Genomic DNA, 72089 nt, shown 5'->3' on the forward strand with positions numbered 1-72089 from the left:
TCTCCTTTCTCAGTCCAGACCCCCAACCCACGTGATGGTGCCACCCACAGTGGGTAGATCTTCCCTTCCCCTTTAATCCAATCAGGATAAATCCCCCACAGACATGCCCAGAGCCCCGTTGTCCCTGTGACGCTAGTTTGTCAGGTTGTCAGGTTACGCATCCCATAGCTTAGCACTTGAGGGCCAGAAGCTCAGCACAGCCAGGCTGGGCCTGCTTCAGGTCATAGGAGGCAGGAACCAGGATGTGGCCCACTCCAGTCCCAGTAGATGTTTTCGGGAAGACCATGTGTCCAGGTCATGGGGATATGGCCTTGTTCACATCCTTGTGTCTGTGTGACGGAGGAGGACACTATTTCTTGCTGGCCATAAGCTGGGGCGGCTGTTTCTTAAGTTTCTGACGCACAGCCCTGAGGTATGCTGGCAGTACACAGTATGGCTTCAAGTAGGTCAGTGGGAGAGGAGCAAGTGACCCTGGTATGTTATATATTATCTTAAAGTGCTATTTTTAACAGAGAGAGAGAGAGAGAGAGAGAGAGAGAGAGAGAGAGAGAGAGAGGGAGAGGGAGAGGGAGAGGGAGAGGGAGAGGGAGAGAGAGAGAGAGAGAGAGAGAGAGAGAGAGAGAGAGAGAGAGAGAGAACACAAAGGAACAGATTTTAAACACACAAGCGGTAGGGACTGTGAAATGGCATAGCAGTTTCAGCACTTGCAGTTCTTGCAAAGGGCCTTACCCTGTGTTAGGCGGCTGTGAGCAGCTTCAGGGATCCGATGCCTCTGGCCTCCAAAGACTCCTACACTCATGAGCACACAAACTCATACACTCAAAAACAGACATGTATTTACTTATTTTATGCATATATGTGTGTATCTGAGTGTACGTATGTGTACCTGGTGTGTGCGGATACCTGACGAGGCCAGAAGATCCCTTGGAACTGGAGCTCCAGGCAGTTGTCACCTGCCCAATGTGGATACTGAGCCTGGGTCCTTTGCAAGAACAGCATGTGTTCTTAATCACTGAGCTACCCCTCCAGCTCTTTTAATTAAAAGTAAATCTTTAAAAAAAATGCAAACAACAGAAACTGCCTATGAGGGCAAACAAATGTCGTTTAACCCAGAGACTTTAAAATAGTCATTATGAGTTTTGAAGATGTTCAGATAACAAAAATAACCCTTGATTAAATTAGAAAATGCAGATGTGACAATGGTATCTCACCATAGCATCAATAAAAAGATAGATTAAAAAATATTAAGCTGGTAGGAGTAACGCATTTGTCATGCACGTGTGAGGAACTGAGTGTGATCTTAGCAATATGCACGTGGACACCGTGGCCCACATTGTAATCCCAACGATGGTGAGGGAGGTGGTCAAAACACACGGGTTCCTGGGGATCACGCCAGCTAGCCTAGCTTATGTGCTGACATTCAAGGCCTGTGAGAGGCCCCGGCTCTAAATTTGGTGGATGGTGCCTGAGAAACATCTGAGGTTGTCCTCTGACCTCCACAAGCATGCATATAGGTACACCCCTCTCCACCCTTCACAAACCTGTGTACCCACCCATCAACATGCCCACTCACATGTACACACATGCACGGACACACTCGTGCTCGCACACACACACACAAGAGCGAGAGCGAGAGCGAGAGCGAGAGCGAGAGAGAGAGAGAGAGAGAGAGAGAGAGAGACTCTGCAAATAAGCAGAAAGACTAAAATTATGTCTCAGTCTCTTGGCTAATGTCAAGTGAGGACTCTGTCACTTTCAACCAAGTCTTCCCTGAATTCCCTCAACCACTTAACATTATCCAACTGTCCTACCTCTCCTGTGGGCCTCAAGTGCTCAGCTAAGACAGAAACCAGTGCCTGGAGCAGCGGGTGGGGAAAGGGAAGGCCACAGACGCTTTCAAAGCTCTCACAGTGGTGCGATCCCTGAACATCAGTACAGCCCCTTAAGGTTCACAGGTGCTTTGGAATTCTTTTTAAAGGACAGGAGGTTAGGATTAAGGAATCTGAGGAACTGGTACGGTGGGATTAGGTTATCATAGTCCCTAGACTGGAAGGTGAAGTTAAGTAAACGGAGGAGACAGCGAAGCTCGGAAGCAGACGTCGTAACCTCCAGGCCGATGAAGCAAAGCAGGTTTCAGATGCTCTGAGTCCGGCAAGAGCTGGTTTGGTTTTATTTTGATCTCCGGCATCTGTGCTGAAGACAGCTGGGGAGAGGCTTCACATAAACGTGTCTCAGGATCCCTTCCACCGTGCCAGTGTGCCCACTCTCTCCACACAGTTGTCCCCTCCTCTTCATTCTGTCCTTCCTCACCCTCCTCCTCCCGCCCCTTCTGAATCTGTCTTATTTTTTGCCTTTGTCCTTCTTTGGCTCAGAAGCTTCCTCCTTGCCGCTCTGCTCCCGCCCGCCTGCATGCGTCTTTCAATGGTGTAACCAATGGCTGCACTGGAACCCCATCTCATCCGTGGCTGACAGCACGTCACTGGCGTCGAACCGCGCTTCCCTTTCACGGTGAAGTCGTCCACACAGGATGTGGCAGACAGAAGGGAGACACGGACAGCGGGCACAGGAGGTGGCACTTTGTTCTCCTTGGAGAAATTAATGCGGTCAGGAATGCCTCCTGATCCTGGTAATGATGGCGCGTTGGGCAGATTTAGGTACCTGGCCTCTCCGCCGTCGCTCGGGCCTCTGCTCAGGCCTGAGCTTCCTCCACCTTAGGCCTCCTCTTCAGACAGTTCTGGTGTCTGGACTTCCCGTGTTGCTGAGATCTCGGGAATTTTGTTTTCGATGCTGATTTTATTTTTAAAGAACAGATTACAGGGTAGTCAACAAAGTTCTGTGTTCTGTTTGACAATATATATATATATATATATATATATATATATATATATATATATATATATATATATATATATATATGTGTGTGTGTGTGTGTGCGTTTCTACCAAAGACAAATTCAAGAGAAATCTAATTTTTATTACAAATTCTGTCTTTAACATATCATACAAAACCAACAACAACAAAGTGGTTTATGTCACACTTTTTCTTAAAACGGAAGAAAAAATAAACAGGCCCAAACAATAAACAAACGAGAGACAAGTTCCAATATGAGAGTAGATTGGACTCAGCCAACCCCGGCCTCAAGTTCACAAACCCAAGTGTGAAGCTGACCGTGGGCACTGTTAAAGGCCCACTGTGTGATCTGAAAGCTGACCGTGGGCACTGTTAAAGGCCCACTGTGTGATCTGAAAGCTGACCGTGGGCACTGTTAAAGGCCCACTGTGTGATCTGAAAGCTGACCGTGGGCACTGTTAAAGGCCCACTGTGTGATCTGAAAGCTGACCGTGGGCACTGTTAAAGGCCCACTGTGTGATCTGAAAGCTGACCGTGGGCACTGTTAAAGGCCCACTGTGTGATCTGAAAGCTGACCGTGGGCACTGTTAAAGGCCCACTGTGTGATCTGAAAGCTGACCGTGGGCACTGTTAAATGCCCACTGTGTGATCTGAAAACCATTCGTATTTGATACAGACACTGGAAAGAGTACTTATAGCAGACATAGTTTCAAAAGCCTTATTCTGGTTGTTTGGTTTTGGGTCCCAGGACATATCAAAGCAGACCTGGCCTCCTGGTTCCCCCATTATCCCTTAGTCCCTACCTGGCAAATCCTGTCCCCAACCATGAACTTTTCAGCCCAGGGTCTGGACTGCCCTTCCCAGAGGCTCCTCCCTATATAATCTGGACATTTTGGTCTCCTCTCTTCTCCTTCCCTTCTCTCTTTCTCTTCTCCCTCCTCCACCCTCTCCTCGTGCTGACTTCCCTGGCCTTGGTCCAGGGAAACGAGTAGTTTCTCGTTAAGTCCACCTTTAATATATTCTAATCTGGCTTGAATCGGCTCATTTCACTGGTGGAGAAATAGTTTGTCAGCGGTGACCTTTGAAGATGCGTCTCGGTGCTGAATCAGGGGCGCGAAGGCTGACCATCCAAAACCAAGTAGTGGTCATTCTACAGTGAGAGAGCTTGTTCTCAGCCTGGCCTGGCCAGCCTTACAGGTTGCAGAGGGCAGCTCAGCAGATGGACTGGGAGGATCTTAGCCTCAGGAGCAAGGCTGTGAATAGTGACCTCAAGGTAAGCAAAAAGGCAGAGCCTAGGAAGAACAGGTTGGGGGAGGCACGTGGGCCCTGTGTCCTGTGCCAGAGCCAGTTGTTATAGCCCCGGCCTTGGAGCGAGTGCACAGGAGGAAACACCTTTAGAGAACCCTGTAAAAGTAATTTTTTTTGGGGGGGGGGTCTTCCTCCCCTTGCTCCTAAATAATTACCGACTGTTCCCAGCCCACTCTAGCCTGTTTTAGCTCCTGAATGAACAACACTGAGACCTAGTAGATTTATTAACAAGCAGGCAGCCCTACCTGGGCAGATATCCACTTATTCTAACCCTACAGGGCTAGCTCTGCTACTTCCCAGCCACATGGTCCTCGACCTGCAATCCGAGCCTTGCTCAGCCTTGCTCTGTTCTGTGTGTATCTCCAGTGACATCCCCTGGTCCCTCCACCTCATCTCTCCTCACCTTCCTCTCTTCCCTCACCTGGGATCCCCCATTCCTGGGATCGGATATTCTGCCTTCCCTTTTTCCTCTGCCCAGTTATCAGCTGAATCAGCTCCCCATTAACCAATCCGAGGTGATGGAAAACAATTTTTACATAACAGTGAGACCGGAGATGCTTGACTGGGACCAGATGTCTGGGCATAGAAATCAGCATCTGAATACGCAGTGCACAAAACCATCCCCCATTGGAGCCCAAGCAGCTGGCCCAGCCTCACAGACACTTCCTTGAGCCTAGAAGCTCCTGTCTTCTTAGCTCATGAGGCTAAGGGGTGGTGGCCAATCAGAGTTCAGAGCTGGAGTCAAAGATGGCACGACTGTGGCCTCCTGCATGCACCCTCAGTCAAACACATGTCAGCTATGTAGCCTTGACCCTGATGTCATCTTTGCAGGATACCCTGGGCTCTAAGGTCCTGTTGGGTCACAGAGGGCTGCCATCTGTCCTCCCAGGCTCTGAGCAGGACAGGAAGGCAAGAAGGCACGTGGATCACATCAGTGGCTCTAGAAAGGTCAAGTGTAGTAAAAATATTTTAAAAAACAATCCCAGTGCAGTTTTTTTTTATTTTTTCCCATTTTTGACCATATATGTTCCCAAGTGAAAGACATATACAGCTTTATATTTTTAAATATGCCTTAGGCAGCACAATAGCTGGGTAACTGCCTACCCTCCGTGCTGTTAGGATCCACTTTCCTACTGATAACTCGTACTTGTTAAGTTCTGTGCTTTGTGTGGGCTGCTCTTAACTCCGACCTGGCCAGCCCGCATACATGTCGGTGTTTTCATGGCTCAGCTGTCCTCCCTCTTGCATGTTCTTCCTCTTCCATGGCGACTCCTTTCTCTCTCCTTCCTCTTCCCTGTGGTCTCAAGCCCTGGAAACCTAAACCCCGCCTCTGTCTCTTCTCCCTAGCTATTGGCTGCTGCCTTCTGTATTTACCTGTCTCACCCGTGGACTTTCTTACCTCGGGCACTTTTGGAGGACCCAAATCAATGTTAGAATAGAAGCAGCGCTAGGCCAACCCACTACATCCCTCCCACCCCCCATTTTGTCCAGTTAAAAAGGCTCTTGAACAGTCTCGGAGGAACCCATAATGAGATCTTACATCTGGGAGGCAAACTCGAGGCAACAGACAGGCCAGGAGTTGGAACCCAACTGTGGACCTAGCTGGCTAAATGGCTGAAGCCCCGCTGGCCCCCTCCCATCTTGGTAAGAGCAGGAAGTGACACACAGGTGGTTCCAGAGTAGGGGAGAGGGACGGTGTGGTGTCCAAGGCATCTGAGGTTCTAGGCCCCTTCCTCTCTCTCACCGCCCCTGTGCATAGCCCATCCCCCAGCCTCCAGTGAGCGCCCTCACTATTGGGAGGGGTCCTAAGACCTGAGGTCTCCAATGGCTTCAAACTAACTCCAAGTACCAAGACTTTGCAAGAGTCGGAGAGGGGAGGCCAAACACCACAGCCCGGGCCCCCATGTAGCTTATTGCACATAGTACCTTGCCTGTGTCCCATCTCCCAGGATGAGGTTCCTTTGGCCTCCCTGAAAGGGAGTCCATCATCATTGAGTGAAACAGGAAATGCCCAGACTTGCTGTAGTAGTTGCTTTTTTTGTTCTTGTGATTAAAAAAAAAAAAAAAAAAAAAAAAAGCAAGCCCAAGAGGAAGGTTTTCTCTGGCTCCAGTTCAAGTACAGTCCATCACGGCTGGGAAGGTGTGGTGGCAACAGCTTAGGGCCGCTGCTTACATGTCATCTGCAGTCAGGAAGCAGAGAAGCCTGAGACCAGTGACATTAAACCTCAGGCAGGCCATTTCATTCCATGCCTTTCTGTCTGGCCTTTCTCGAGCTTAATCAATGGAGAGTCTTAGACCTGGAGTCTGAATGGATGGATGGGGGTGGGGTGGGATTCAAGAGGCCCTCTTGTCTGGCCCGGGTCCCCTGATCTCCCTGCTGGTGATACTGCCCAGTCTGTAACGCTTCCCAGGTCAAAGCTGGACTCCGAGATGCTCAGCACTCTGGTCCCTCTCGTGTGGACATGGTACCTAGAGAACCACACTTTTCATATGCCTTGAACCTGAAACACCTATAGGTACATAACCATAGCAACCACATGGTGGCCTGGAGACCAGTGCTCTGCCAGCCTGGCACACGCCAGAGGCATCTGTAGTTGCGGCAACCCAAAGGCTCTGTTCTCTTGGCCTCCGCTAGCCCTGTCTGGATGCTTCTTGGGAGCCTCTAAGGCCAGAGAGGAGGCCTGGGTACTGCTGACAAGAGGGTGGGATGCTGGCCAGTTTAAAAAGGGAAAAGATGATCTGGAAGTGTTTAAAGGAAGAGAAGTAATTATACCTGTTATATGTATATTCAAAAAGCTTGGCAGCTTGGAAATAGAGCCCGGATCTGCCATTTCTTCTTATTTCCTGTAATTTCCCCTACTATTGTCCAGGGCTCACTGAGCCAGCTCGCCCTTCTCCCAGATGGTCCCTTCTTCTCAACAGCTGCCGGTTCCCAACCAGCCCTGCCAAGACTCACTTTAGGCCAAGGAGAATAGCGAAAAGGGGTGGCTCCAAGTCTTAGGGAGCACTGAGCACTGACATCAGGGGTGACCAGGGTCACCTTGCTGGATACAAGGCACCTCAGGGCTGCAGAGACCTGACGCTGGGTGGCTGCTCGCATTAGGCATCAGGGGCCAATTCATTGTATGGACCTTGAGATTCTCTCTGCCATGAGGCCATCTCCAGGTTGAGCAGCCGGAACGTCCAGACCTCCTCAGGGTCTGTCCTCAAGACTGCACAACCTACAGGTCTCAGGACTCCAAGCGTGCTGTGTGAAAGCAAAAGTCCATTGACAGCAGCAAGAGCCCCCCAAGAGATAGATTCAAGGGCTGAACAGTGCTGCTACCGACACTTCCCACTGGGCAGTAACCAGAGGGTACTGTTTGGGCATTGGCTGTTCATCCTTAGACCCAGCTGTGTTCACCTCCCGGAGTGACAATATGATTCACCTGGCCTTTAAAATATGAATCAGCCATGTGGTGGTGGTGGTCCATGCCTTTGATCCCAGCACTAAGGGAGGTAGAGGCTGGTGGATCTCTGGGTGTGAGTCCAGCCTGGTCTACAGAGTGGGTTCTAGGGTAGACTAGGCCACATGGGGGAAACCTTATCTCAAATAAACAACTAACACCACCATCAACAACAAAAACAGACTCTGGAGAATGATCCTAGGTGGGAGCCCTGTACTCAGGTATCATGGTTGGTAGGAAACTGGCTGATGGGGTACCTTTTTAGCCCCCCCCCCGACACTCTAAGAACTCGGATATAAGATGTGTGAGCGCTAAGGGGCAGGGATATCAGTAGTGACTCCTGGTCCCTCCCAAGGCACAGCATGCAGAGCAGGCAGTATAACCATATTCAAGTGTCTCTACAGAAATCACACAGGATCTCTGAGCAGCTGTGTGCCGAGGGTTATCTAAGAATGCTGGAGCTTCCTTCTCTTTGTGGCTACAATCAATGACAAGAGAGGGCTCAGAGCCTGAAAGTTGGCTGTGATGCTGATCAGTAAGGCTTCTCTCCTACCCCAGTGTGGACTTCAGACTCTTCTCTCTTATAAGGAAGGAGGGGTCCTTCATTACCTGAATCTCATCAGTAACAGAGTCTGGGGGCAGCCATTCTCTCCAGCTTAGTCACTGAGTAAGGTAGCTGAACCAGTCAGTGCATTAAAAGGTTGGCAACCCAGTGACCCCTGTCAAAAATAAATTTTGATGGAGAGCTTATAGAATGAGGTGATTAAGGGCAGGTGCACACATCTGTCCTGACCTCTGCACCTGCCGGGCTCCTACCAGCTGTGACCACCCTTTGCTGTATAACCACCCGTGTCAGTTTCCAATGAGAGGGTCCTTCAAGACAGTGCTGTTTATTCCATTGGCCAGCTCTTACCCACAAGGAAGCTTTCTCTAGCTCTGCCCCACCCCTCACCTCTCCATTGCTCCGTTGTGTTTAGAGCAACCTAAGCCTCTAAAGGTCAGACTGAAGGATGGAGCCAGGCAGATCCGTGAGGCTGCATGCATGGAATGCCAACCATTGGGGACGTGGGCGATTCCCCGTGTGTCCTACAGGCAAAGGGTGGCCCACAAGCACAGACAGCTTCACTTTGAAGCTCATCTTGCATTTCCCCGCGGCAGGCAGTGGAGAGGATTGAAGGAAGGGTTCGGAAAGTGCTAGAGGAGTCTGAGATGGAGGATCCCCACATTTGGATCTCACCATCTGCTGGGCTGTGCCCCCTGGGACTGTGAGGAGGGAAGCCAGTGTGTGCATCTGGCTCCCAGGTTGGCTCCAAGGTGACACATTTCATTTCTTGCCATTGACCTGCTGGCTGAGGCCCCATTCACACCCTACTGGATTATGCTCCCACCCTGGAATGCCCTGGCTCTGAGTCCTGTCCATTCACTCTGCCATGAGGCTACTGAGTTTGGTAGGAATAGGGGGCTCTCTGCTTTCAATCCACATAGAATGAAAAAGATCCAACTGTTCTTGGCTCCACCCCTTCTAGGAAAATGCAGGTGTAAAAGATTTGTGAGACTGACATCTTCCAACCTGCTCACGGTGCCGATGCTACCTACACTGCTTCGAAGATCCCTTGCTACAGATCCTTTGGGGTACGCCTATACTGGAAATCTCTGGTACTAGGGTGTCTGCTGAGAACTCCAGAGAAAACAGGACACACTAAAACCCACGGCTTAGGCCTCCTGACCAGGAGTCCAGAGCCATGCAGCTCAAATTCTTGTCATATCCTCTAGTTTTGCCTTCTTTCAGATGAGCCTCCCTCTAAAAAAACCGAACAGGAAGAAAGGACCCGAGGGCTGAAGTCCTGGTAGAAGCACTGCCCTTAAGGGCTGGCTTTCTATTAGACGTAAAGCCCAGGGTGACTCAGGCTCGTCCTCCCTTCACCCAGCTCTGAGCTGTCTCCTCTCAAAGCCCAGTGTAGCCTGGTGGCTTCAGCCCTACCCTTGCTGATCAGCCCCAGGGCAGCCAATCCAGAAGTCCGTTTTGGTAAACAGAACACAGGGTGTTTCCAAGCAATTAGGAGCCAGCAGGCTTCAAAAGAGGGGCCCCGTGTAAACCAAGAGAAACATTGTTCATTCCTGGTGCACTGCACAGCCAGACACTTACATCAAGGTGTAGCCTGACTGCAGGTCCCTGGACCCCCCAGGTACCCTTCATCCTGCAAGTGGCGGTTTAGTCACATGCTGCCCTCACTGAACTGCTTTGCCTGGTGAGCAGCTATTTGTCGTGGCACCGTGGCTGTGTGGTGGATTGTGCTTGGCAGCAGTCTGATGCCCGGGGAGCATGCCAGCTGCCACTAGGCTGCAGGCTGAGCCTTGCTGTGCTGAAGACGGAGGAAACCACCAGAGCATTAAGTCCGTGAGGACTTCCTCTGTCAACAGAAACACACAGAAGCAGTGTTGAGACAGTGCTCTGTTCCTGAGCCTCAAAGTGCTGAGGCCGCCGATGTGGGCTGCTCGAAGTGCATGGTTAGATTTCAGCTCTGCTCCACGTCTTAAAGGGCTGTAGGTGTTTTGGTGAAACTGGTGAGGCATTGAAACCAGACCAGGGTATCTACCAGTGTCCTCTAAGAGCTCCATCCTGGAGACTGGAAGAGAGTCCTCATCCTCCCCTGGAGAGTGAACACAGGAAGTGGGCAGGTGGACTCCTGCAGCATCACACATCACAAGTGTCACACTACACACAGGGAGTAGCCACCAGGGAAAGAAACAAGCACTCGGACTCTGAGGGACGGAGTCTGTGCTGACGTGCTAGCCACCATGGCTGAGGTCTCTGGGCAGTGGCCCAGCAGCTACTGTGGACAGCGCTGCATGTCTGCTATGTGGGTTTTCAGGGGCAGCAGCGCCATCAGGCCAGGGGCAGTAGTAGGGCCAAGATAAAGATGCTTTCTTTCTTTAACCCTCTCAGGGGCTCAAAGGTACTCAAACCACAAAATTCCAGGGCTGGTCTATTGCAGAAGGGGACGGGGAGGGGCAACCAGCAGGTTGGTGGCAACAGCCATAAGGCCAGCTTTTCTGGAAGATCAAAGTGTTCTCTTCTGTACTGTCTAACACTGACCTGTTCCCCAACCATGTGCTGTGCTGTGCGTGCCTGAATGGAGCCCAGTGCTACCAGGGAACTGAGTGCTAAATTTCATTAACTTTTAATTAAGTTAAATGTAAGTTACACGTGCTCGGAGCAGCCACAGCAGGATTCGCGGTACAGACTTGCAGCTTAGGACAGACAACTTAAAGCAGCTCCTGAACAGCAATGCAGATGACACCAGTTCCTAAGGACTCCTCCTCAGGTGAACAATTAGACGCCACTGCGCTTTCCACTTGGGATGGCACCCTCATGTTTGATAAGAGCATGTGTACCCACATTCTATACTCAGCTTGTGCTTCAGAGACAAGAGCAGGGAGCCCCGAGGGCGGCCAGGAATGAGCCTGCTCTAAGACGAGGTTCTGCTAGTCTATGGTCATTCTTCTTTCCCGTTTTGCTCTAATGTGCTGTTAAAAGAACAAATGCTTCAGAAAAAAAAAAAAAAAAAAAAAAAAAAAAAAAAAAAAAACAAAAAAAAAAAACAAAAAACGCTTCAGCACTGTGTGAGTGACCCAAACTGCAGGGCAGGGCTGGGGGGCGCAGGGCTGAGCATCCTCAGCCCCCAGGCACGTGTGTGCCACGCAGACACAGGGTGAGGGGCTACAGAGCCGGCTTTATTTCTTCAAGTTGGAAGAGCTCAAGGAAACAGCACTGGGACACAGGGCTTCCAGTGGGAGCTGGGCTTTCAGCAGACCAGCTTTGTTTTGTTTTCCCCCAGATGATTCCAAACGCTAGAAGGTTCCAGAACCTTGTCAATGGAAGTTGATTCTTCAAACTCTGAGTAGGCATAGGGCAGACTCTTTTTGTTAGATCACTTTTTTCTGGCAATTTCTTGATCATTTGCTTTTTTCCTGTTGTCTTGTAAAGCTTTGGAGTTCATAGAGTTGGGCAGAGCAGACTTCTTCGTAGCTGTGACACAGCCAGGCAGAGGCCACCATTCACTTCAGCCAGATCCACTTGTCACCCACATCGGCATTGTACCCAGGGGCGTACTTGCGGCCTGGCAGCTGTTGGGAGGAAAGGCACTAAAACAGTGTTTAGAGTAAAGACCACTTTCCCAACCCTCGGGGTTGGTCCCAGGGATATGGAGACAGGGATCTATTGTAATAAAGTAGCCTCGCCCACAGAAGTCCTGTCCAGGACAGTGACCCAATGTAGAAGATAAAGATTTTGGAGTAGGTCAATTCAGAGCCCGAATCTGGGCTTGGGTAGCAGCTGACCTGGTTAGCCCATCAACTCTCCTTCATTTACAAAACCAGAGCGCACTACTCTGGCTAGGCCACCCAAAGCCGCCACTGGCAGGAGGCAGGGTCAGCTTTCCTGTTCCCATGCCCTTGGGGCCAGCTCACCAGCACAGCCAGCTCTGCTGCCAGCACTGCCGAGTCAAGGTTTGATTCTCCAAGTGCTGCAGCCTGGGAGGGGCTGGCTCACCTATGCCTTCGCCACCAGGGCCAGCTCCCCTGTATTGCCCAAGAGAGTTACAGTTTAACTCCCCTTCCCCCAGTGATACAGCCAGTGAGGGGCAAAAGGGACCAGGAACCACCCCCACCCCCACATGACCTCATGGCAGATGAGTAGCAGGACCAGCTCTCCTCAGACCATCAACTCATTGCAATGGACATTTACAAGTGAAGATGTGCGGACAGAGGGATACTGTGGGATGAACTGTGACACACTGCAGCTTCCACCATGAGGTGTTTTCTATGCTGCTTGTTGTTGATGCTGCTTTGTGTGTTTTGTTTGATAGGGGGAGGCTGCAAGAGTCAAGGGTGGGTATAAGGGTGTAAAGAGAGATGAGTGGGACTGGGGTGTGTGAGGTGAAACTCACGAAGAATCAATAAAAAGTTTAAAAAAAAGCTACTGACTCACTCATGAATTTCCTATACTTATTCACTGAGGGCTCCCACCGCACCACTGATGCTCAAAATACTTGAGGAAGTAACTTTCTCTTCCGGTATCTTAGCTAATATTAATTTAGGGACCTAAGAAAAATCTTGAAAAGTTTTTTAGGCGATGGCTTATTTTGAAATATATTGATTTGAACCTTCTTGGAGATTTTTTTTTTCAGAATTTATTATTGTAAATACTTCAGATCATCTTTGTAAGTTTTAGTAGTTTGTTGTGTGGGTAACCATGTGTTCAGATATGTCTGTGGGCTCCTGTTTCCCCTTTTTAGGAAGAAAAAAAAAGAGGCTGTGGTCCCTTGGGGAGCCACTGAATTGCCCAGGCCTGAAGGAACATGGGCAAGAAGTCCTCTGGAAGCCATGGGCCTGGAGCTGTCACTGGGGTGAAAGGGTGAAGAGCTCAGCCTCCCTCTGCCAGCAGCCTTGTCCTTCCCTAGCTGATGGCACAGACAAGGGCACAGAAAGAACTACAGACAGACAAAGTGAGTGACAGGGACCCATCTAGCGGAACAGGAGGATGCAGCACAGCCTCAGGAGTAGCCTATCAGGACACTGTTTGTGGGCCGGCAGCTAGCAGGAGGCTTCTCTGCAGAGAGTAGGTGGAGAGTCTGAAATGGCCTCAGGCAAGGAGCATTGGTACAGTGTGCTGGGAGAAGCCACTGACACAGCCTCTCCAACGAGAGGCCACTCCTCCTCCCTTGCTGAACCATCCACATGGTTACGTTTGAGGAACAGAACACGCACACCCTTTAGAGGATTATATCTACACTGACTGTCACTGCAAACAAGGCGTCTCTACCTACTGGGTACAAGTTGGCATGGTGGCTTCACCAAGGCCCAGTTGGAAGCTTGAGAGGCAGTGGCAACTGTCACCTTGTTATACCAAGTGAAGCTACAGGTTGGTATTACACAGTGGCCAGTTGGTCAGTGTGTTCTGGGACTTCCAATCACCACTGTCCTGAATTTAAACAAGAGCAAGTCAAAACTAGCTGAAGAAACCAACCTGCTGAGCGCCACAGTCTACTAACTGCTTCATAAAAGCCACTCTCTGGAAATCTTAGGGGCATTTAGTTGGAGTATAAAATCTAGTGAGGGGTGCTCTGTTCTCAGGTTCTGGGGAGAAAGCACAGCACTTCAGCATACATAAAAGCACCCCTAAGTTCCCAGTATCTAACTGTGCTTGTCTGTGAGCAGGAGGCCATGTTGAATCTAAACCAACAATTAAGGTTTTGGGAGTTCCAAAGGAAGCCCAAGATCCAGCTGCCTCTGGGGAGGGCCCTGGGCAGCTGGCGACAGAAAGTCAGTCAGGACATTCTTCTGTCCCTCTATAGGATGCACAGGTATTTGTTTTTTCCATTCAGAATAAGTCACTTGCCTCGAGTACACAGCCATTCCGTCCACAGAGCAAGAACCAGCCCCTCCTCACACATGAGCACAAGAGAGATCTCAGTCTCCCAACTCTGGAGTGGGTCCTGTGTCCAAGTCCCTAGACAGCTCATCTACTGCCCCCGGTCTGAGGGTGGACCCGTGCTGCTGAGCCCTGCTGTGTCAGCCCCCATCCCACCTTACAATGCTCCCCCTTGCTGCGTGCTTCGGATAAACTCCCAGATACAGAACTGCTTGCTGTAGCGAAACAGCCTGAAGAGCAGGTGTGGAAAGCGCCCCCTCCATGGTTTAGCTTGACCGTGCGGAAGAGCTGGTCTGGATTACTGTGCGGAGGCTCAGGCAAGGGCGTAGACTCAGCACGGTCTCTCCTTAAACCCTAACCATGACACTGGGCTGCTAGGACCCTCCTCCAGGATCAGCCCTGGCCACTGACTGTCACTGCAAACAAGGCACCCCTAGCCACTGTGTGCAAGCTGGCTGTGGTGGCTTCACCAAGGTCTAATTGGGAGCCTGAGAGGCAGTGGCAAGCTTGTGGATACCAAATGAAGCTACTGAGTCTGGAGTCAAGCAACATGAAGGAAAGAGTTCTGAGAGTCGTACAAGGTGCCACAGCCTGTACATGCCAAAGCCAGCTTGAGTGCATACCCCAGTCTTCAGCGTGGACCCCACCCCTATCCTGACCATATCTTGGGTCAACTTGGAACAGAGCAGCCTCTAGGCCCTGGACTCCAGTGCTGGGGCCTGAGAACTTGAGAGCTGCCAGACTAACCATCAGCAAGTAACCGGAGCTTCCAACCTGACAGCTGAGACCCACGCCCTGTCTGATTCTGAACAAGCCACAGTGTAGAAGGTAGGGACTTGGAGTCTAGGCAGAGAGGAAGCTACAGAATTTGTTACAGGGCCACTAGTCTTTGGCTGAAGTCAATGTCCATGTGTGGCTGGACAACAGCCTCCAGGAGCTGTAAGCAGAACGAATCCATGGTTACTCATTGAAGGCTATGGGTCAGATGGGTGCCTACAGCCACTCCTCACACACAAGCACAGAGAGATTTCAGGCCATATTGTACCCCAAGCTATGCTAGAGGCACTGGAAATCTGGAACTCAGTGCTAGCAGGCTTAATGCTGATGTGCATGTAACTGCGCTGCAGCCAGAAAACTTCCAACACTTGTCTCAGAACAGACCAAAATCTAGCATTCCAAACCATGAAACTCACAACGTATGGCAGCCAGTGATCCATTTCCAGACACGTGAAGTGGAAACTATGACCTTCAACCAGAGGGAAAACCAGGCTGACTGAAATGACGAAGGCGACGAATTAGTGAGCAGGGATATTAAAGCATCCGTTAGGTAAGTGCTTGTTATGTTCTGGGAACAAACTGACAGATGACAGAAATGAGGGAGAACCGGAAAACAAAGGACAGGCAGGAGTTCCGAGGGTAAAAGTAGGATCCCTGAAGTATGATTCTATTGGTGGGTGTAGGGGTCATGCACATGTGCTCTGTGGGGGACTAGTGTTATGTGTTATGAAGGACTAGTCCTTCGGAGTCACTGTGCTGCCCACGGCAGGCCACACCCTCCCTGTCATTGCTGGGTGCCCAGGAGTACTGCTAGTCTGCTTTGTGGCCATAGGCTCTTCCCAGAGGCACCCTCTCTCACTGGATCACATGTCCTGATTTGTCCTCCTGCTGCCTGTAAGCCACGCCACGGGGTCCCTGCCCCTTCAGGCTGCCTTTCTCTGCTTTCTCCCATACTTCCTTGCTGCACCTTCAACACTCTGGTGTTTTCTGTTTTCTTGAAGAGCCAAATGAACACAATGGGACCCCAGCACATGTCTTAGCAGCGTAGAAAAGAGCATGAAGACGGGAGAGGTGACTCCAATACAGTAGAGAGAAAAGGCCACACAGCTCCAGGGACCATGAAAACCTCCGTCTAGTGCATATGTAAACAGAGTCCCCTGAATCGTCAAAAGTAATGGCTAAACCTTTTCCAAATGCTTTGAAAAATACAGCTATTACACCAAGAAATGCAGTAAACGTCTGCAGGATACAGACAGACGACCACAGAGACACATCACAGTGAAACCCAGAAAGCAAGCAGTAAATGGGCTTCAGAAATCCTGAAAGTAGCCAGACCCAAAAGGCTACAGGGGCACCAAGACTGAAGGAAAAATGACCAGACTTCTCACTAGAAACAATGCAGGTCCGAGGCACAGGTCTGCCATGTGTTGTGAGTGAGAAAGATCAAGTTAGAATCCTGTATCAGTTGAAAATACCTCACAGATTAAGTTGAAGTAAATATTTTTTAAGAAAGCCAGCCACTGGAATTGTTGCCATCAGACCCATATGTACAAACTGTTATGTTAGTCAGGCAAAACCTGGGTCCAAACCAAAGAATGGTGCACACTCAACATGACAACTCAGAGAGGAGACAGAAGTAGGTTCTTAAAGATAGATAGTTTACTATATCCTTTCTTCCAATCCATTCCTTCACATTGCTTCTAGAATGGCTTCTAGAAACAACATTATTGCCTTGCAGGAGACTTCTCTCCCCTTTTAAAACTTTCTAATTGGCTTACAAAATAGGAGGTTTTGATTTTTTCCCCCATAAACCCATTGCCTTTGTTAACTCTCCCATCCCATACCCTTGTCTTCCTTATTCTGGTTGGAACCAATCTGTGCCTGGCATCACTGTTTTCTATGTTCTCATCACTCGTGCTCTACCAGACACTTTCCCTTATAGGGTCCCTGATAGCCCCTTTCTAGCTCCTGGATTCTAAATTTGCTCCAAGTTAAGCACACAGATCTTTTTTTTTTTTTCTTTTTTTTCCGTAGCTGGGGACCGAACCCAGGGCCTTGTGCTTGTTAGGCAAGCTCTCTACCACTGAGCTAAATCCCCAACCCAAAAATTTATTTACTTATTATATATAAGTACACTGTAGCTCTCTTCAGACACACCAGAAGAGGGCATCAGATCTCATTACAGATGGTTATGAGCCACCATGTGGTTGCTGGGATTTGAACTCAGGACCTCTGGAAGAGCAGTCAGTGCTCTTAACCACTGAGCCATCTCTCCAGCCCAAGCACACAGATCTTTTTTTTTTTTTTTTCTTTTTTTTTTCGGAGCTGGGGACCGAACCCAGGGCCTTGCGCTTCCTAGGCAAGCGCTCTACCACTGAGCTAAATCCCCAACCCCAAGCACACAGATCTTAAGAGTCTAAACCGGATCCATACTCAAGAGAGAACACGTGGTGTTTGTCTTTTTGGCCCTGGGTGGGTCATCTCTGTTTTCTAGTTCTATCCATTTACCTTCAAATTTCATTTTTCCCCCACATCGGAGTACAATTGCATTCTGTACACATCACATATTTTTAAGCCATCCATCTGCTGACAAGACACTGAGAAGGCTGATTCCATTTCCTGGCTACTGTGAAAAGAACAGTGTGAACCCTGATGGGCCAGTGTCTTTGTTGTGGGATGTAACATCCTTTGGGGCTATCCCCAGGCTGGTAGAGCTGGGTCACATGGTTAGCCTATGTGCTGTTTCTTGTGGAAGCTCCACACTCATTTCCACAGTGATGCCCACACTCCCACCAACAGTGAACACGAGTTCTTTCCCCATAACCTCGACAGCATCTGCTGTCATTTGATTTCTGGATAATAGCCGTTCTAGTTGGGGTGAGATGGAATTTCAAAGTGGTTTCAGTGTGCATTTCCCTGATGGCTTAATTATGTTGAATACTTTCTAAAGTATTTATTAGCCATTAATATTTCTTATTTTGAGAATTCTCTATTCAGTTCCAAAGCCCATTTTTAAGTGGAACCGTTTTATTGAAGTTTCTTTACTTTTCTTCTTTTTTAAAGTTCTTTGTACATCTAAATGTTAGCCCTGTCACACGCACAGTTGCCGGGCATTTTCTTCCATTCTATAGGCTAAATGAAAATCCCAAATGTGAAATGACAATCCCAAATGTGAAATCCCCTTATAAGCTACTGGTCATGGGCCCCGGCATATATTTCCAGCATTCTTCTTGATGACCCACCAGAACTAAATGATAAGACACCATGCATCTTGGTTGCAAGATACAGAGAAATCAAGCTGGAACTTGGCCAGGTGGTTCTTCCCTGCCGGAGAGCTTTCACAGCTAGAAGGTGCTGTACAGACTAGAGAGTGAGAAAAGGCCTCAGTTCTTAAGATCTGGGAACCCTACAACTAAGAACAGTCTTTGAGACAAGATGTGCTTACACGTACAATAGTGGCAGCCCTATCAGAGGTGATCCACAAGTCTTGAAATACACTTGAGGGCTGCACCACAGGAGGTAATACATGCATACACACAAAGACAGACACACCACACACACGGACACACACCCTCACACACACACACATCTTTGCTCCCAAACTTATGGCTGGGATACTATAGGTCTTAGAAGGAACTTACTACTGTTTGACACGACACCAAACTGCCTTCTAAATACTTAGGATTTATACTCAGATAAACGCCACTAATGACTCAGAGAAGCTGCTCTGCGAGTGACTAACTGAATGCAAAGTCTCATGTCTGCTCTAGGTGCTAAGAATAAGTGATAGCTAAGTGCTCACCCTCAGAGGATTATTTATACACCTCCTCTAGGCTTAATTAGACAGCATCCTGGAAGAGGGAACTCAAAGAAGCAAAAGTGGGAAGAAAGGAAAAGGGCTGCAAACTGCTACCTTCAGGGCATGACCAAAAACATGCTCTCCGGGCAGCTTCAGTTGCCTGCACTGTGCCTACAAGAGTAAGCCGGTCAACAGTCAACCATGGATAGCCAAGAGACTCATGGGACCCTACCCAGCTGTGCTGAACTACAGGCTAGTGACAGATTCTAGAAGTTACCGACTTCAGGTGCATACCCATCGGTGATGATTCTGAACCCCTGCTCCCACAGTGAGACTCACAGCACCTGACAAGGCCCCCTGAAGGCAGCTGCTGACAGAGGTCAAAGACTTTGCTAGGGACAAATGCAGAGGCCATGAATGTCACTGTGACTGTGGAGTCACGCAGAATTAAGGGATGAAAGCAGCCGTGGTAAGCACGCGTGTCTGCGCGTTTAGAGTATTTGTGTGCCAGGCCAAAGGTCGGATGTGTGATAATGAATCTGGATTGGGAATGATCTCTGGTGCGCCTGGGTTTTCAGAGACAATGAGAACATGAGGGCTCTGACCTGTGAGTGGACGGTCCCTGGATGGACACGGAGGGTGACAAGATGCTGGGAGGTGGTAAAAAGTAGGAAGTGGGGAAGCAGGAAGCAGTGGTCACTGTGGACGGTTCTTTGGGAGGTATCTGTTCTCACTCCTTCCTCATCTCCCTTGCCTGGACGGACTGCTACCCCTGGAACTCCCAGAAAATATGTTTGGTTTGTTTTTTTTTTGTTTTTTTGTTTTTTTTTTTTTTTTGGTCAAGTACTTAGTTGCAGCTACAAAAAAAAAAAAAAAAAAAAAAAGCAACTACTAGAAAGTCTTCTGAAATGACAGTGACAGTCTAAGCGTGGTTCCAGTGGGACAGCTAGGCCTCTGTGTAGGTGCTGAGCCCTGCCCCAGATCCCATTCTGTCCTCTGCTTAAGTCTCCTGTGACCCCTCTTCCCACTGCCACTGGCATCCAACTCTGTCTATCCAGTCACATAAACTCTTGTCTTGAATAACACTTTTCCCAAGGTTCACTGTAGACCCCGTGCAGTCGTCAAAGTATCATCCTGACCTTCCCAGAGTACCCAGGTGCACAGCTCCTGCACCCGCCTCCTTATGCCAGTTGCTCCTTCTCACTAGCCTCCTTGTTCCTCATGACAGGCGGCGTCTCGACATCCTCCTCTGAAGTGCTTGGGTGGACCCACTAGCCAGCTGCTAGCATTCCTGCCCTTCCCAGGAGTGGCATGAGGCAGTGCTGGCTCTCAAACAGCCATGACAGTAGTGCTTGCCAGTGCAGTATGAGCAGAGTACTAAGTCAGAGTTGTCTGAGGTTTGAGCACGGTGGCAGAAACCAGTTCTGCTTCCCAAGAAGTGCCTTGGTGAAAACTGCAGATTCCCAGGCTGTCGACAGCTGGTAGGAAACGGACTGAGGGCCTCATGCATTCATCTCTGAATCATCCACAGAGTAGTTTCCAGTGGGAAATGCTGTGATAGTCACTGCCGTCTTTAATAGCAAAGGGGATCCTGCCCCTAAGAAGAAAGTCATTTGCTAGGCTTCACTTCAAGCCGTCTCTTAAAAATAAAAGCAACATAGTTTCTTTAAAAGACAAAGGAAACTAACATTCCTCTGCATGGCCATACAGTTCTTAGTCAGCAAAGAGGAAGCCTGAGGAATACACAGGACTTCTGAAAGAAGGAGACAGAGCAACTCTGCAGAGGACAAGTGCCAGGCGATCAAGGTTAAGGTCCTCAGTGGCAATGCTGATCATTCACCCCGACCCTCACCACCTCACCAACGCCCACCCAAGACTGCACTGCGGGTCCTTACTCTGTGACTAACACCACCTCACCAATGCCCACCAGAGACTGCAGTAGTGGCTCAGGAGTAGCAGCAGTGAGGCACCAGACAGAGCTTCTGGAAGAAGTGCAGACAGTAGGGATGGAATCTACAGCAAAGCCCGGTTAAACATGCTCTCTCAGGCAGGACAGGCTGCACATCAGGCCTCACGGAACTCACACATGGCTAGCCCACAGCTTGACATCAGAATGGACTCTGGTGGTCTGCCTTCACTTTAATGCTGACCAGAAGGTCTCCTACCTTTACATTCTTAATAAAATACTATCAAAAGTGACAAATAACAGCCACAGTGAGAGAATACGTGAAACAAAACACAGGGAGCACCTGCCAGGGGACAGAGAGATGACCAAACAGCAGAAGGGAGCCAGGCAGTCCAAGAAGACCCAAAAGGCACACACTGCAGTTATCAGATTGCTCTAGCACAGATTAAGGTTCAAAAATGTATGGCAAAATTATTCTGTAAAGTTGAAATTAAAGTGTAAACTTAGAAACAACAACAACAACAACAACAACAACGACAAAGATCATGATTAAAATTAAAAGCTCAATGAGCAGGCAGGGAGAAGAGCTGGGAAGCCCATCCACCAGGAGCTAGGAGGACAGCAGCAGAACAACATGTGTGGGCTGATGCACACTGCCAAATGGCCATAAGAGATGAGCACAGGCCCAGCACAGTGTGAGAAAGACAACCACCCTTAGGAGCCTGAGGACAGCCAAGAACTGACTGAGGAGACCAGCTAGAGGGACAAAGGACTTCATGGACCCCACGCCAAGTGATGACATAGGCAGGTAGCCTGGCCCCCAGGTGTGCATAACTTTCTTGGTGAAGCTCAAGAGTACATGAGAAAGCAGACAAAAACCAGACCTGCAAGAGAGATGAGAAGCATTCATCAGAGAAACAGCAAGCTGCTCTTTAGAACAGGGTCAGAAGCCTAAGATGCTGAAATTCAGACTGGTTAAAAGAAAAATAAGCTGGAAATTCAGAATTCTCTGCCCTGTGCAATTTATTTCTTAAAAAACCAAAAACAGTCTCCTTTCCTTCCAAGTTTGACCTAAAGCATCCTGTAAGGCTAAATAGGACATTGACTCCCTAAAACTGGGGTGACAGACATGGGTAGGGTTTGAAGTACACCACGGTAACGGAAGGGGTGGGGGTAGGCACAGGGCTGCTCACAGGTTTGGTCCTGTAGGTGCTGACAGGAAGGATGTGACAAGGACTAAACAGTCACCTTCAGCCGGGTAGAGGAGGTGGGAGCCTGAAACTGCTAAGGGCTCATGAGTCTCAACACCCACAGATGAACATACAAATGATTCACATATGGGGAGATGGCTTCCTTACAGCAGGTGCTGAAGATGTGGAAGGGACACAGAAAAAGAACAATTAGGAAACCATCAAAGTGGCAACTATGTAGTTAAGAAAATCAATGGATGCAGAACTTTGGTATAAAAATCTGTCAGAAGAGCATGTTTGCAGTCTTAGCGCCCTCCAGAGCTTCCTGATTTTGAAGAGTGAAGGAGTCACAGAATATTTAGTCACATGACCAAAGGGCAAGGTTAAGCAACTATAGGGCCAATGAGAATCTATATGGTCTAGGAAGTGGAAATGAGTTCTTTGATATTCCCTCCACAAAAACTATAGCCTGAATCTCACCCACAAACCAGACTGAGGGACAGTCAACAACTGAGTACCCTGTAGTCTCCAAAGGCCTGGTGTTCCTAGCTCATTTTGCCTGCATGTATGTTGGTGTACCATGTATATGCTTGGTGCCAGTGGAGACACAGGAACGCACAGAGTCTCCTGCAACCAGAGTTATAAACAGTTGTGAGACAGCTGTGAAGGCTAAGAACTGAGCCCAGGCCTCCACAACAGGACATGCTCTTAACTGCTGAACCATCTCTCCAGGCACTATTATCATTTTAAAAAGTTTGAAGTATTTCTCCCAAACAAATTTAAAAATAAAGTAAAAATAAATGAAGATCAAATACAAGTCACTTTAATTTGTTGCAGCAAAGTCTTCCTGGGAATGGTCCTAAGCAGAAGTGGAGTCACAAAAAGAGTGAACCGCAGCAGGCAAGTGTTAGGGGCTTCCCTACCTTGATCACCTCTGTCTCACAGTCCTTAGAAGGACTTGAGGGACTTAAAATGTACAGAGAATTAAGACACATTATCACAACAGCTCACCGGAGGATTGAGCAAACAGGACTCAACACAGTCTGTGACTTTACGCTGCCTGCAACAGGAGAACCACCAATATTAGACTCAAATATATCAAAGTTGACCATTTTAACTACCAGATTCATCACTAGAGTGGTCAACTAGTAACATAATGGTGACCAGTTGGCAGCAGAGGGACATACATGAAAGCCAGAAAAAAACATAATCCCCAAAAGGTAAAATAAAAGAGAAAGCAAAAAACTTAGGGCAGGTCAGAAAGAACTATGAGACAGCCCATGTCCAATGTAACAGGGTAAATATTACCAAGGCTCAGAATAACTAGAGCCTTTTTGTTTGTTTGAATACCTTCAGGTAACCAGAGGGAGGCTGATGTGAAAGGGAACAGAAAATAAATCCTGGGCAAATACTAGCTGAAGAAAGTCTAAGATGCTGGAGCAGCATTCAGAAGCAGAACCCTGAAGGCAAGCTCTGTGAATAAGGATACAGCTGGTCATGTCACAGGCACGGCAGGGAAAGCACTAAGCTGGTCAACCTCTGGGGCCACGGCTGTCGGAGGGAGGCAGGTCCAGCAATGCTGTAGACCCTCCTGATGCAGCCGACAGAGGGTGGACTGGATCCGAATGAGGCTACTACTGTACGGCAGAGGGAGGCAAGGAGCGTGGATCTGGATGTATGCTTGTGTACCATGTGTATGCTTGGTGCTCCCTACCTGCCATAGGGAGCGGCTGTATCCACTCAGGTAAGATGCCAGTCTAGACACAGACCGTGAAAAGGATGTGCTCCCAAATTTATATGGGGAATACAATTATTTTCAATTTGTTTAAAAGAAAATATTGAGTCCTTTAAGCAAGGGAGAGGAGGGGGGAAACAAGTGGCCACGCTGAACCCTTAATCCAAGCTTCCAGTGGTCTACAGCCTCTGCTGCTCAACTGACAGGAGTCCTGCAGCTGCCTCCAGATGCTGGCCATGTGTCACTTCCAGGTGAGCATTTCACTTTCCAGTAACCAACATGCCGTGGTAGACCATGGACAGGACACTCTTCCCATCCCAATATGCTGCTTGGTGCATTCTTGTTAGGCCCCTGACCCTGCCTACACAGCTGGAAATGACAGCAATGGAGGAACAAAAGACTTGTGAAGAAGATGTGTAAATTAGAGAAAGGCACGGGGAGAGGTAACTGCTATCTCTATGTCTGCATGAGCTCTGCCGCCTTTGCTGCACTGTACCACGTGGCTGGAGAACATTCCATAGAAATGTACGGTGAGCCTTAGATGCACTGTAAGGAGTGAGGTGACATCAGACATAGCTGTGCAATTGGAGCTCTCAGCTAAAGAATGGAGGGCACTTGTCATCAGGACAATGCACCCAGAAGGTTACTGGATCTGGTGCCTGTCTGAAGATTCACTGCTTTATCACTAGAACTGAGGGGGCAGCAGCAGACCAATTCTTCACAGAATCCCTGACTTTGCTGCCATAGTAGGGCTCACCTCTCTGAAGCTGTCGTAGATCCGGCTACCCTGATGAGCTCCAATAGTGATTTCTGGGAGGTAAACCGGGACGGTCGTGTAATTCAGCACTTCTCTCTTATCCTGGACCCTGAAAAGTAAAACAAACATGGATGACGACAGCCATCAAAGTGTGGACCATCAAGCAGATATTTTTGACTCTTTACATATTCACAGGGTCTGGAGAGATGGCTCAGTAGTTAAGAGCACTGGCTGCTCTTCCACAGGATCTGGGTTCAATTCCCAGAAACTGCACAGCAACTCACAACTGTCTATAACCCCAGTTCCAGGGGATCTGCACCTTCACACAGACTTACATGCAGGCAAAACACCAATGCACATAAAAATAAATAAATTAAAAAAACAAAGCAAAACTAAGATAAATGCTGTTCTCAAGAAGGTATTTTCAAAGCACCACTTCTTTTGAAGATCTCTGGGGCATGAAGCTCTTCTGCTGAAACAGCTCCAGACCTGAGGGAGTTCTGAGAAGCCCTGATGCCTTCAGATAGTGGGCTCTGGATGAAGGGTTTGGGAAATGGGAAAATGGAGCCGATGTGTGCTACACACAATAGCAGGGAGAAATCTACCAGCAGATGGCAGGTCCCCACAGTATGCACACTATGCCCTCATTAGAAAGATAACGTCAATCCCAGTGGGGAGGCACTGCAGTGTCTTCCACAGGTACTAATGGTGATGTGACAGCACCACGTGGCCTTTGCTAGGTAGCACCTGGGGCCATACTTCTCAAGGGTCAGCTTCATTTCTGGTACTAACAATACCAACTGTAGGCTTCTCCCCTTACTTTACCATTTCACTCTGCTGATTCAAGAATGTTTATACAATTCTTACAGCTCATTCTCTCCAAAGTTGAGCTCAACATAACCGCTATGCTTGAAGAGACAAACTTTTAAGCACCCCTCCCCCCCATTAAGTCTGGGTATAGTCATGCAGGCTTAAAGTCTGTGAATGCTAGAAACCCTAATACTAGGGAAGCAAACTCAAATAAACTACCACAAGTTTGAATCCAGCCTGGACTACCTGGCCAGACAACTGAGGGGAAAAGGCACTAAAGCTTTTCTTATTCTTATAGCTCGAGAAATAAAGTAATTATTTTCAACAGATACTACTTAACCACACCTCAGTTGTAAAGGCAACAGAGGATGTTTCTTGCCTGCAGTTTCCAGGTATAGATTCTATAATTGTATCTGACTCCTGGTGGTTGGACCTAGGAAGTATCCAGGCTCACTCGGTAAATCTGCAGACAGCCAGGTCCCCACACAACTATAACCACCCAAGAGGAATGCATGGTGCATGGTCCACTGGTCATGCTTCCACAAGAAACCACAGGGAAATGAAGACTGTGTCAGGCTGAACTTTGTGGGTGGCAGGAAGATCAGAGTCTAGTGTCTTAGCACAAATGAGCCACTCCACAATGGTTCAGTGACTCAGGTCCCCCAAGCACAGCTATCAGGTAGCCCTGCCTGCCCGTCTTCCCATGTGGTCTGCACTGCTTTAGGTCACACAGTCAAAGATTAAGATTGCTTTTCTTAGTTTTCATATCCTATCCAGTTGGTTTTTTTCTACCAAAAGAAAAGAAACCATTTAAAAGCAGCGGAAACCTGGGAACAGTGCAGTTGGTAAGGACACAGTAGCTGTGCTCCGTAAGCTTACTCTGATTAGCTGCTGGATGAGATTCCACAGCGCTATAGACGGTCGCCGGCACTACTGCTAGCACTCCCTCACCACAGCTACCAGACGACAACCTTCTCACCTCTTCTTGACTATCCAGTAGCATATGCACACAGCTCTCTACTGTGACACACAGAATTACTCTGTACCTGCTAGTGTTTAATTTTGTCAAAAGTGGTAACAAAATATTTCCACTAAAAATGAAGTACATAGTAAATGTTAACAAATATCAAAGGGAGGTGTCCGGGAAGTACGTGAACCACAGAACAACAATAGAACAACAGCGCCATCTATGTTTAATTTGCCAAAATTACAATTTACACATGCCCCAAAAGAACAAGAAGGCTTTAAAAGTAATCCGTTCTCTACCTTCCTTAAACCTGGAGAAGCAACTCTTAGCAGGGCTCACAGGAATGAGCAGAGACACAGTACACCTCAGCACATACTTGTCGGATAGGCTAGAGATAACATCCCTGATCAGAGATAATGAAAAACCAAAGGCACTGGGAAGCCTTCTATGACTCAGAACACAAAGGCGATAAGGAGTTCTGCTTATACAATACATTCTTGGTTCAGCACTGCAGATAGAAAAACCCAGCTGAGAACAATGCTCCAGCCACACCAGTGTCCAACTGTGCTGTAATGGAGTACTCCAGGCTGGCTGAAGTACCACGGACAGACAGACAGCACCAGTGTCCAACTGTGTTGTGATGGAGTATCCCGGGCTGGCTGAAGTACCATGGACAGACTAAGCAGAAGTGCTGAGCAAGACAACAGAAAAGAATAGAACAGCAACTAAGGTTTTATGGTTGAATATTTCTCCAAGAGGGGAAAGCTCACGTTTCTCCCACCTTCCACAGTCTGTTTACTTCCTCCTGAGCTGCACTTCTGCCTGAAACTATGTAGAGAACTTGCATCTGTTGCCACAGTACTAGATCTTCCAGCAGCTGCAATGGGCCTGCCTCATGGGCAGCAGGTGGGGCTGGGAGGTTGGGGAGGGGGATGGGTGCAAGGACAAATGTAACTGAAATTAAACAGAAATGTTCTAAAGCAATAATCTGGTCAAGTTCTGGAGCAAGTAAGTATAACTGGCAAGTGGCATGTTTACAGTAATTGTCTCAGAAAAACAGATCGTAATTTTCACTCAAGAAATTAAGATCAACAAAATTACCATTGAAAACTGTTATGAAACTGAGGAGAGGACACAACACGGGGAAAGGATAGCCACAGTAAATGAAATAAAAGCAATTAATTGGATGTTGTAACTCACAAACTCTGGGAAAATTACAGGACACAGCTCTATACCCTGATAACCATATAACTAAGTAATTACCAAAATTATGATTTTTAAGCATGGGCCAGATCAACACGTGTTTCAGATCACATTTAGAAAATGACATGGTATTATCTGTGGGAGGTCAAAAGCCAGAAATATTCCCTAGTCTCAGCGAGTCTGTTTGGATCTCAGACAGTTCTCTTCCCTAATGCTAGCTTATGCACTCTGCTCAGTATACCTGATCCTAAAAAGCAAGGATCACAAGACATTTGTGTGACAAACCCACAGCATTAAGAGGAGGTGTCATGGTGGTAACAAGGCAGGCTGTGAAGAAATGAAGTTCAACACTGAGATTCAGATCCCTGGGTGCTAGACCAGGACAGAGGTTGCAATTCCTGAACAAACGCTGGAACAGAAGGTCAGTGCTTTGGAGCACTCTTTATAAAGGGAAAGAGGAACTCTCTTAATTTAAAAACAAGCAAATAAAACAGACCAACCTCTGGAGGGCACTTGGTAACTGACCAGGAGCAGAGGTCCAATGAGGACATCAAACCACGACAGCAGAGAGCAACGGGGTCAGAGAGAGAGCGCAAGGGAGTAGATTACTTCAGAGTAGACTTTGGGAGAAAGAGAGGTTAGCATGACTAGAGGGGCCCTACTTAGTACTATAGCCCCAGACTCAATCCAAAGCACATGGCAGAGTAAGGCAAGACAGGCAGAGGCTCCATGAGTCACAGCAGCTCCACTTCCTGGAGTCCTTCCTGACAAACATCTCATGGCATCTCCAGCAAACCAGCCTTTACATTTTCAGCTTCATGCAATGAACTTATATGGCCTCCTGTACTCTTAGAGCAGTTTTCATGCAGGGACTCCCCTGCTACACGCTGCTTGGACTCAGCTCTCTGAAACCATGGAAGAATTCCTGACTCCTCAGTTCTTGTGTATTTCATGCCTCTAGAGCCAATACCATTTAGATAACACTGCCAAGCTCAGAAGCCAGCTTGGGATAGCCCCTCACACTGCCCAGCTCAGAAGCCAGCTTGGGATGGCCCCCCTTTGCCTTTGACCACACTGGTATGTTGAAGCTTTCTAGAGAAACCACTCAAGCTTCCTCCTAAGGTGGGAGCTTAGCTGGATGAGGTTGTGCCCTGGCATATTAGTTCTCCAATTAGGAACAGTGGACTCTCCTTTAGCTGATCTAAGGACAGAGATGCCTTGGCTGTAAACATTAAACTTCCTAGTGCTTTTTTCTCCAAATTATGTATGTTGTTACTTCTTTCTGTTCCATTTGCCCTTTTTCAGTGTAGAACTATATATGGGTTACCAATAATAATCAAACCACTCAATGCTATGCTCTCTTGAAATTTCCTCTGCCAAAGAGATTAGTCTAATTTTTAATAGACTTAATTAACTTCAAGTAAGTTCTCAGGACAAGGGCAGAAGGCAGCCAGATTCTTTGCCAAGATATCACAGACTAGTTGTTAGTAAACTCCATACATGAGTATGACCCTCAGTGCTACTGACTTTCAAGTTCTAACTAGAAGAGTCCATTAAGTTCTGCTTACAAAGTTCAACTACTTTACTAATCCAAAACACTGAAGCCTTCCAGGTTCCTTAAAACAAGTTCTTCACAGCAACAGCCTACTCTCTAGTACCCAAACTTCTAGGACAGCAGGGAATAAGGCCATAGAGTCAGGAAGCAAAATTTTTCTTACTGGGATACTAGGGGTGACAGTGAGAGTGAGTGGAATCATTCTCATTTTCATTCCCTGAGACCTAGACTGGCTATAGGGGAAGCATTACAATAGACTGAATGCTGATTCAAAGCACATGCTACCTTCTGGAGAACCCTAAAGGGTAGGGAAACCTTCACAGTGAGCACCACTATGGGCAGTGTACATGGTTGGACATTTTACTTGGAAGGAGAAATTGCCGGATGCGTGATTGTCTGTATATTGATTTATGGGCTGTGGACAATATTTTGGCTGGATGGTCAGGGCTACAGGAGGAGGCAACTGCTTCCTTCTGCTTGTCCTAATTCTTGCTGGCAAGTCCATCTATCCTGTTGTTGCAGCATTCATGCACCAATGTTAGAGACAACTTGTTCAGGATTCTAATGTACACCTAAGACTCTAGGATCCTTCAGACCTTTGGCACCAGACGGGGACTAGAGAGAAATCCAATCTCGTGGCCTGAACATCTGCCTGCCAGTCTCAGCCCCTCCTGGGTGAAAGAGCTATTGCTCGATTATCACAACAGAACCAATTTAATAAATCACACTAACACACACACACACACACACACACACACACACACACACACACACACCCCATTCAAGGGAGGATAGCAAACTCTAAGGATATAAAAAGCACAGTAATATCACACAGCCTCCATGTTTCCAGCCACACACTTTCCGTAATCCTCTCTGTAGACACAGCTGTTACGTCACAATGCCTAAAGAGTACTGAGAAGGAAGTCTCCACATACTCAGCAGTCACAATATTTAAAAAACAAAACAACACAAAACTACAACAACAACAACCTTGGCTGATGTTGTGGCTAAAGCAGGCTAACTGCCCATTTCTTAGATGACAGTGACAACATACTGAGGTGACGTCTTGCGTCAGCATGGAACGAGGCCAGCAGTGCTGTGAGGGACAGGTGCACCCGCTGTCAGCCACCTGCCCTCCCGTGGAACAGCACTGGACCCAGATGACGTGGAAGGACAGGAAACACAGCAACTGAAACTGTACGGTTTCTAAAGTATGAAATGATAATACAAAGTAGAATATATAAAGGATCAGCTGAATTCAGAGATGGGGAAAAAAACCATGTAATAAGTAGAAAGCACAGACTATGGAGAAATGGATTCCAAGAGGACTGCTCATTTTACTATAGAAGGTCCAAGTATAGAAGATACAACTGTCAGACAATATGAAGAAACAAGACCTAACTACTTGCTGAGTAGGAAAAATGACTTAAAATTGAGATTATAAAAGTAAAAGAATGGACAAAAAGATGCCATGCCTCTGCTGAGAGCAGAAGTCTCCTTAATATAACATTTCAGACTGAGGAAATTACAAAACAAAGGGAACCAGCAGGCACATGCAGATGAACATTTTCTAATTAGAAGACATACTTGACAACAACAATTGAAACACAGGGAGGGCAAAATAAAAGGACTCAATGGAGGCCTGGGAGGCACTGCTTGGGCTTTAGCTCCCTTTCAGAGCTGACAGATCCCACAGAGGGCACAGATGACGCAGTCACCACAGGCCTCGGCTCTATCAACAGGCAGGCTCAGCATCCCTGTCCCATAGCAGAACCCACACTGTCTGCTCAATGGAGCATGTGCCAAGGCAAAAGGCATGCCAGCCAGAAAGACACCTGAATGGAGGTGAAAGAAGAAAAACAGGCAGAATGTTTACAGATGACAGTGGGGTTTGGGGATGGGGGGAAGAATGTTAGGTGGGAATAACAGATATAACACCAAATAACGTACTCCTAAATCATGTGAGACAAGGAAAGACTCAACAGAATTCTGAAAATATTTTACCTTCGTGAAACTAAGAATATTCTTTATCTGATGTGTAGGCTGCAGGAAAAGCAGTGCTAAGGGAAACTGAATGGACCTGGGCTTTGAGGACAGAGGGTCTAACTGAGCTGTCTACTCTGGGATGAAGAGAGCTGCGAGAACAATGAAAACCATCACTTGAAAACAAAGCTGTCAACGAACACCAACAGCTGGCCATGTGACAGTCACCAGCAGCAGAAGACTCAAAGCACAAAGCAACCAGGAGTGTAAATGAGATTTAGAAACTGCACGCCAAGGCAACTCTTTTCTCTGGAACAAAATGGTGGTTTCCTTTGATTTTTACTTAATTATACTGCATCACTGTGTATCTATGTGCACACATTCATGTTCTTGTATGTGTGCAAATGCATGTGTGCATGTTTATGTCTCTAATGTGTATAGAGGCCAGAGCGTAATTCTGAGTCTTCCTCATTCTCTCTCAATCTTATTTGAGATAGGGTCTCTTACTTAATGAATTGGCTTGACTGGCTGGTCAGCAAGCAAGGCCCAGGGATCCCTCTGCCTCCACACAAGCATGCACAACTAAACCTAGATGTTCATGGGGGTGCCTAGAATCTTAACTCAGGTTCCTTACTAGTTAACTAGGTTATCTCTCAACCCTAACTGTGCTTCTTTACAGATAAGATATTCACTACCAAGTTTCTACAAAATAATCTTGCAATAAAAGAAAACAATCAGCAGTTATACAGTGTACTTATCTGCACAGTCTGCCCAGTAACAATTCTTATGCTCAAAGAAAGTAACCTGCGTCCTGGAAGTCGCTAGCATATCCTCTACTGAAATACAAGGCACCCAACTCTGCCTATGAGCCCTCAGTGGGTGACCTGCTCAGGATGTACCCATGGTCCAACAGAGGGCTGCAAGCTTGCTGACAGACACAGTGGTAACAGACAATGGGTCTCTGCTACCTCAGAGACTCGAGGTTCTCTGTGTGTTAAGTTAGCTGGGAAGCTCCCCGAGGCTACTTTTGTACAGAAGTTTCTCTGCTATGTGTGATGCAGGAAGATGTTCCCAGCAGTCCTAACTGGAGGGAGGAAGCGAGTGGGGGCTGAATGACCGAGGTGCATGTATCTTTGCAATGAAAGGGTCTGAGGAAGCAGGACTCAGCCCTGTGTCTGAAGCTGCCCAGGGTCAGACTTGGGAGTGGCCTTTACAACTCAATGGTTCCATGCTCTAGTGTACTTGCATCTCCCACGAGATGCTAAGAGCAGAAATTTTATTTGCTCCTAAAGTCTTTCAAACTAAAACCAAACCTGGCAGAGTAGAAGCAAAATAATGACAGGAAGGGGACCTTTTTTGATAATGACAAACCACTACACATGAGCCCACCAAGAGTTGTTCAGAAGGAAAAAGGGCAAACACATCAGCCCTGGCTGGCGCAGTTGACAACTAAACTGAAGTGTTCATTACTTAAAAACTGTCTGCGCGCAGCGTTGACAACTAAACTGAAGTGTTCATTACTTAAAAACTGTCTGCGCGCAGCAGTGTGTACACCCAGGAGTACTTTGTTCCCGCCCCAAAGCTCCCCGCTGACTCACAGCATCCGCAGGTTGTGAAAGGTCCGATCATCCTGTTTAAGCCAAGGTCCTTTGTTGTAGTTAAGGTACTCAATGTCCTCTACCACCTAAAACAATAGAAACAGAGAGGCCCAGCTCAGAACTGTGAATGAGGCAGCACTGCAAGTTTACAAAGCCTTGGCAGAATCACACAAACCAGGAAGACATACAAATGAAAGAAGAACAAAACGGTGGCACTTGAGTGGGTTCAGCATGAGCCTGCCTCATCAACATCCCAAAACAGCAAAGGGACAGAAGCTGCCTGAAGACGGAAGGCAGGAACAAAGAGGAGAGCCAACACTAAAGACAGTACCCTTATCTTCCCAAACAAGTTCCTTCTGGAAGGGAAGACAGCCACACAGGCAAGCAGAGGAACCTGAACACCAACATATGCTTGGGGAGCCCAGGCCTCCAGTCCTGCCCTTCAGAGGCAGAGGCAATCTTCCCACACTCACTGCTCCTCCAGAACATGCCCAGCTCCAACCTCACTTAAAGGCCCAAGGTACATTATTCTAAGATAAATCATCTAAACATACGTCTAAACACCAATCAAAGGTACAAAAATAAACTGAATATGAACAAGTTGGTGTTGGTCCAGGAAGGTAGTGAAACTAGCCTTTTAGTCTAGGTAGGACAAGCCAGGAACTCAAAAGAATGCTTACAGGAGGAAGCAGCAGAGCCACTCTAGAGTACAGCAGAGCTCACCAGGTCCCCTTCCTCCTGCCCTCTGCTCAGAGGAACTGATCCCTCAGGCGGCCCACACACCTCTGCAGGTCGGAGGAGGAGCCTGAGCTGGCACTCACGTTTTGAATTTCTATGCTTCTTATTGTTTACTAACCCTTTCCTGACCTTCACTTCTGTTTGACATTAGGTCTTGCTATGTAGCCCTGGCTAGCCTGGAATTCACTATGTAGACCAGGCTGCCCCACACTTGCAATAATCTTGCTCTGCTTCCCAAGTTCTGGAACTACGAACAAGCCTCGGCCTGTTTGCTGGTAATTGAAGCTTTAGATACAATGAATATGAAGCAGAACTCAGGGATGGGGTCTGGGGTGGGGTATTAGTTCTTGTTATTGTTAACAGAGTCTCATTATGCAGCCCAAACTGGTCTTGACTTTACTGTGTACTTCAGGCTGGCCTCGAACTTGTTTCTGCTTTTTCACCAAATGGATATTTATTTACCTTAATACCATTTAAGAAATGACCTTTCTCCTCTTATTTCACTTTTTAATTATTATTATCTTGAAGGAACTCTGAGAAAACTAAGATAGTGGTAGTCTTCCCGCACTGTTCTTGGAGTCTGGTGAACCAAAGCAAACTCGCGCTGACTGGATGATCCGTTATTCCTGCACTAAGGACGCAATCTTTTCCGTACGCTTCTGAAATGGGAGCGCAGATGTCCTGAATTACTTTTTGTCAGAATTTTCTTGGTTGTTACTCATTAAGTTCCCTGAAAACTCCATCAAGACTAAGTAGAATTTCACAAAATGCAGACTTAAGGAAAACGGTTCTCTTTAAATGATAAGCTTTTCCTCTACACTAATGCAAGGTTCTGTCATGTTTTTTGATATAAGTCCCAGGGCATTTAGCATCTCTGTTGTCTATGTTAGGATCATGTCCACCAGGCTGTTTTTATAAAGAGTCAAAGCTTCCTAGCTCAGGGAGGATGACGAGCAGGGCTCTTGGGGTAGATTTTGCCATTTGATTATGAAATGCCAATGCTTGTAAACTAGTAGGCATCAAATCCCATGTGCTCTGGGGAACCCTGTGTATCAAGCTGTGGGCTGGCATCACCCCACCTTGGTTGAGTCTTCAGCTTCCCAGGAACTGTACACCAACACCTCGCATATCTCACTGTAAGACAAAATGAGAGCACATGGTCAGCATTTCCAGGTAGACGGTCTGTACAAATGCTCAGCAACCGCTAGAGCCCCTTGCTCTGACACAAGCGTCCCCCCATCTGTGACCTGGGTGTCCTGGAATTCGGAGGCAAAGATCACTCACTTCATTTTGTTTTTATTCGTAGATTTAAGTAACAACACCCTGAAGGTTTTCAGTATCAAACAATCTGTTAAACACTTTAGGCCAAGGGCAGAGAGCCTTGGAGTGAGGAAGGCACACGTCCCTCATGCTTCAACATAACAGGGATGGAAGACAGCCCGTCTGGTGGCGCTGACCCTAACTTCGCTGAAGGATGTGCACTCAGAGGACCTACAGGGCTGTGTACTCAAGCTGAGTGTTCTTTCTACGTATCTCCTTACTACCTGAGTAAGAATACACTGGACTTTAGTGCTAAGATTTGCCATGGACTTGAGCCCAGATTTATTTTTAGCACTAAGAATTTCAAGGATATAACAGGAGGGGAAAAAAATTAAAAGCAAAAACAAAAAACAAAAAACCCTACCCAAATAAATTTACAAAACCCAAATTGAAAAAGCTCCTGCTGACTCTGCAGCCTGAGGCTCTGAGTGGAGAGAAAGCGCTCTGGGTTGTGCAGCTCCAGACTCCATAAGGCAGTCTGAGTCTTACACGTGAGCGCTGTGCTGGGCTCACCTCATTTTTGGGAGGAAGGTTTTCTTGTAGGCATCCTCGATGTCTTGGAGATAGGCAGAGGTGACCTTCATTTCATGTGGCTAAATGAAAGCAGAGAAAACATCCCAGGAGGTGTTTGACTCATTTTCTTATTGTTATGTATATAAACTGTAACCACAACTGGAGGCACTCTTTCTTCTCTGGGAATAGGCAGTGAGAATGACTCCTGACTACAGACGAACCTGTGTCATGACCCTCCTCTACACAGATCAGGGTCAGGAAAAACCCGCCAGTCTTTCTGCTACTCCCCACCAAATGATGGACACCCTCCTCCCTAGACTGGCAGACCTGCTCTCTCCAGCTGCCCCACTTCCAGCATTCCTTCCTTACCAACCCCACTCATTCTTTCACTCTCTCACTTCCCTTGTCATCTGAAGACAATTCCGAAACATTTTAAAATTCAATCAAGAGTGGCAAATTTCAGTATTTAAAACTTGACAGTTTACCCCAAGCTAAGATTTGTTCTTTCACCCTGGGTCATCTTCTGTGACTGTTTCCTTGCTCACTATGCACTCCTCTCCTAGAACCTGAGCTATTGGAGTGGGGACCCCTTCCCAGTGAGCACACAGTCCCAGCACCCTGTAACCTAGAACAGAGGTACTCAAGAAACACTGTGGGAAGGAGGAGAAGTGAGAGGAAAACGATTAGGCCTACTGATTTGACTTCTAAAATAAACACTTGAAAACTGAACTATGAAACTATTCTAAGACTGGACTGTGATGGGAGCTGCCATGATTGATAAGTTTGCTAAAGCTCAGTTGTAAATTTCAGCTGCGTGCATAAATCACATCTCACTAAAGCTCTTCAGAAAAAGAAAAGAGCCATTCATTTCCTGAGTGCCTTTGGCCCTGGCACCTAGGGCAGAGAGGAAGTGCAATGCACTCTGTCTACGAAGGTGAACACAGTCTGTATCTCTACCACGGCATGCAAAGGCCAGGTCTTCTCTATGAGCAGCATCCACCAATCTCTCAGAGTGCCAACCAAAAGGCAGCTGGAAATGGATGGAGCACACACAGGCCTCTCTATAGAATCAGGACATGTGAAGGACATCCAAATCACTTTCATTTCCAGGACAAGAGGGCATGAGACTCTTACAGGAGAGAAAAATCCAGGCAGGGTAAATGAGGTGCTCTCTCTGTCTCCCCACAAGAATGACTCAGGGACAGATGTGTGCTCTTGACTGGGACATGTGTGCCAACCTATAAAGGCCACTGGGAACCGGCACCTGTCACATACATGCTGATCACAAGAACATGCAGGCACGCGGCTCTTAAGGGTAATGACTTACATCTCCTTTCTTCTGGATCCTGCTCTGTATTTCTGACACAGGCACATCGATATAGATGACTGCATGTGGTGGCAGGTACTCTGGAAGAGTAAGCCGCTTAATTTCATTATAGTGGTCCACACCTACAAGAGAGACCACCATCATCACACTCCAGACGGCCACAGGCTTCTTCTGGCACATGAGGTTCTAAGTCATGACTTACGCTCACCACTGCCCACAGGACAGGCCCTGAGTGTGTCTACCTCACTTCCTGGGCAAGTCAGAGGTACACCAGCATTCTCATATGCTGCTTGACCTGGGAAGCATGACACACCCACTGTGCAGCTATTTCTTTACAATACACAGATAAGAATCTCCTCTGTGGGGAGTTCTAAATATTTCACAAAGAATTCAGCTGAAGAACATAGGCTACACTAACCTGGGTTCAGCATGTCTCAGAGACTTTGATGGACTACATGTAAGCATCTACAGAATCAGACTAACACGGAAATGAAGCGGGGCACTGTGACTGCCACAGTCATCTTACCTCGGCACCCAACACAGACACCACAGTCCTGATGAGCACTCTTTTATTAGAAAGAACAAGCCAGGGTCATCGCACACACCCCATCCACACTACCCAGCAGGGAGAATGCACTAGGCTCACAGTGGGCTATCCACACTTGGATACCTCTACGCAGTGTTGAGAAAGCACTGTTTCTATGGTAAATCATCCAGAAGTGACAAGTGAGTGCTCACACTAAGGCCTATGGAAAGACGCTTCCCTTCCAAACATTCCAGTGACCCTTGCAGTCACTGTGTTGAAGGCTATTTTGGACTGGCCTGTGACAGAGACCAAGGAGAACCAAGCAAGAGCAGGAAAAGTGTGATGAAGGAGGCATGCCCATGGGCATCTGCCCCAACTGCCCTGACCAAACCTACACAGGGACAAAGCCATGCCTTGCCCTGCTTGCTAGGCCTGCAATGTACCAGCCTTGCCCTCTGTTGGCTTCCTCTGTCCCGTCTCCATTTGCCTACTTATTAAGTCAACATCCCTTCCTCAGGCCATTTCCCCCTCCCTGGAAGCCACTGACATTAGCTAATATGCTTGTCCCTATCCTGGTTCTCAGGACTGACTAGATGAAATCCAAGGGCCACCTGCTATAGCACACGTGGCATGGGCCCCTCCCTCCCTTCAGCTACCCTTGTACACAGCACACATGGCATGGGCCCTCCCTCCCTTCAGCTATCCTGTGTACACGTAGCCATGGAGCTTCACCCTTTGGGGTTCCACCTCCTCAGATACTGTATCCAGGACCCGGCTGCCTGTTGTCACTCATGGGCACTGTCAAGTTGAAACAGGCCCACCCACTGTCAGTGCTGACACCCATTCCTCAGGCCTCAGCAGCATGAATCTGTCTGTAGGTGTATCCTGAGCCCATCGCAGAGAATCTCACACCCAACATTAGAAAACAGAAGCCCACCGTGCAGCCTCCTGACTCCTCTTCATCCTAGAAAGTGGTCTTCCATCGCACTTCTGCTGTGCTTCTGCAAGAGTGACCACTGTCCCCTTCTTGTCAACTTCAGCCTCGGGAGTCGATCGTTCCTACTACCAGTGTCCTCCAACCTAGGCCACCTGCTCCCTTCCCACTTCCTCCCAGCTGGCCTCCTTCCCTTAGACTTTCCCCTGCCACACATGCTCTCTCCAGACATTCCTGTGACCACTTAACTAGCAAATCTTCCTTCTCACACTTGTATGCTCAGTGGCCCCTTAGTACTTCCAGAACTTATCCGAGCTTCCCACCCTAATGAGGTGCCAGTCCTTACTTTTCCACCCCTGATTACCACTCCAACACTGCCACTGGCCAGCCTCCAGCTCCCCTACAACAGCACTCGCCTAATGCTGACGATTCGCTGTCCTCACTCCTTTCTGCACTCGGTGGAAATCCCTGAAGACCATTTACCACAGGAGCTGTCCCTGGCAATAACTCCTTCCCCTGCCACACATTGGCCAGATTGCGGGGTGCTCCTCTACAGCACTCTGGGTCAGCTGAGGGGAGTCAGGGGTGCTGTTCTGCCACTCCTCGCTTCTGCTGCCTTAATGCCCTGCCCTAGGATAGCAAACGTCTTGCTTAGTGAACCAGAACCGTGCTCACAGTGGCTCTCAGAAATACCTTCTGACCAACCTCCACAGCTGCTGGGCACGTACAGGGCAGGCTTCTCCCCAGGCAGAAGCAAAATGTTTCCGCCCACTCTTTCTGTCTCCACACATATAAGTACATGACCTCTAGTCACCAGCAGGGCCACAGCAAGAGCCAGAGTCTCAGAATGCAACCATTCCTTTGTTTGCCTCAGTTTCCCTGATGAAGTACAGTCACACCAACCTCCAGAATTCAGTGCCCACTGATGCAGCCATGGGGCACACGAGACACTGAAACTGATCCAGGCCAAGCACAGCACTGCCCAAACTTTACAGATACACCAACCTCCCTCGGTTTCCCAGGCCAGACTACTTTAACAACAGCCTTTTAATCTTTCTCCTTTGCTATCTGCCAATGACACAACCACTGCCAATGCTCCTAAGATAGGCTCATCAATTTGGAGGGAACAATGGCACTGGCAACTGTGCAGAACAGAGGGGAAAGAAAAACAACCCAAGATGCTGGAAACCAGAGAGTTCAGCACAATTAGTTACCCAGGCCAAGGAAAACTAGTGAGGCTGTAGGCTGAACTGAGGGTCAGGGGTCTCCTAGGGAAGGGCTGTGGGAGCTGTGGGATGCCTGAGTATTCCTGAGCATCAGGATTCCACCTTGCTTACAGGGTAAGTGAAGGGACAATAGATACTTGGGAAGAAGAGGACAATGGGAACTTGGTGAGCTCCCTTCTCCCCAGGGAATATGGTATACCAAAGCACTTATTTAATTCAGAATAAGGGCCTCACCTTCTGCCATTGGGCGTATTAAACAACTTACACTGCTTTCGGATGAAGCCCTGGTTGTACATTGCCTCCAGGAAGACAAAGTCACTGTAGATGGAACGCTCCAAGACCACACCTTGTCCTGTCAAAACAGGTAAAGAAAAATCTGAACCAAACAGATAAAGTACTTCTAACTAGAAATTCCATTTTAGAACCAAGAATAAAAATATTCAGCCACTTACAATCCCAGTTCTTACCAAATAAATTCAAAGACCATGTTATCTACGAATCGAAAGCCCTTTAAACCCCAGTGCTCTTTTGGTCTGGAGAAAACCGTCTTCTCCTGAGACAGAGAGGAATGTGGGTCTCACTCAGATCCCTGAGGATCACTGGGACCTCTCCAACCCCAGGCCACCTCCTCCACTCCATGTCCTACTTTTCCCAGCCATCAAGTCCTCCCAACATCTGAATATAAAGAATTAAGCACAAAAATGTTCAGGATAGTTTAATAACTCTTAGTTATCTCATGTGTCTGGAAATGGGACAAATTCATGGGCTTGTCACAAGAGGAGGAATTCCAGCATTTGGTACAATGCTGTACTGCAGGGTCAAAGCAACAGTCCTTGAACTCTTGAGACCATCTCCATCAATAAAGAAAATGTTTTGTTCTCTTTCAACAGCAGCTTCAGATTACTGCCTCAGAGCAATCATGGCCCAAAGGACACCCTGGTTCAGAGCATTCTGTTTTGTTGACAGAGAACGGCTTAACACTCCAATCAAATATGCTTTCTAGACCAGCAGTTAGGTAACAATCCCAGATCACTTCTTTCTTTAGGTCCAGTGTCTTCTACATCTTTCAGCATGGTCTGAGACAGTGCAGCTCCCTGGGGACACTCCTGTCTTTGAGGTGGTCGTGCTGAAGGAGCCAAAGGTGAGTGGACCCATCACACTCAGTGAGAAGGTGAACTGGAAGCTCATAGAAGACACCATCTCACAATTATATCTTGGTCCTTCCTTCTCAGCAGCAGGACACTTCCAAATTCAGCCTGATGAAGTTGTACTCAAACCTACCAATGGTCTCCTCTCTCCTTCAGAGTAAAGACTTCCAAGTTTAAAACTCTCAGCTGACAACTTCTTTCCTACCTTATTGCCAGCATCGCCAGCTCTATTCACTGCAATATAGCCACTTGAGATGCTCAAGAGTCCCTGCAATCCATCCTGCCAGGCCCAGGCAGAATTCTCCCCTCAGGAAGAGTGGGCCCTGGGGCACCACTCACTGCAGAGAGAAAAGCTTCCCCAGAGCACTCACAACTCACTGTCATGCAGATTTCCAGTCAGTCTTTATCCTCCTATTAAAATATAAGCTCCTTCCTGTAGTTGTGTTCCTGGCTTTTGGAATAAGCCTAGCACACAACAGGTAGTCACAAAATATTTAGTGACTGAACACAACATAAAATGAAACCAATCACCGTGCACTTAATGTGTAAAGGGTTTCTTTTTCACTTAAGAAACAAGTAGTTAGAAAGTAAGGTAGAATACGCTGCTAAAAGAAAATGAACTGCCCTGAAAGTCAATATCACTCCCAGCTAATGCTTGGGTTTCCCTGAGGTAGGTCCTGAGACAGAACCCAAGAGGAAGATTCCAGACAACATAAATTTCTAGCAATAACACTAAGATCAGAGCTTCCAGAAAGGAAAATAATCATTAATACAATTGGAAAATAAAAACCAGAAACTTCTGTGACAACTTCAGCATGACCTGGAGTCTATGGACACATGCCATGTCCTCAGGAATCCAGAGAGTCCCAGGCAATGGGTCTCAATCTTAAGTTTATGAAGCAGCTTTATCAGCTATCTTGAGGCTTTGCTGACAACACATTCTTGTTCTCACAGCTCAGAATTACTGAGCCAACTTCCCAGCAGCAGCTCAACTTGTTTCTAAACTCACCATCAACACAAGGAAGCCACTGCTACAGGAAGTAAAGCTAGTCTTAAATATAAGCCACCCGGTCTTTTTCACACAATCTGTCCATCAGTTATGGGCAGCCAGACACAGTAGACACAGCCTTACACACCAGCTACCCCTTCTCCCACAATCCACTCATCAACCACAGGGCAGCCAGACACAGCCTTAAATACCAACCACATCCTTTCTCCCCCTACACAATACACTACTGTGAATACAGTTCCTGGTACACAGTTTGGCTACAGATCAATGGGATATCTACCATTGGGTTTCAGGGCATTCTGGGTCCAGGACAGGGAAGGGCTATATTCTGACCTCATCTCCACAGACTCTAGTTCTGTCATCTACTCTTCTCTCATGTCCTAACTGTTTCCTGGTCCCTGCTGCCAGTCTTCTACTCTACACTTTGCTTGCCCAAACATTTACTTGGAGAAAATCTGAGGACACACTTTTAACTGAATAGGCCCCAGGACCTCCACCTCTGCCACCTTTTCAAGGTTTAACTTTTACTCTGTGGCAACTTTCAACCTGACCACTGTCCCTCCAAAAACCTGCTGGCTGTCATCCATGTCTTTTTAGGGCATGCAGCCCATCCTCACGAGTGTGACTTCACATTCTCCCAGTCACCTGCATGCTGCCCTCCAAAGGCAGTGTCATACCGTCTATAAGCTGCAGATCTTCCTGCTGTGGGTAGGAATGATAAGGCTGTGCTATTCTGAGCCTGCATCAACAGGGATTTTGAGGACTTATGCTTTTACTGCAAACACATAACTTACCTAAAAGTACCTTTTCAGAAAACCTCTCCTCAGAAAAGAATCAAGGAGAAGGCTCTCTACCCCGACCAAGGACAGAGTCGTACCTGTGCTCAAGAGGTGCTCCAGGGCGTCTGAGTACTGCAGGAGGCGGCTGGCATAAAGCCAGGACTGTAGGCGGTAGCTGTTGCCGTCGTTGCTTTTGGGATCGTCATAAAATTTCTCTAAACTACAGCTGCCACTAAACTCTATGTCGAGGGGCCTTCCGTCACCCGTGGTGCTGCTTGAGTACTGTATCCCTGCTTCCGGATAGTGCTTCATGCCTAAGGAGAGAAGGTCTGGATGAAGCCTCTGGACAGATCACTCACACCTACTCCAAGTGTGCGGTTGGACAGAAACCCAAAGAAAATTTGAATGTTACTGTCGGGGATGGGCATCAGAATCCCAGGAAAAGTCCCCTCTGTGCCCACACTTCATCACGTGCTCAGGAAGCACAATGTGTGCTGTGCATAACAGCTAAAGAGCTTCTCCGTTCTCTACAACCAGGCGCCCCAGCACATCCCCTTCCAACCCTCACCCCGCTGCTTGCTACAGTCCAACATCCCCAAAGGCAAGCAGGCAGGTGGCTGCATGAGGAACTAAAGAGGTCAGCCTTTCTCCCATCACCCTACAGGGAAGCAAGTGCAGTGACAGCTCCTCTGGCAAGGCATCCTCAACTGAGGGTTCTGCTGCACTCCCAGGTAAAGTCCAACTCCAATTGGTAACTGCCACGCTGTTTTAATGTCACCTTTAAAAGACTAATACCCCTCCCCCAGTTTGGTCTTTTTGAGACAGGGTCTCCCCATGAAGCTTTGGTTGGCCTAGTACTCACTACATAGCCCAAGTGTACTAAATCTCATGGCAATCCTCTTGCTGTAACCTCTCAAGCACTAATGTTATAAGCATATAACTAACAATTAAAAAAATGTAGAAGACCTACTTTAGGTCAAAATTACCTAGTCAATAGCCCAGCAAACTCTAAGTGGGATAAGCAGCCACATGCCTGACAAGCCTGGGCCATTCTGCACGGCGCATACCTAGCTGCTCTGCGATGTCCCTTGCGAGCTTGTTTTTCCCAGAGCATATGTTGCCATCTACTGTTATCACTCGGCTGTACTCATGCAGCTTTTTGGTTGTCTTATCACCGAGAATGGAAGCCAAAAGCCCGTACCTCAGCTTGCAGTGCACACTGGTATGAATTCGTCCCTGAAAAACACATCATCACTCTGGTTACTGTGACATCAACACCTATTATGTAGAGTACTAGGAGGGCCAGCCCTCTTGTTTAATGGCCTGACTCCCTTCTTCCCCAGTGCAAGCTCTCTGAGAGCTGGCGGTTTACCTCCTTGGGTCTCAGAACACGGACGCTTTCTCTGTTAAGGAAAACCAGATGGATAGATGAACAGATGGACGGAAGGATGGATAGACACAAATGGCAGCAGGGAGGGGGACCTGACAGAATCAAAGTACCTCTCTGATTCAGGCTTTTGTCTTCGGCCTGTTACCCAATTACTCTACCACTGAGTATGAGAAAACTAGAAAACCTGAGCTTAAGTACAGCTTCCATGCTCTAACTGCAAGTGTGATGCCCCGAGCAGTGGAAACTGTCCCCAATCCACAAAACAGAGCAACATAAGCATTATTTTTGCCTTTCTTCAGTTCCATAATCACCCATGGAAGCTGAATGCCCAGGCTCTGTGGAAGAGAAGCATCACCTCCCTCTCCTGCTGCACAGAGGCAAAGGTCCTCCTCACACCTCTCATCTACAAGGCAAGGGACGTCCATATCAGCAGTCATCTCCCAGTCTATTCATCAGACTGAAGCTAACATAACCCACTCTCCCCACATGAAAATCACCAATCCGGGGACTGTAGGGGACACATAATTAAAAGGTAAATGATTGAAAGGGCAAAGGTAATGCAGAAGGCACAAAAGTGTCTAAGATACTCCCTCAGGAACCAGATGAGCTGTGTGCTCACTAGATATTCATAAATGCAAGTGATTTCCAGCACCAATGTCAGCAAGATAGCATACAGTAGGATGCTCTGCACTGCTAAGGAGTACAAATGGTCAGAGTCAGATGGTTATAAAACTATAGCCTCACTAACGACCCAGCCAACACATCACCCAATGATAAGAAACATTCCCATAAGAAATGTGCACTCATACTTAAATCAGCTTTTTTACATAATTGCCTCAAAGGGGAAACTACCAAGATGGTTTTCAACAGGTAAATGGATAAATGACAATATAACCAAACTAAGGAACTAAGGGAATGACTAAACAAGCCACAAAGACGTGAATCTTTTTTTTTCCCCCCTTGCTGTTTTTGGGGGTTGGTTTTAAGACACGAGTTTCACTATGTAGCTCTGGCTGGCCTGGAACTCCCTATATACCAGGCTGTCCTAGAATTCATATCTGACTGTCTCATGCTGGGATTAAAGGTGAGCTCCACAATGTCTGGCTTAAGATTTATTATTATTATTAAGATTTAGTGTGTATGTAAAAAGAGAAACAAGTAATCTTAATAGCTGTGCACCCCCATAAATGACCTGTAAGTGTAATTGTAAAAGTATATGTAAAGAAAGCACAGTGACCGGTAATATGGGTGACTGATTACACAAGTCTAGAGAAGACAAAATGAAAACATCATCAAAAGCACAATGGCTGTCATGAGAGGGTGGAAGATAAGTGAACATGGAGGACAATAGATGTTTCAGAGCTGTGAACTACTCTGTGTGGTACTGTAAAGGCCAAGACATAACACCGTTCGTTCATTGTGCAAAACAGTACAACTTCACAGCATAAGGAACGAACTCAATGCATGCAAACAAAACTTACTTAGGATGGAACACAGAATGTGACTGAACTCCCGAAATATAAATATGTGAGACAACCTCACTGAGGGGGTGATGTGGTGAAGACAGAGGGAGATGAGTGTAGTCTCTAAGGGTCAAGGTCAAAAGTGCACTGTGAATATACTCTGTGCTCTAGTTTGTGTGATCCTAATAGGGCTTAGGCTGACAGTGACATTCACACACACCACATCTCTTTCTGGCTCACATCCATATCTCTCTCACACACAGATCACTCCTGCTCAAAATAAAAAACCTTAGCATGATTGTCAACCCCTTTATAATTGAATACCTATGTAGTTCTAGCTACTAGAAAGCAAAGAAGCTATGATGTCGTCATAAAACGTGTCCTGTTTCCAGTCACGGTCCCCTAGGCATTTACTATCACCCACTATTCTGCATGCATCTTAGGAAGTCCTCTCCTCCCCCAATCTACCCCAAATCGCTGTTCCTGCTCCACGTCACGACACCCGAGTCTACAAGGCGTTCGACAAAGCAGCTTCACCAATCACTGAACGGATGAGCACGCGGGCCCAGGCTCCACGGCTCTGGCATCTCGGTTCCCCAAGTGCAACCGGGAATGTGAGTCCCGCTGCACCCTGAGCTGTAGGTGGAGGCCTCAAGAGCTCGTAGCTCAAGGGTCTGATCAACAATGCCGGAGTGTCAGGTCTCGGACAGGCCGAGGATCCAAGCGAGGAAAGCCACCCGCCGCTCACCACGCGCTGGGCTCCGGCCGCGAGGCCGCGCGCGGACGCCGACGCCGGGACAAGTCTCAGCAACCTCAAGGCCATTGCTTCGCTGCCTGCGCCGGCTCAAGGACCAGAGGGACGTGAACGCGACAGGGTCCTATCCTGTCCGCGGCGCGCTGACATGACGTCACAACCGAGTGTCCGCGGCGCCTGTCGGAAAAAACTACCCGAGATGGGGCAGAGCCAGAGGGAAGGGGCGGGGCTTAGGTCTAGATTGCGGCTCTGGGCCGGGGTTTAGATTGTTTGGGCGGGGAGCGTGCTACTTCCTCGACCCATACAGTACAAGTCTGGGGAAGGGCGAAAAGACCCACCCTGAGCCTTGTGAATTGCACGGAGGCTGCCAGTCTTGAGTTCGGGTTTCTCGCAGATGCTGGAGTTGTGTGACAAAAGTGTGACTACCCCCTCCTCTCTCTGGGTATTCTGTGGGGTGGATCCGCTCGCTCCCCAGATTCTGCAGTGAGAACCTGCTGCCTCTCTGCTCCACGCTCGAGCTCTGACAAAAGGATCCACTTCCTGGGTTGCATGGACCCACTCCCAGTCTGAGGGGAGGATCTGCTCACTGCCCTCCTGGGCGCTGTGGAGAGAGCCTATTCCCCATCTGAGTTCTATGGGTGGCACATTTTCCCTGCCTGCTTCAGAGAGAAGGACCTGTTACGGGCCTGAGCCCTGCGGGTGCTCACGACCGGTTTCTGAACTCTTGTAGTACTGAGAGCTGAGGTGGTCTCCGGTCTAGTACCACTATGTCTCCAGTGCAGAGCTCCCTGCCTCCCTTCCACAGCTACCGACATTATAGTCACCTCCTGAAAAGCTCTTCAGTGCCAAGACCGGGTCCTATCCTATCCGCGGCGCGCTGACATGACGTCACAACCGAGTTAAGCTAAGGTGGAAGAGTGTGAAGAAGCCAGGAAAATGCTGATAGGGGGAGGATCCCCAAGACAAGAGGAGTTCTGGGTGGGTGTGGACTACCTTCCGGGTAGTTGACACAAAACCTCCGCATTTCTCGATTTCTAGAAATCCCTGAGTCCTTTCCAGTACATTGAGAACGGAAGGGGGGAACCCATTCCACATTCTTCTAGCAACCTGATCACCTCATTTCTCAACTCCCCTCCCACTAGGTGTCAGTCTCAGGCTCACCCTTAAGGAAAGACAGTGTCCTTCCTCCTCTGTGTTTGACAACTTCTACTAATGGCATAATGAAAAAAAAAACGGTGCATGTAATTAACTCAAGGTACTACTCAAGCCGCAGTCAGTCCGTCTGCCCCGAGTTTGCTGCAAGCTTTTGTTCTTAGTTAACCGTGAGATTTAAAAAAAAAAATTATTTATTTTATTTATATGAGTACACAGTAGCCATCTTCAGACACACCAGAAGAGTGCGTCAGATCTCATTACAGATGGTTGTGAGCCACCATGTGGTTGCTGGGAATTGAACTCAGGACCTCTGGAAGAGCAGTCAGTGCTCTTAATCACTGTGAGCTTTGAATCCCTGGATTAGCACACCCCCCGCCCCCCCGTTTGATTATGTGTCATTCTTATAGTAATGAATTGTACTTGAACTTTTAAAAAGAATTATCTACATACTTACGAAGAATAATGGTCTATGGATATTAGTTAGGAATTCTTTGTCTCGCCTTAATATCAAGATACTATAGGCTTCAACAAAGCCACCTGGGGAGCATTTCCACCCATTTCATTTTCCCTGGATGCTGTGACCAGGGAGTGGGTTTCCTGATGGAAGTTGAGGCTCTCCTGGAACCGTCGGAGGAACTCTTCAGCTATTCAGAGGAAGAATAAGCCTACGTGGGTGGTATCGCTCATCCCCATTGGGACTCTTCTGTAAAAGAGTTGGGCCATGGATGCTTTCCAAATGACAGCAGAAGGCTGGGGACGATCAGAAAGAATGATGGAGAATGGAAGTTTCATATCTAGCCCTTGGCGAATGAGTTTTTAACTCACATTTGGTGACTGAAACAAAACGGTGGCATCATTAGTGTAGTGCCTCATGTGTGCACAGAAAATACTTGGAACAATCATATTTAGAAAATGGGGGGTCTGGCTAGAAGAGCCAAAATGAAAGTAATGTTTCATTCAGCATGAGGAATAATGAATCAGCTCCACGGCAGGTTGTAAATCTGTCTGCATACTATAACACTCAGATTCACCACTAAAAATGCAAAATCTTGGTCCCCAAACCTAAGCAAATAATGATAATATTTTTTCAAAGATGTGCACAAGGTATCCATTGGGATGTGGAGGACAAGCAGAGGAAACAGAAAACAATGATTTTACGAAACTACAACCCCTCTGCACAGCAAGAGAAACAGCTGAAAGAAGTGATGGCCTACATAGTGGGAGGAAGTCTTTGCTTGCTCCATTCCTGCCAGATGACTGATGTCTAGAACATACAGAGAACTCACCAAACACCAAGCAGCCCATTCAATAAACCGACCAGTAAAATGAGCAGGTAGTTCTCAAACAATGAAACGCTGGTGGCCAATACACATATGAAAAACTTAAAGACATCAAAGATCAAAGAAATGCAATACAAAAGACATTAAGATTCCACCTCACCTCGGTCAGCATGTCAGTCATGAAGAAAACGAATAACAACAAATTCTCATGATGATGTGGACTTTACAAAAAGAAAAAGAGTGCTTATATATACAATGTAATCTAGTCTGTATGGAAATTGGTGTTGAGATTTTTTTTTTCAAAAACTGAACCTAGAGCTACCATATGACTAAGCTATACCACGTCCAGGTGCTTACCCAAAATTTCCAAGTCAACCTGCCACAAAAAGACCTGTACCACAATGTTTATTGTGACATTGCTCACAGCAGTTAAGTTATGGAGCCAACCTAAGTGTCCAGCATAAAGGAATGAAGAAAATGTATTGGATATACAAATGAAATTTTGTTTAGCCACAAAGAATCTTAAAGTTGTATCATTGGGGGGGGGGCTGCAGACTGACATCATCATATTAAGCAAATTAAGTTGGAAAGGCAAATAGCTTTGCTCCTATTGGGTCCTAGAATGTATGGATAGATAAAGTCATGTATGTACCAATGATATAAAAGTAGAAGGGAAACTGGGGAACAGAGGGAGTGATATAAGATGTAAGAAGTGAGGAGAGGGTAGTGAGGTGTCTATGTGAGTGTTCAAAGCGTATTACACACATTCGTGAGGTAACCTGTGTAAAAGCATGCAGCCTTTTTGAATCATTAAAATGAAAACATCATACCAAGCCTTCGAGTTACATGACAACTTTAGTAGTTGTATGTTGAAGAAATTGGATTTACAATTCAAAAATCACTCAACCTGAAAGGAGAAATTTCCTAAGCACATACATTTTACTGATGAATTTTACTTAATACCTACATATATAATACTAAACATGTACAGTCCCCTCCAGAGAGCAGAAGAGATAATGCTTACCACCTCATGTTTATGCTGCCATAACTGTCAAAGACAGTACGACAATTTAAGGCCGCCATAGATCAGTATCTCTTAAGAACTTACACAGGAAAAGCCTCGAGAAAACATCAGCAAATTGAATCCAGAGACACACAAGATGAGTGGTACACAACAAGCAAATGGGATATCATCCAAAGAGGAAAAGGTACCTGATGTCTTAAAATCAACTAATATATATATAAAAAAAAAACTAAGCAAAAGAAATATGAGGAATCAGCTTGCCTGGTTCAGGGAAAGCATTTGACACCACTCAATATTCATAAGAACACATCTGCTCTTCTACCGGGTGACTGCTTCCTCTTCCTAAAGCATGCCCACAAAATCAAAAGATCAAAGAAATGCAATACAAAGGACATTAAGATTCCACCTCACCTCGGTCAGCATGTCAGTCATGAAGAAAACGAATAACAACAAATTCTCATGATGATGTGGACTTTACAAAAAGAAAAAGAGTGCTTATATATACAATGTAATCTAGTCAGCTGATGGCTTATGCCAAGCAAGTTTATTAAGAATCATAGCATCTTATATACTATTTTCAGGGGGTTTATGACCAAAGCTAACATCATGTGAATAGAAAAGGCATGGGAATAGAAAGGCATTTGAATAGAAAGCAAGGGTTTCTGCTTTCCCCACACTTGCTCAATGATAGAACTCCTAACCCACATAAGTGCAAAAGAGGTAAGTAGAATACAGATAGGAAAGAAAGAAATACAACTATTTGTAGATTGTGTTATTTTTACTCAGAAAACGCAGAGGAGTTGACAAAAAAAGCTCCTAGAATAAATATCAAGTTCTGCCAAAACAAACAAAATTAAAAGAGACAAGCACACATGCACACACAGAGGAGAATTACACAGTATCCTGTCAAAGCTGAAGAGCAAATGGAATTCAATTTATATTTGGTCTAAGTTAACTTGTAGTAATTGAGTTTAAATATAACATCTGTAGGCTGCAATGTTTAAAATGCTGATATAAGAAATCAAAGAAGACTGGAGAAAAGGCATCTATATCTATACCTATATCTATATCTATATCTTTATCTATATCTATATCTATATCTATATATCACAGATTAGAAGAAATAGACAATGGTCAAGTCTTCTAAGTTTACTGGAGTTCCAAGGAGGAAAACATCCTCCACAAGGATGTTTTACTGGGTAGAGACAAGATTCCCTAAGTTGTAGAAATGCAAAGATGCTAGAATAGCCACCATGAATTTAAAAAGAAGAATAAAGTCAAAGGAATTTCTCTTCCATTGATGAGCTTTATTACATGTTGATATAAATCAAGAACATGTAGTGAAGGTTCTGGTATTCATAGAACAAGAACCAGTGAAGCAAAGAGAGCTTCTGCAAATGAACCAGCACAAATAGCTGTTTCTGCACACAGTTCCATGGCGGGCGGCGTGAGAGTGCTGGGCAGCTTTGGGGAAGCAAATGAACCTTCAATCACCTCACCACAAGACACCACCAACAAAGCCCAAAACAACAACAAAACCAAGCTTGACATCTCAAAATGGATCCTGTATTTGAATACAATATGTAAATCCACAAAGCTTTTAGGTAAAAAATAAAAGAAACATTTTGGGCCTAGGAGTAGGGAGATATTTTATATCTTGATATCAGAAGCATAATTTAAAAGAGGAAACAGGTTAACTAGACATATCAAACCCAGAAATGCCTGCTCTGGGAGAGACATTCTTAGGTTGGGAAGACAAACTACAGGTGGAGAAAGTAATTACAAAGCACATGTTTGACAACAGACCGGTGTCTACAATATATAAACAGTTTCACATCTGAAATAATCCAGGGTTGGGCATGGTGGCTGGCACACTCCAGAAGTCAAGTGGTGTGCTTCCGTTTGTACTGTATTATGTGTTGAAATAAAATTACAGGAAGAACAAGTTGGGTGCTTCTAGAGGCTACAGTATGAGGATGCGACTGCAAGCCAGCAATACAGGACATCTTTCGGTGATGGAAATGATCTAGCCCCTGAGTACACTGTGTCCACAGTCATCAGAAACGTGCACATTCTGCAACACATGAATCTGTGTAACTGATGGAACAAGTGCAGCAGGGTGTCCCAGATTCCACTGAGCTGTACCTTAGTCATGCAAGATGACACGAGTGAGAGGACCAGGCAAGGGACACATGGGACCACTACCTGGCATATTTCTTTGCAACTTTTTGTAAATCTACCATTATCTCTAAAGGAAATCTTGAAACTATATTGTGTGAGGAATAATAAACTAACAGGATTTCAGAATTTAAACTTGAGAGATACTTTTTGTGTTATCATTTTTAGAAATTCAAGCACTGGGAAGAAGGACTGCTAACTGGAGCTACAAGGTAGTTTTAAGAAGCTGAAATGCTACCAGAAGGTAGGTGCTCGTTGTTTTCTGGTTAAAAATCTCAAAATTGTGAATATAGCATTTGTCTTCAAATCAATCTGTAGATTCAACACAGTCCCACAAATATGGACGCACAAACTTTTCTCTTCAAATTAATCTGTGGATTCAACACAGCCCCACAAATATGAACCGACAAGCTTTTCTTCGGTTGATGTTGACAAACAGATTCTAAGATGTGTAACTCCTCCTTTCTGGAAGACTTAGGAGTGAAAAAGTGACCTAGACTAGAAGCAGGTGAATGAAGGGCATGCTAACTGACCTCGTGGTACATGAAAGGCCACATTTCAGAAAGCCCTGTAGTACTGGTGCAGGAAGAGACAGGTTGGCATGAACTGGGTCTGCCTTCAGTAACAGGGTCTGGAGAGAGAGGTGCCAGGGGGAGGGAAGGAGAGAGAGAGGAAGGGAAGGAGGAAGGGAGGGAGGGAAGGAGGAAGGGAGGAAGGGAGAAGAAAGAGGAGAGAGCAAGATTAAAAATGATAGAGAAAATGAAAGCTTGGACCAAGAGGTCTTACATAAGCTGATGGCTTATGCCAAGCAAGTTTATTAAGAAGCATAGCATCTTATATACTATTTTCAGGGGGTTTATGACCAAAGTTAACAGAGAGCTTAATCAGACCATGTTGGCAAGAGAACACAGGATCCTCAGACACAGCTACTTTAGGACTGATAACCATAGCCCAAGGAGAGGAGAAACCACTACCTGACTCCTTCAAGGCACTGCCTTGAATGCTTGCTAAAGAACACTTCTTGCAGACCAGCCTTGCTAAGTCCACTCCTGGACATGGACACAAAACTAATGTTCCATTTGGTCTTTCATCAGAGTCTATGAATCTTGGGTCCATCTTGTTCCCAACAAGTAGACACAAAGAGCCAACTGGATGATGGCTCCAAGCACAAGGATCATGTTTTCAGTGATTTGATGTATGAAAGGGTGACACTTCCTAGAGCAGAGTGTGATCTTCCAAACAATGGGTGAGGGCTAGAACAGTTTCCCATGCAGACAATGGATTCAATCTCAGATAGATTACAGATTTAAAAGGCAAAGCTTCTAGAATGTCACAGGAGAACATTCCATGAACTTATCAGAGGCAAATATTTCTTAGGAAAATCTATATAAGGTGAAATGTACACATTAAACATTAAAATAAAGAACTTTTTTTTATTGTAAGGCCCATGAGGACATGGCATACAGCTAACTGGAGGAATTTTGCATCAGAGGGCTCAGATCTGACGGGAGCTCAGAATCAGATGATGTAAGAAGCCTGGGCATGATGAGACGCCATATGAACACGGGCAGAAGATGCTCATCAAAGAGTTTATATCCAAATGGACAGGGAGAGACTCCACAGATGTCAGCAGAAAACCATTTGCATTTGGAAAATACAGATTGAAGTCAGAGCGAGATACCTTTGGAGTTCAGAAGAGAGGCTGAATTGAAACAAGAACATGGACAACTACAGGTTGCCCAGGGTTTGGTACCACTGGGATTCTTCTATACTACCAACAGGAGCTAAACTGGTGCATGCAGTTTGGAAAACAGCGGTGCAGTTTCTACTAAACCCGGCCATACACACACCTTGTGTTGCAGCAGTTACAGGCACGTAAGCCTTACATGTACCTAGGTCCAGCCTAGATACAGTTCTGTGTAGCTCAATGAACTGCGTAGATATCAGAAAGAAAAAAAAATACTACCTGGATTTCATATAGCAGCATTCCACATCCTAGACAGTATCTGTGATACTGTTAGCCAATAGCAAAGCATAAAACTGCATGCTGATATGCATGTGAATACGAGAAATAATGCATGAATTGCTACATGCAGAGACAAGGAGACACCCAGACATGGCTGAGCCAAAGCTTAACATGAAAATGTAAGTGGTTCATGATTACATTAATGAAACTCAAAACACCCAAGTTACTCACTCCCTGGCATTAGAAACCAGCATAGAGGTTCTCTTGAGGCAGAGAGGGTCACTAATGATAGATTTACCTGGGAGTTAGTTCCCCAAGTCCACACTGGGAAAACATTTGGATGAAGGCTCATGACTGTGGGTAGTTTTACAGGTTTGTTAAATCTCATTAAAATGTTAAAAAGAATTGGGTGGTATAAGAGGTTTTATTTGAATTACTCTTGAGAATACCTGATATCTACTGAGGAATATTTCCCAATCCTAAAGTTCTTCTGGCAGCATCCTTAAATTCAGTATTCCTCAGACAGTAGATCAAAGGATTCATCATGGGTGTGAGGACAGTGTACACAGCAGAGATGAGCTTGTTGGAGCTCCGGGTATCAATGGCCTGGGGTCTCACATACATGAAGATCATGGCCATGTAGAAGAAGGTGACCACAGTGAGGTGGGAGGCACAGGTGGAGAAGGCTCTCCACCTGCCCGTGGCTGAAGGGATCCGCAGCACAGCCAGGGTGATGTGGCCATAGGAGAGGATGGTGGCCAGGAGAGGGAAAACCAGGATGATGAAGGCCAGGATGAAGTCCACCAGCTCCGCAGTAGAGAAGTCAGTGCAGGCCAACTTGAGGATGGGGGAGATGTCACAGAAGAAGTGGTTCAAGACATTGGAGCCACAGAAGGTGGCGCTGGAGATAAAGTAGACCTTGATCACAGAGATGGTGAAGCCACTAGCAAAAGAGAAGGCCACGAGCTGGACACACAGCCCTGTGGTCATGATGACTTGGTAGCGCAGGGGGTGGCAGATGGCCACATAGCGGTCATAGGCCATGGAAGCCAGGAGCACACACTCTGTACACACCAGGGAGCTGAAGAAGTAGAGCTGAGTCATGCAACCAGCAAAAGAGATGCGTTTCCGCTGCAGGAGGAAGCCGTCCAGCATCTTGGGGATGATGTCTGACACATACCAGATCTCTAAGAAGGACAGGGAGCCCAGGAAGTAGTACATGGGTCTGTGGAGGGAGGCGCTGCTCCAGACAGTGAGGATGATGGCTAGGTTCTCCACCAGCACAAAGAGGTAGATGAGCAGGAAGAGGAGGAAGAGCAGGTACTGCAGCTCAGGGCCGGTGGGGAAGCCCAGCAGGATGAACGTGCTGACCTTGGTGATGTTCTCCCCTCTCATCCCTGTGCAGCTGCCAAAGACAGCGGCCAATAGGAAGAGCCAAGCACCAGCTGATGGGAGAATGGGAGCCAGCTAGTCGTCTCAGCTGACAGACGGACAGCTCTGATTCCTGTGAGCAACAAGGACAGGAATTTATTCTGCCAGCTCTTGAACTGGGCAGACCTGTGCACTTGTGTTTGGGTGCCTGCTGAAGAGGGGACAGACAAAAGAACTGTCTAGGATAGTTATTTAGTGGTAGGAAACCTACACAGTGGCCCATCAGGAAGACAGCTGGGATCTCCAATGTGTCTCTTTGCGTAGTGCTGGGTTTGGCTTTTATATTCTGGGCAAGGTGTGCTTGTTTTTTTATCCAGCCACTATCAGCACCAGCCCCCTGTTCAATCAAGGCAAACATGATAATGCTTATTTTATATATGTTCCCTGGCATCCAAGGTGCTAAAGTAGTGTTTGCTCTGCTGTGCTTTTGTACCCTAAATGGTTAACATTGGGAAAGAAGGCTGGCATAGACAGGGTCGGGTGTGCTATCCTGTAGAGTTGAATACAGACAGGGCCTCGCTCATTAGTCTGGAAGAAAGAGGATAGAGGGGACTGTGATTCTGCCTCTCTGGAGCTGTTGTGGTGACTCAGTGAGTTCTCCAAGGCTCCTTGACTGTGTGACCACCTCCTCCCCAGCCTAACCCAGCAGGAACTCACATCTGCTCACACACTCTGACACATCACAACAGTGGTTCTCAACCTGTGCGTTTTGACCCCCACAGGGGGTCGCATATGGGATACCCTGCATATCAGATCCCTACATTACAATTCATAACAGTCGCAAAATAACAGTTACAAAGTAGCAACAAAATTATTTTTTAGGGGGGTCACCGGGACATGAGGAACCGTATGAAAGGGTTGCACTGTTAGGAAGGTTGAGAACCACTGCTCCACAGGCTCATAATGGAACCACTGCCTTTCCTGACTACAGACTGGAGCAGCCACTAGGAAGCTGGCTTAATCTGAACATAAGGGGCTGGGTAGCCAACTAAATTTGAACATAGGAAAACTGAGGCCAAAGGAGGTTCAGGAAAGTTCCTGGAAGCACTTTGGGGGAGCGTTAGTCTCTTAGCTGATTAAAACAAACAAACAAACAAACAACAACAAAAACCAATCCTCTCCAAGGCGACAGCTGCAGTTCTGAAGCACACCCATCATAGAGCTGGAGGGAGGGAGGGAGGGAGGGAAAGAGAGAGAGAGAGAGAGAGAGAGAGAGAGAGAGAGAGAGAGAGAGAGAGAGAGAGAGACTGGGTACAGCACCCTAGAGCAGGGAGGCCTCATGGTGTGACCAGAAACGTTAGGTGGAGTAAGAATAGGTCAGGATGGAGCTGTGATCTGAGGTGCAGCTGTGGACTCATGCAGCAAACGCTGGCCCATTGCCGCTCCAATGAAGGGAAACACAAGAAAGCCAGCCAGGGCTAAGCATTGCCACTTGCAGAAGCTATTCTACTCCCAAGAGCAGAGCACAGGCCAGGGTCTCAGAAACACTGAGATTTGGACAAGGGTTCCAGAGCAGACTGAACTCAGGGTGGACAATGAACACCGACAGAGAGATAGCCACGTGAGCACACATGGTGCTGGCCTCCAAGATTCCTAAGGCTCAGGCAGGAAGCTTTGGTACAAGGTCTAGATACCAGGCAATCAAGCCGATCCAAAACTAAACAGGGAGCAGAAGGAGACTCTAGAGGCTACTCAGGCTCTAGAGAACTGGAGGGTAGGAAGGAAGTCAGGAGCTCTGTCCCCTTCAGCTAAGGATCCTGAGCATGAGGTTATGGAACAACAAACGTCCACCAGCTCACAACAATGGAGGAACCAGTGCCAAGGCCACTGCTCAGTTGGGAGAATGGATCTGGTTCCAGATGGGCACCCACAGCCACTGATAGTTCTTGCACGTGCCAGAGTGGCAACGAACATAGGCACAGACCTGTTTCCTACAAGCATCCCAAACACATGCGAGCTCTAGGATAGAAGACTGAGTGTGTCGGCTGGTCATACAGCTACTCTCAAATACCAATGTATTCACATTCCTTAACTACAGTTTGGCAGCTCTTCTATCCTGCTGTGTCTGCTGACTTCCGGCCCAGTGACTGGGTCTGGGCTCCAGCTTTCTCCTCCACCACCCACTGATAGCTATACTTTCTCATTTCAGGCTTCATATCTCTCCTTTGTCTGTGAATGACCCCTGGCACCTCACAGTGAGGCTTGCGGTCTGTCCAGCCATTCAGCTGCAGCCCATCTAGGTGCACTGCCTAAGATGAGGTAGAGACCGACTCTGAAGGCAGACTAGAAGGATGGGCCCTTGCTCAGGCTACTGAAGCTGTGCCAGTAATGATGGCCAGCCAGCTCTAGGATTATAGGCTGTAGGTAAAGTAAGTCTGGAGAAGCAGTTTTTAGGGTGTTCCCTGAAGCACTGGGATTCTAGCCCCAGAAATCTGGTTTGCAAAAGAAGAAGGCATCGTATGAACACTTAGATGTCTAGCCGACATCAGTGGCTCCTTGATTGCTGGGAAGGGATAGTGTCTCCTAGGAAGCTGTGCCATTAGACCCCCAATAAGGGAGTCTTGGGCAGTGAGTATGGAAGGAGACCTTTCCTTCCCATTGGCTGTCATAGCACACCCATGATGGTCACAAGGCAAAAGGTTTCACGAAGTTTTGACCTCCTTGATAATGGATTTCCACTTCAATGACAATGACTTTAGGAAAGACAGCAAAGAACGGACACGTGGGACAGGATGGCCACGTGAAAACTCAGACAGATGTTGAAACCACGCAGCCACAGGCCTGAGGACCCCTGCAAGTCACCAGACAGAAGAAGAGGCAGAGAGGATTCTCCCCAGAAGTCAGGTGGGAGAACGATCCTACCGCATTTTGATTTTGAACTTCTGGTTCCCAGAATGTTCAAAGAACAAATGTCTGCTGTTTTAAGCCACAGGCTCTGGTCCTTAATGGCAATAGCCTTGGATACTAGCAGCAAAGGGAGAGGAAAAGAAGAGACAGACGAGCCCAGTTACTTAGCCTACCCAGGTCATCGTGGTGATGGAAGTGTAAGAGAGGGTCTGTGGCTTCCCCATATCTAACCTCTGCCTGTGAGGGATTGCTTGTTGAATAGCTTCATGGCTGTCTATAAGGCTGGCTCAACAAGCTCGGAATTCACAGGAAGGGATGGAAAAGAGACATTTAGAAAAGACAGGGCACAGGACAGCTTTGCAGTTGTGATAGGGATTCTCGCCATCAAGCGTGAGTGTCCTGAAACAACCCAAACTTGTGACAGCTGTGGATTGTCCCATGGTAGCAGTTTCCTACCATAAAACACTAGTGTGGTTCAAGGCTGAGAATCAACCTCAGCAGCACTTAGAATGACCTCCATGATGTCAACCAGCCCACACCTCTTTAGCTAACTCAGTAATAGCTTTTTCATTGCAACCTCAACATCTGGTCCTGAACACTGTGTACTCAGTACAGTTCTCACAGATCCATACTCAACAGGACTCCTATCCATGCTTACTCAACACAGGACTCATCAACATACACTTGAAGTCCTGAACATGTACTCATCAGACTAAGCACCTGACCCACCGATACACATTCAGCACGATACTAGAGATGCATATTCACACAGTGCCCATCAACACTGCAGTACCCGCAGATGACCACTCCACATCGCACTTACGGAAGCTGCAAATGAGCCTTTGCTGTAGCACTCTGAGCCATCCATCATGCTGGGTGCTGCAGCTGGGAGGGGTGAATCCTCAGAGTCCAGCCTCTGTGAAGAGTCTTTTTCCTGGAGCTGGGGGATTGAACCCAGGGCCTTGCGCTTTCTAGGCAAGCGCTCTACCACTGAGCTAAATCCCCAACCCCAGAGCCCAGCCTCAATATGGACATGTATGATGGGGCTTCAGTCATGCTACATACGTAGCTCTTCTATGATGCATATTATATGCCATGCTCTAAAATTACCTGGTGAGTTCATCCTGGCTCAAGAAGTACTCATCCTACCTGTGTCTCTGGAAGCCTCACTTAGACAGACTTTGGGAACGAGGAGGGATCTCTTCCTGGCTGTCGACACTGAGACTGGCCACAGTGACCAGATGAGCCTTAGACGGGCTATCAGGACATGGGCTCCTCAAGTGAGGGAAAGAACAGTTATGGCTTTTTAGCTTGAGCCCAGTGTCTCCAGGGCCCAATTACCCCCTTGCAGCTGATGAAGCTGCCCATACTGGTAATGAGCTGGATCATGGCCTCTGGGGCAGGCTGCCTCTGATGTTGCCCCTGCCCTTTGGCCTTCAAGCCAGAGGAACCCATGGAACCTTTCTTTGTCTCTCCACGCTCCTGGACATCTGGTTGCTGAACTCTACAACTACACGAGTGTTTCTCAGTAGCCAGCCCACTATCCTGCAGAATTCTCCCATCCTCTCCTAAGCTCGATCTGAGTAAAACTTCTGCAGCTAAGCACAGGGATCATGAAAGATTTAGTAGTGCTAAATGGTTTCCCAACACATTTGACAAAGAGCTAATGAGGATGACTGACAGCACTTGCCTCTGTTGTGTCATGCAACCCAAACTTGTAACAGCTGTGGATTGTCCCATGGTAGCAGTTTCCTACCATAAAACACTAGTGTGGCTCAAGGCTGAGAATCGACCTCAGCAGCACGTAGAATGACCTCCATGATGTCAACCAGCCTACACCTCTTTAAGCTAACTCAGCAAGAGCTTTGTCTGTCATACTGCAGTATTCTTTATGAACACAACATGAGTACCATGTACGTGCATGCCCTGGTGCCACAGAACACCAAAGAACCCTGCCTGAAACATCCCAACTCAGAGTCCAGACCACTACCCATCATGAACTGCAGAGTTCATACTGTAAAAGCACACCTTCTGCTCGTTTAGAAGTATGATGTTTTAATTATGAAAATCAAAGCTTTTCATGTATTCCTGTTGTCATCCCTCAGCACCTAAGACTCAGATTAGTGCATAGAATGTTTGATTTATAAAATCGATGTTTGATTCATTGACTTGAGTGTCATGAAAAAAAGTGTTGAATTGATTTTTGTCTTGAGACCAGGAATCTCCAACAATTTCTGGAAGGGTCCTAAATATGCTTCCACCATTGCATTACATATTTATATACAGCTGCATATAAATTATATGACAACTATAAAATCAAGCTATCAGATGAAGAAGTTCTTCTTCATGAAGAAGATTCTCTATGCCGTTCAGTGTCAAGTATTCAGCTATGATGACATTCCTTGTGTAAAAATAAGCAAGCCCAAGCATGTGGTTAAATATGTAAATCTGCCTTTATCTTTAATAAAATGGCGGGATTCTTCTATACCAAGAGTTGGTTTAAAAACTTTTATGTATGTTTCATATCAATAAATACTTTATTTATATATCTATTGTACGTACTTATGTTTCAAAGGTTGTGCAAAAATTTCTCATGCATAAAGAAGCTCACGAATGAAAAGTATCTAAGAAGCCTTCATCTGAGACACAGTTGCCTAGGGGACCCTGCCTCTTACTGCCATCTGATGATGGAGAAGCCATCAGCTCAGCAAGTGTAGGGTCAGAAGAAGTTCATGGTATTCCTTTGTGAGATAGTATATTGGGCAGTCCTCAGCCATTTGTTCCCCAGAACACCCTATGCTAAAGACCCAGAAGGAGGCAATCAGGCAGACTAGATACTCAAGCCCCAGCAAAAGAAAGTGTTTAAGGATTTGGCCAGCCCAGCCCTAGACCAGCCAATGTCCATACACATTCACAGTTGTGGAGTAGACACACTGTGGGCCCATAAGGGAATCAAAGAACTTCTCAGGTACAGTTGGACTGTCATCAAAACAATCCCCAATGGCAAATTCCATTCCTTTGTGTCTGCATCATGTTGCCACTATTAAGAGGAAGCTCACACGTGTCAGTCAACATCAAAGCAGGGTGTGTGTTGCATCTGTTAGTGCTGTCATTGATAAGAAGTATCCCTGTTGCTTCCCACACTCTGGTCCAAACCTTCTCAGGAAGGACCATCTACGTAGTAAGCAGCACGTGTTGCCGATTTGATAAAAACAAAGTTGTCATCTGAAAGGATGTGTAAGCATGACCTCGGAGAGGGCTAAGTGGCTGGTCACTCCTGAACTCTTGAAGCTTTCTTGTTAAAGGACCAACTGTGTGAAGGTTGGGGATGGAGAAGTCATCCCAGTTAAAAGACAACTGTGAGGTGACTGCTCCCAGTGTGTTAGCACAGCCCCTAAGCAACGTTAGGTGTGTGAGGCCCTTCCTTCTGGGAAGGCATCAGGGTTACAGATGTCTGCCCAGTAACAGACGTAAGCTATGACCTGACACCCTTGACGGATGTAGTTCATCAAGTAGTTCAGCTGTCAACTTAACACAATGTTGAATGAGCTTGGAGTTTCAGCCAGTGGGTGAGGGGAGTTGCTTCATGTTGACTTCCCAGCAATGATGGACCGTAACATGGAATTATGAACCAAATAAATCCCCTTTCCCCTCAAAGTATTTTATCTCAGCAACAGAGAAAGAAACGAGAACAGGACATTTGGGAAACATAGATTTGGGGCCCATAAGAAAGACTAAATTGAAACTCATGAACAACACTAGCTTTTGGACAGGACACAGAACCGTTGACATTCTGTTATACTGCTAGTGGGAGGAAAACTACTATGCACAGTTTGGAAAACAGTTCTGAAATTTTGACTACACCTAGGGCCACATACACATCCCTTGTGTTTCATCAGGTTCCTGATTCTAGACCAGATACAGTTCTGTGTAGTTCACCAGCTCCATGGACGTCAGTAAAAAAAAAAAATACTACCTGGATTGCCTATAGCAGCATTACACACCCTAGACAGTATCCATAACACTGTCAGCCAATGACAAAACACAGGACTGCATGCTGATACATATGTAAATGCTACTGAACAATGACACAGGAATCGTTGCTACATGTGAAGACACAGAGGCCCAATGCTGAGCCAAAGCAGAACACGGACATGTAAGTACTTCATGATCACATTCATAAAGCCTTTAAAACACTCAGGTTACTTGCTCGCACTAGAAACCAACATAGCGGTGCTTGGGAAGCAGAGAATGTCACTAGGATCTGCCCAGGAGCTAGGTCCTTAAACCTACACATATTTTCAACAAATATGTCAGAAAACATATTTGGACGGAAACTCATTATGGTAGCTGGCTCTGTAATAATGCTGGGTTTTACAAAAAAAAATCTAAAGAACATTAGGTGCTATACAAGAGACTTTTTCCACCACAAATTAGATTCTAGAACATGTAGCATCCTACTATAGAGTGTGACCCAATCCCAGGGTCCGTCTCACAGCATCTTTAAACTCTTTGTTCCTTAGGCAATAAATCAAGGGGTTTAAGATGGGCGTGAGGACAGTGTACACAGCAGAGATGAGCTTGTTGGAGCTCCAGGTATCGATGGCCTGGGGTTGCACATATATAAAAAGCATGGCCACGTAGAAGAAGGTGACCACAGTGAGGTGGGAGGCACAGGTGGAGAAGGCTCTCCACCTGCCCGTGGCTGAAGGGATCCGCAGCACAGCCAGGGTGATGTGGCCATAGGAGAGGATGGTGGCCAGGAGAGGGAAAACCAGGATGATGAAGGCCAGGATGAAGTCCACCAGCTCCGCGGTAGAGAAGTCAGTGCAGGCCAACTTTAGGATGGGGGAGATGTCACAGAAGAAGTGGTTCAAGACATTGGAGCCACAGAAGGTGGCGCTGGAGATAAAGTAGACCTTGATCACAGAGACTGTGAAGGCACTAGCAAAAGAGAAGGCCACGAGCTGGACACACAGCCCTGTGGTCATGATGACTTGGTAGCGCAGAGGGTGGCAGATGGCCACATAGCGGTCATAGGCCATGGAAGCCAGGAGTACACACTCTGTACACACCAGGGAGCTGAAGAAGTAGAGCTGAGTCATGCAACCAGCAAAAGAGATGCGTTTCCGCTGCAGGAGGAAGCCGTCCAGCATCTTGGGGATGATGTCTGACACATACCAGATCTCTAAGAAGGACAGGGAGCCCAGGAAGTAGTACATGGGTCTGTGGAGGGAGGCGCTGCTCCAGACAGTGAGGATGATGGCTAGGTTCTCCACCAGCACAAAGAGGTAGGCGAGCAGGAAGAGGAGGAAGAGCAGGTACTGCAGCTCAGGGCCGGTGGGGAAGCCCAGCAGGATGAACGTGCTGACCTTGGTGATGTTCTCCCCTCTCATCCCTGTGCAGCTGCCAAAGACAGCGGCCAATAGGAAGAGCCAAGCACCAGCTGATGGGAGAACGGGAGCCAGCTAGTCGTCTCAGCTGACAGACAGACAGCACTCCAGGTTCCCATAAGTAGTGGGGAAAGGAACTTATTCTTTTGTCAGGTCTTAACCCAGAAAGACGTGCTCACTTGTGTTTCGGTGCCCACTGAAGAGGGGAAATAGAGGAGAAGAAGTGCTGAGTATAGTGTTCAGGATGTAAAGTGTGTATACTGCCTATGTGGTCCCATCCTGGGATCCTAGTATAGAGAGTTCCTTGCCTCCTACCTTACACTACTGATGACCCCATACCCCCTACCCTGGATCCAGAAGGGCGTATAGAAGGAGTTTTACCTCAGTCCTAAGAGGTTGAAAAATAGTAGTCTATGACCCCACTCTGGAAGTGCGCGTGAGTGTTGCTGAGTCCATGCCTTCTGCCTTTAAGGGTGAGTATAGCAACATCATGCTCCACCTCCCAGAATGCATATGTGTAACAGTCTAGGGAAGGTTGGGATTGAGTGACATCTCCGAAGTTGCCTCACTCGTGTCATTTGCTTCCCCATTCAATACCCACATTAGCATAAACACACACACATACACACACAATTCACATACACCCAAGCATGTGTGCATACAGGCACACACACATACACCAGAAGGAACCCACACATCCGACATGTTGATAATTACATCACTGCCTTCCTTAGCCTCAGGATAAAGTGGTAGCTGGAAAGCCAGCTGACTTTGAACAGGTAGAAACGGAGGCCAGAGGAGGTCCAGGGCAAGGCCTGAAGTCATGGTGGGAAGGTTGGCCTCATAGTAGATGAACGACCCATTCCAGGACCTTCTCTAAGTCAGTTCAGTAATGGCCACTGCCAACGTCTGAACCTGGACACAGTCTAGAGTGTGTTTCTTCTCAGCTAAGTGGCCACAGAGGGCTTTGAAACACACATAAGATACTCAGAGGAGGGTCATCATGACTCTCCTATAGACTGGGATTGCCTAATGGTGCTGTGTCCGGTGTCCCATTCAGGACTGCACATACCCACAAACTGCTTGCTGTTAGGATGTGGCTGCCCATCACTGTGGGTGTGATAATTAAGAATGGATTGATGACATGGATAAAATCCTGATCTGCAAGTTGAGCCCCTTCAGAGCTGAATTCTCACTTCAGTAGGACTTTGGTCATGGTTGTGTGAACTTTCAAACAAACTTTTTCTTTTAGAATCATTACAGACTTCCAGAAGTCTGTGGCTCTTTAGTTCATCTTTCCCAAGGCTAATGGCAGTCAGAGTGAGGGCTGGGCCCAGGCACTCTGCTCACAACTGCACCCACTTTGTGTAGTTCTCTCCTCTTGATTTCCATATCCTTTCCTGTCTCCACTGGATTTTGAACTTCTAGTCCCCCTAATTGTGAGGGAGTAACTGACCATGTGTGAAGACACAGGCTATGGTCCTCAGTGATCTTGAGGAGAGAGAGACGGGTCAGGACACAGGTGATTGCATTTTCAGGCTGGATATCATGGTTTTTGTGAAGACTGAGAGGCCACACGAGTTTTGATGAGGAGCCAGGAATTCTCTCATCACAAGCCAGGTCTGCCGTATACCTCAGTCAGAATGCCCGAGCCTAACCAGAGTTTAAGCCCAGGTCAATGAAGAAACAAAAAGAGGAAAGGAAATGTCTGCAGGATAGGGGTTTGCTGCGAGTCTCCGAGAGGGTCCTGATCACTGGCGGACTGTAGACACACGCTCAGAGGCTACTCTCATATCTGGTAGAACCAGATGGACAAGGATCCAGCCACGGTGGGGAGCCAATGTATTCTGGTCTGCTCAGTGCAGTAAGGATGGCGATTAAGCTGTGTGCTTCTAGATGATAGGACATAGCAAGGAACCCTAAAATATGCATTCATCATGGATCTCCAAATACGCACGCAATACAACTCTCAGATTCATTCTCAACATAGCAACCATCGTTGCTAATACCACACAGGACTCATTGATATACACTCATTGCAGTACTTGTAGATGGTCACTCTGCATAGCACTTACAGATGCAAGACCCTTTGCTGTAGCACTGTGAGCCTTAATACTGGGTGCCACAGCTCTGGTGGTGATCCTGCCCCAACCTCAATGTGAACATGTATGATGGATGGGGTTTCAGCCACACTGGGCACATAGATCTTCTATGATGCATTTTATACAGCATACTCTAAAATCATAGTTGTGAGTCCGATGTGAGAAGCAGACACTTGTCCTACCTGGGTCTCTGGCAGTCACACTTCTCACTTTGGGAACAAGGAGGGGTCTCTTCCTGGCTGGTGACTCCTAGGCTGGCCACAGTGAACAGATGAGCCTCAGACAGATTCTTGGGACCTGGGCTCCTCAAATGTAGGAAGGAACAGCTATGGCTTTTTTAGCCAGAGTCCTGTGTCTCTAGGGCCCAATTACCCCCTTGTAGCTGAGGAAGCTGCCCATACCGATAATGAGCTGGATCGGGTCCTCTGAGGCAGGCTGCCTCTGCTACTGCCAATGTCTGTCAACTTGTGGAGTGCCTTGGCTTCCACTCCATGTGACTGGTTAGCAGGCAGCTGCACCCCTCACTGAGGGAACCCTGGAGGGAGCATCCCTGGGCTCAACAGTTATCCAAGTGCTTGTGTTGAAAGTTAGGCTGGTCCGAAGCAAGAACCCAGGTCTGTGTGCAGAAGGAAGGTGGGAGAAGAAGGGTGTGTGTGTAAACACAGAGGTGACTCTCCTGATCCCTCAGAAACTATAAAGCATTGAGATCCTGGATAATCCAGCAGATCTTGACTCATATCCAGACTCCTAAGAGTTCACTTGTAGGGGGTGTCTGGTGGACCCACAAGGCCTTCCACTCTCAGGCTTCATTGCCCATACCTCAGCTTTCTTGATCTCTCACATCTCTACTCTTTCTCTCAGCTCATGTGTCTTGAGGCCTCTATGGAGGGTTTTGGTCAAGCTATTTCCTGTGGATTGTTCTTTCTATATTTCCCCTCACTTCCTTCAGTCTCTACATACTTCTGGATTATTATTAATCTCTCTTCCTTTCCAAGCTTTGGTGGCTCCTGGCCCCTGGGCCTGTGGTAGCCTTATCATCTCTTCCTCTTTGGGCATCAAAACTACTCATATCTGTCTTTCAAGGACCCATGTCATTGCATTGGAAGCTTCCTTGATAATCCACAATGAATTTGTGATATGAGTTCTCGAATTAATTACAAATGAAACAGAATTTTTTCCAAATGAGTTGCCATTCATAGATTTTAGAGATATGACAAGGATGTATGTTGGGTGATTTCCAACTAATTGCAGTGATGGTGTACTGTTTATATTGCACATTCCACAAATCCCATTCTTACAGTAAACCATGATTGTGAACCTGGTGGGATCTGTATTTAACCAAGAGACACATCTCTGGGCTGATTTCTGAAGGCATCAGGAGGTGAGATTGCCTTAGAGTGAGGACAACTTCCAAAAAGATTCCTAGATATAATTCTTGATAGTTGGTGACATTGAACAATTTTCATATGCTTATTGCCATGTGTAATTTTTTGAGAACTATCGGTTTATGTCATTATGTCATCATTGATTGAGTTGTTTGATTTCTTCTTTAGGTTTTTTTATTTTTAGTTCTTTGTATACAGAGACATCAATTCTCTGTGAGATGTGTAGCTGGCAGATTCTCTTATATCCTGCAGGTTGTCAGTTCTCTCAGTTGTTTCCTTTGCTCTTATGGAAACTTTAATTCCACGAGGCCCTATTGGTCAGTTTTCTTTAATCCTTGACAAAATGGAGTCCTTTTGAGAAATTCTGACCTATACTTATATCTTCAGGTGTTTTCTCCACCTCTTCCTCTAACAGTTTCTGAGTTGGGGTCTTAGGTTAAGGTCGTTCATTTGTTTGGAGTTAATTCTTGAGAAGGGTGAGATACAGAGATTGAACCTTATTCTTCTACATGTAAATATCCAGTTTCTCCAGCACCATTTGTTGAAGATATCTTTTTTCCAGTGTGTGTTTTTGGCATCTCTGTAAAAAAAAATCATGTGTCTGTGACTGTGCATGATCATGTCTGGGCCCTCTGTTCTGCTCCGTGGCCTTATGTGTCGTGGCAGTGTCATGCTGCTTTGTTACTAAGGCTTTGTTGTATAATTTGAAGCTGGTGGTGCCAACCATCCAGCATTATTCTTTTTGCTCAGAATTGCTTTGGCCATCCAAGGCGTTTTGTTTTTCCATATGAATTTTAAGATTTCTATCTATCTCTGTGGAGAATGGTATTGGAATTTTAATTGGGATTTGTATTGAATCTGTAGATCAACTTTGATAATATGACGTTTACTGTTGGTCATCAACTTGATAGGACCTGGGATATCTGGGGACAGACCTCCAGGCACACCTGTGAGGGAATATTTAATCTCTGTACATGAGTGCAAGGGACTATGTTTATTATTCATTGTTCATTGTTCATTGAGGTGAGCCACAGTAAAATGGGCAAATCCATTCCCTAGGCCTTGGTCCTGGACTGTGTGAAGAGGAAAGAGCTATCTGAGCATAGGTGTTTGTTGTTTTATAAATTTTGAGTGGTAGTGCAATGAACAGCTGCCTCAAGCTCCTGCCACTGTGACTCCTCTACCAAGATGGAGCCAAATAAACCCTTCCTGATAAGTTGCTTTTGATGCCTCAAAGATCACATCTTACTCTCAAAGACAAACATTACCTTAATGTGAAAGGACGGACAGACATATTCCAAGTAAAAAGAACTAAGAAACAAGCAGGCATTACTGTTTTAATATCTGACAAAATAGACTTCAAGCCCAAACTTATCAAAACATCAAAAATAGAAAAAGCAATTAAGACAGGTAGGAGCAATATTCGCATTTAATATATTTTGTGAAAAGTATATACAATGGACAAAATCTTGGTGAAAGTAATCAAAACAGAGAGAAGACATAACCAGAAAATTAGAGATGAAAAGTGGGAAGTAAAACCACCCACTATTATTGTGTTGAGATTAATATGTGACTTTATATCCAATACTATTCATTTATGAAATTAGGTGTACCAATTTTGGGTGTATATATTTATAATTGTAATGTACTCAGGATAAATTGTGCTCTTAGTATAAAGTGAACTTCTTTACCATGTTTGATAAGTTTTGACTTGAAGTCTATTTTCTCAGATATTAAAACAGTAATGCCTGCTTGTTTTTTAGTCCTTTTTACTTAGAATATGTTTGTCCATCTTTTCACATTCAGGTAATGTTTGCCTTTGATAGTGAGATGTGATCCTTGAGGCATTAGATGGAATATATATATATATATGTATATATATATATATATATATGTGTGTGTGTGTGTGTGTGTGTGTGTGTGTGTGTGTAGAGCCATTTCTCTATCCCTGTATCCTTATTTTTTAATCTAGTTTCACAGATTGGAGAATGAGACCATTAATACATTTATTACTGATGTGTGTTAATTTTAGATGCAGTGTTTGGTGCTTTCTAGATCACTATTTTCTTAATTACTGTTCATGTATGCTATATTCTTTACCCTTAGCTTCTTGAATGTTTTTCATTCTCTTTGGACCCCCAGATTCCTCTGTATATCTGGCCTAGTGATTATAGATAGATTTTCTTTAGCTTTCGTCTATGACAGATAGTTTTGCTGGGTATAATAGCTTGTGTTAAAAGCTATGATCACTGAGAATATAAAATATATCCTTCCAACCCTTTTGGCTTTTAAAGTTTCTGTTGGTAGAACATCTGTTATTTTGATGGGTCTACTCTTAAATATGACGTGATGGTTCTTTTGCAGGTTTCTTAGTTCTATATATTTAGTGTTTTAACTATAATATGGCACACTCTTTCTTTTGGTCTTTTCCTTTATGTATATGACTACACTGTAGCTGCCTTCAGACACACCAGAAAATGGCATCAAAACCCAGTGCAAATATTTGTGAGCTACGATGTGGTTGCTGGGAATTGAACTCAGGACCTCTGGAAGAGAAGTCGGTACTCTTAACCACTGTGCCATCTCTCCAGCCCTCTTTTGGTCCTTTCCATTTGGTGTACAGAATGCTTCTTGTGTCTGGTTTAGCATCCCTTTCCCTATATTGAGGAAATTATTTCATATGATTTTTTGAAAATGTTTTCTATGCCTTCAGTATAAAATTCTCCCTTTTCTGTGGTTAGAATCCATAGACCTGATATTTTTATAGAATCCATTCTGTCATTTTTCACTTATGCATTTTTATGATTTGCCTTTGTACTTGTCTGAACGTTCTGATTTCTCTACTGTGTCTTTAAGTCCTCATAGTCTGTCTTCCCTGAAATCTATTCCATTTGTGAGGCTTTCCATTTAGCTTTTTATTAGATTTATTGAATTTTAATTTCAGTTTTATTTTTCAAATCAAAAGTAGATAAGCAGTAGTTGAAAGGGAGCTGTAGGAACTAAGGGGAAGGGTTGGAGAGGAAGATATTTTGGCTAATGGTAGCTGTAATGAGAATTATATATTTTTATTTCTTTAAAAAAGAAATAAAATTCATTAATCCTGAATGTGTGGTGTGATTGTCCACAGCAGCTAACTTTGATTTGCCTCATGCTCTAGCAGTGTCAATATTTTGCCAGCTGCAGATTGTTGATGATCACTAATAAGTAATTATGAACAAAGAAGAAATAAGAACAAAAAGGGTTATATATTTTGGTGGTGAGGAAAGATCAAACTTGCTTTAAGGAACCAGACATCCCTAATTAGCAGGAAGTAGTTGAAACATAACATTACCCTGTCTCCAACCTCTGCTTTATTCAGGTCTCTCTCTCTCTCTCTCTCTCTCTCTCTCTCTCTCTCTCTCTCTCCTAGTGTTAAGGGGTTAAAAGGATGGAAGAAAGGGGTGGAGAACTGTGGGGAAAAAGAAGAATCTACAAAATAGCCAATGACCAGTTATAAGTGGTACCCAGACATAGAGCTAGACAGAATTGGAAATTTGATTTCCAATTCCATACAGGAAATGGCAGGGGATGATTTTTAAGAGATCAGCAAAAAGTTTATTGTGGTTGCTAACACTAGGACATGTCCTGCTTGCTCCCAGAGGTGATTTTATGTTTTTCCTTTTATTTTGTTGTATATTCTGTTTCAAAGAAGGTTGGAAGGATGGCTGAGCAGTAGGAAAAACTGCATGCAAGATTGGAGGGACCTTAGAAACAAAAAAATGGCTGAAATGGGGAAACAAAAGAGTTCACTCTGCTCTCTTTTCTGAAAGGGTTGCAGAGTTGGCTGTGCCATTGGAAAAACTTTGGGAGGAAGTGGAAGTACTTGGAGGTGAGGAGCACTGGAAAAGGGAGAACAAAGACTCAGTCCTGGTGACTGAGTAAGAAAGCAGGGCTGGAGAGATGGCTCAGATGTTAAAGCTAGGCTCACAACCAAAAATATAAGATAGCAGGAGTTTTCCACAGGAAGAAAGATGGAAACAAATGATGCTGGAGGATGGTCAGGTCAGAGAAAAGCTGAAACAGCGGGAGGACAATCTGATCAAACAGCCCATTTTAAGAGAAAAGATAAATCTTGAATCAACCAAGCTACCAGAGTGGGAGGAGAGGTGGCCCAAGGTTACAAAATCACCACCATCAGTTTTCCCAGTAGTCACACAGAATATACTTGCCAACGGGTGGAACAAGGTTGTGATGAGATAGGATGGCATGCTATAGAAATAATAGATCTAAAGCATTTAAAAGAGGTCATGATTTCATATGGGATGCACTCACCTTATGTGAAACAAATTCTGAATAACTGGGCTACTTGAAATAGAATTATTCTCCAAGACAGGAAAGGATTGGTAACAGCTGTACTAGAGGCTGCTCTGCAGTTTCAATGGTTAACACAGTGGAGGAAAGAAGCCTTGGATATTGAACAGCATAATAGATGAAGGAGAATGAATATAGTCAAAGATCAGTTGCTGGGTGAAGGGCGGTACTCTGATATACAAGAACAGATTGAATTTGGTAACACTACCATAGAACAATGTCCCTTTAGTGGCTTTAAGAGCTTAGGACAAATTTGAGGAGCCCGAGAAAATGAATCCACCTCATTTACAAAGGTTATACAAGGCTCTAGAGAACTCTTCACTGATTTTTTTTTTTTATAAAGATTAGTCTCAGCTGTGACCTAAGCTGTATCAGACCCTGAGACAAGGCAGGTGTTGATAGAGACCTTGGTCTTGAAAATATAAATATTGAATGTAAAAAATGTTATAAGACCATTCAAGGTGTGAGCAGTGCCTATGGATAAGGATTTTGACTGATATTGGTTCTAACATGTACCATGTTAATATCTTAGGTCATGCTATAGCTAGAGGTCTCAGATCTCAAAATGACCTGTCCTATAATTAGAATTGAGAAGAAGAGATCTGAAAATCTTACCTACCAATCTGAAAAGTGCTTGTTTTATTGAAAATGTTTCTGTTTTATAATTTTCTGACAAACACAGCACAATAAATGGCTTAGAACAGAAAGGGGAAAGTATAGTGAGAATTTGGGGTTCTGGAACTTTGAGTTATTTAAAAAGCACATAAATTTTTATAAGAATATGTTTTTGTTTTAATCCCAGGTATGGGGATATGGCACTGCTTCAGATTATCCACAGCAGCCAACTATGATTTACCTCATGCTCTATCTGGCAGGGCCATAATTTTGGCAGCTGCAGATAGTTTCTGCAATTGTGTGACATTTGGCATTGTGGGGACTTTTTAGAGGGCAAATAAATGCTAAGGCCCAGAGAGGCAGGATGGGTGTGGGTTGTTGGTTGGTTACTGTAGGTCATGGTTTGTGAGTAGTCATGCACAAACAAGAAACAACAAGAAGAAAAAAATTAGATATCCTGAAAGCAAAGATAAAATTTGCTTCAAGGAACTCAATGCCCGTAATCATCAGGAAGCAGTCTAAAGATAATGTCCCCATATCTTACCCCTGACCTTATTCAGGGAGCTCTTTCCTTTGTCTTTCTATCAATTTTCTCTCTTATTTAGTGTTAGGTGTTTAGAAGGGTGAAAGAAAGAAGATTCCACAGAGTAGTCAAAGACCAGGTAGACTGAAAAAAAGAATAGTAATACGATGCTGCCAGCTAACACACAACAGCATCATCTCTCAGGAGGCTGAGCCACAGAGACCCTCAAACTGGTCCAGTCTATGGTTTTATTTGGGGGAGGAGAAGATGAGAAAAAGGGAAAGAGTAAGGATAAAACAAGAAAAACATATTGTATAGGACTGGACCAGAGCATCACTGAGCAGGCATTCTAGATTTATTTTATTTATCTATGTACATTGTTGCTGTCTTCAGATG

General features: G+C 46.2%; 3 protein-coding genes and 1 pseudogene across 9 annotated transcripts; all 4 read right to left on the reverse strand.

The window, feature by feature from the left end:
• Positions 1 to 10763: 10763 nt before the first annotated feature.
• On the reverse strand, positions 10764 to 45572 carry Ndufa10 (NADH:ubiquinone oxidoreductase subunit A10). Of its 7 annotated transcripts, none has more exon segments than NM_199495.4 (11): positions 10764 to 11176; positions 11215 to 11732; positions 24202 to 24310; positions 32318 to 32403; positions 34135 to 34189; positions 34889 to 34968; positions 36216 to 36337; positions 39167 to 39253; positions 41936 to 42151; positions 42905 to 43073; positions 45439 to 45572. In NM_199495.4, coding segments are annotated over 10 exon segments (1068 nt in total). In that variant the 5' UTR covers positions 45514 to 45572; the 3' UTR covers positions 10764 to 11176; positions 11215 to 11663.
• On the reverse strand, positions 39543 to 40190 carry LOC148003853 (signal peptidase complex subunit 3 pseudogene; annotated as a pseudogene).
• A 7931-nt stretch (positions 45573 to 53503) lies between the features above and the next one.
• On the reverse strand, positions 53504 to 54442 carry Or6b2 (olfactory receptor family 6 subfamily B member 2). The gene is given in 1 exon segment (NM_001001088.1): positions 53504 to 54442. A coding segment is annotated over 1 exon segment (939 nt).
• A 7343-nt stretch (positions 54443 to 61785) lies between these two features.
• On the reverse strand, positions 61786 to 62721 carry Or6b2b (olfactory receptor family 6 subfamily B member 2B). The gene is given in 1 exon segment (NM_001000483.1): positions 61786 to 62721. A coding segment is annotated over 1 exon segment (936 nt).
• Positions 62722 to 72089: the final 9368 nt, after the last annotated feature.

The sequence above is a fragment of the Rattus norvegicus genome, chromosome 9, assembly GCF_021556685.1.
Source record: "Rattus norvegicus strain SHRSP/BbbUtx chromosome 9, alternate assembly SHRSP_T2T, whole genome shotgun sequence".
Classification (NCBI taxonomy): Eukaryota; Metazoa; Chordata; class Mammalia; order Rodentia; family Muridae; genus Rattus; species Rattus norvegicus.

Bases quoted from the DNA above. Each gene is read 5' to 3' on its own strand.
- Ndufa10 (XM_087567588.1), bottom strand. From the start codon at position 45,513: ATGGCCTTGAGGTTGCTGAGACTTGTCCCGGCGTCGGCGTCCGCGCGC. The intron at 42,152-42,904 runs GTATGCGCCGTG...TTCTCTCCTTAG, and splicing joins GGACATCGCAGAGCAGCTAG to GCATGAAGCACTATCCGGAA. The intron at 36,338-39,166 runs GTAAGTTGTTTA...TCTCTCTTGTAG, and splicing joins GGGCTTCATCCGAAAGCAGT to GTGTGGACCACTATAATGAA.